Below are 72,089 nucleotides of genomic sequence, written 5' to 3'. Positions count from 1 at the left end.
ACGCTACACCCAAATCCTTCGATGGCACTGGAGGTGTCATTGCTTTAACACGCTAGTTCGAGAAGATCGAATCAGTATTCGAGATTTATGCATGCCCTGAAGCCAGCAAAGTAAAATTTGCAGCATGCACTTTCACAGACAGAGCCCTATCATGGTGGAACAGCCAAGTCAAGTCATTGACTCTTTCAGTAGCCAATGCCATGAGCTGGGACAACTTGAAGGAGCTTATGCTAGCTGAATACTGCCCGAGGGGCGAGATGCAAAAGCTAGAGGAAGAGCTCTGGAGTCTGAAGATGAAGGACTCCGATATCGCTGCTTACACAGCTAGGTTCAGTGACCTGGCTCTTCTATGTCCCTGGATGGTCACCCCGGAGAGCAATAAAGTAGAGAGATACATATGGGGATTGACACCCCCGACTCAAGGAAACATTCTTGCTGCCAATTCACTTACCTTCGATAGTGCCAAGCGTCTGGCACAGACTCTAGTGGATCATGGAGATCGCCAAGGCTCCATCACGGTTATTCCCAAGCAGCCCAAGGAGAGTGGTGGAAAAAAAGCACTGGAACAAAAGAAAGGGCCAATATTCGCAGGAGCCCTCAAAGAGACAGCAAACAGTGGCAGTCCACGCTGCTACCATTCCTGCTGCTGTTCCTCCTGCACCAACACCTCCCAACCGTTATGTTGGAAACCTCCCACTGTGCAACAAATGCAATTTCCACCACCACGGGCCTTGTCGGGAAATGCAATGCGCCAACTACAACAAGAAGGAGCATACTGCCCGTTTTTGCAAGACACCAACGCAACCTAATGCTCAGGCCCCTGGAGCTGGAGTAGGTCAAGTCTGTTATGGGTGTGGTGAGATAGGGCACTACAAGAGAGATTTCCCTAAAGCAAGAAATGCTGGAAACACAGGAAGAGTGCTAGAAATGGGTCAGGAGGAGGCAGTAGCGGATTTTACCGTAGTCACGGGTACGTTCCTCCTCGATAACTCTTATGCATGTATTCTCTTTGATAGTGGTGCGGATAGGAGTTTCATTAGCCACAAATTCAAACACTTACTCAAATACAAACCACAATCACTAAACGAAACATTCACAGTCGAAATGGCTAACGGGAAGAAAGAAAGCACTAATAACATATTCATAGACTGTACCCTCACTCTAAACGACTACCCTTTCTCAATTGACCTTATGCCGGTCTCCATAATAAGCTTCGACGTCATTATCGACATGGATTGGTTAAGTCCTAACCGTGCTGATATTCTATGCTACGAAAAATCCATTCACCTCAATCTGCCAAATGGCAAAGCCCTCGTTATCTACGGCAACAAACTCAGTTCGAACCTTCGCATCATATCTTGAATCAAAGCCCAAAAATACCTGCGAAAAGAGTGTCATGCATTCCTAGCCCATGTTGTCAATGAAAAACAAGAAGTAAAAGACCTCGAGAGCATTCCCAAAGTCTGTAATTTTTCTAATATCTTCCATGAAGATCTTCCAGGAGTTCCTCCTGAGCGCCAAGTCAAGTTCTGAATCGACTTGATTCCTGGAGCTACCCCCGTAGCCAAATCCCCGTATCGCCTAGCACCAGCAGAGATGCAAGAATTATCCAGCCAATTAAACGAACTGCTAAGTAAGGGATTCATTCGACCGAGCTTCTCACCCTGGGGAGCACCGGTCTTGTTCGTTAAGAAGAAGGATGGGTCTTTATGAATGTGCATAGATTACCGCGAGCTGAACAAACTTACCATTAGAAACCGATACCCTCTTACACGAATAGACGACCTCTTCGATCAACTCTAAGGAGCCAGTTACTTTTCTAAGATTGATTTGAGATCTAGGTATCACCAATTACGAGTCCATGATAATGATGTTCCCAAAGCAGCATTCTGAACTCGTTATGGTCACTACGAGTTTATAGTAATGCCCTTTGGTCTAACAAACGCACCCGCAGTATTCATGGACCTAATGAATCGGGTGTGCCGTCCCTTCATAGACAAATTTGTGATAGTGTTCATAGATGATATACTCATTTACTCACAAAGTAAGGAAGATCATAGCCAACACCTGAGACAAGTCACAGAAACCTTAAGGGCGGAAAAGATTTATGCTAAATTCTCAAAGTGCGAGTTTTGGATTAGGAAGGTAAACTTCCTTGGTCGCGTAGTCATCGAAGAAGGAATACACGTGGACCCTTCCAAAATAAAAGCGATCGAGAACTAGTCATCCCCCACAACGCCAACAGAGATCCTCCAATTTTTAGGACTTGTTGGCTATTACCACAGATTCATACAAAACTTCTCCCGAATCGCTAAACTTCTCACCACCCTGACTCAAAAGGGTGTAAATTTTAGTTAGGGAAAGAAACAAGACGTTGCATTCCAAACATTGAAGCAAGCACTGTGCAACACACATATCTTGTCTCTTCCATAAGGGACAGAAGACTTCGTAGTATACAGTGATGCATCCAATCAGGGACTAGGCTGTGTGCTTATGCAGTGAGGAAAGGTTATTGCTTATGCCTCGAGACAGCTAAATACACACGAAGTCAACTGCACCACTCATGATCTCGAGTTGGGAGTCGTAGTCTTTGCACTAAAATTCTGGAGACATTACCTGTATGCTACCAAGTGCACTATTTTCACTGACCACAAAAGCCTCCAACACATCTTCGATCAGAAAGAACTTAACATGAGGCAGCGACGAGGGGTAGAACTACTCAATGATTACGAATGCGAAATTCGCTATCATCCCGGCAAAACCAACATAGTAGCAGATGCCCTTAGTCGAAAGGAGTACTCAGGTCGTAGAGTGAAGGCATTGACCATGACAATCCATTCATATCTGTCCACATAGATCAAAGAGGCTCAGTTAGAAGCCTTGAAGCCGGATAATGTGGCAGATGAAGCCTTAAGAGGAATGGAGAAGAATTTAGAAATCAAGGGTGACAGAGTTCATTATTTCATAAATCGGATCTGGACACCGAAGTTTGGTGGCTATAGAGATGTTGTCATGAATGAAGCCCACAAAACTCGATACTCTGTTCACTCAGGTTTAGATAAGATGTATTTGGATCTCAAGAAACTCTATTGGTGGCCAAACATGAAAGCCGAGATTGCTACCTACATGGGCACGTGCCTAACTTGTGCCAATGTCAAGGTAGAGTATCAAAAGCCCTCAGGTTTACTTCAACAGCCCGAGATACCTGAGTTGAAATGGGAGCAGATTACGATGGATTTCATTACCAAGTTACCCACGACATCGGGTGGTCATGACACCATTTGGGTGATCGTCGACAGATTAACCAAGTCCGCCCACTTCCTGCCAATAAAGGAAACATACAAAATGGAGAAATGACTCGAACTTACATCAAAGAGATAGTGCGACTGAATGGTGTGCCCATATCTATTATCACGGATAGAGACAGTAGATTCACCTCATGATTTTGGCAGTCATTACAGAAATCTCTGGGAACTAGGCTGGACATGAGTACATCCTACCATCCACAAACCGACGGGCAGAGTGAGAGAACTATACAAACACTAGAAGACATGTTGAGAGCCTGTGTGATCGATTTTTGTAAAGCATGGGATACCCATTTGCCACTTGTCGAGTTTTCATACAACAATAGCTACCACTCTAGCATCAAGGCTGCCCCATTCGAAGCCCTTTATGGCCGTAAGTGATGATCCCCTCTGTGCTGGGCAGAAGTGGGTGACACACAACTAGATAAAGGGCAGGTCCCTGATAGCACTCTCACTGGCTCAGAAATCATTCGAGAAACCATAGAAAATATCGTCCAAATCTGAGAACGACTGAAAGCCTCTAGAGACAGACAAAAGAGCTACGCAGACAAGAGACGAAAACCCTTGGAATTCCAGGTGGGTGATCGCGTTCTGTTGAAGGACTCACCTTGGAAGGGCATGATACGCTTTGGAAAGTGTGGAAAACTAAATCCAAGGTACATAGGGCCATTCAAGATTCTTGCTAGAATCGTCCCAGTAGCTTACAAACTCCGTCTACCACAAGAACTTAGCAACGTACACTCTGTCTTCCACGTGTCAAATCTAAAGAAGTGTCTATCCGACGAGACTCTTGTGATTCCACTCGATGAAATCGAGATAAAAGAGAGTATTAACTTTGTGGAAGAGCCAGTAGAAATCATGGACAGGGAAGTCAAACGAACGAAACAAAGTCACATACCAATAGTGAAGGTTCGCTGGAATGCCAAGCGGGGACCTGGATTCACTTGGGAGCGAGAGGATCAAATGAAACAAAAATACTCGCATCTTTTTGTTGGGTTTTGAGCATTCTAACACTTCCTAAGTGTACATGCAACCCTATTAAACCTTGGATCTATGTTTGTCTAAGATACATGCAAAATATTATTTTCCAAGGTTTATAACCTATCTAGCATGGTATGGGGTACTTTTAACCATAAAAGAACTAGATGAATTACATACCTTTTGTTGATTGTTGATTCCTTGGAGTTTGAGAGCCAAGCACCAATAATGTGAATGCCTCAAATGGAAATCACAAATCACCACAAACTTGGAAAATGTATGAGAGAGTATACTAACTCTTGATTTTGGCCACCACACTTACACACACACTAGGGTGTTATTTCATGCAACATGAGCTTGTTTATATAGTGTGCATGGTTAGGGTGAAACCCTAATAACCCATGTCTTTTCCTTTCCAAGGATCCATGGGTTAAAAGCTCCATGGATCATCCATGGACTTCCATATAAGCTTAGCCCATTAACAAATGAGTATTAGCCCACACCATATAAATATAATAGCCCATGATTTAATTAGTCTTCCTTTTAATCACTAAATCAATTCATAATTAATTCAAGATTAAAACTAATTAAATAACATGACTTTATATTAATATATTATAACTTATAATATATTAATAAATCGTAAGTATACAATTCTCATAAAATTATCCATAAACAGTTTGGGTGAAGTGCAACCCAAATGGACCATGCCGGGTCGGGTCAAGTATATACCAAATAAGTTATGGACTTAGACACCTTATCCAACAGTCTCCCACTTGGATAAGTCTAATAACTGTATTTGCGTATGTTACTTCAGGAACCAACCAGCAATCGTAGCTCTCGAAAACTCTGTTGAACTATGAAGCGCCATTTTAGATAAGTGATCATATAATCCTCTGTTCTCATGATATCAACCGGACAAATACATGGAACAACGTTGTACTTATTGTCCAGCCGTTTGTTTCCCGATTTCCTATTTTTTTGACAAAGAACTAAATTGAACACATCAATTAGGTTCTGACCGGGCCCGATACATAGGTCAAAACAAAATCATCGAGGGGCCCAGATATCGCTTCTAATCCTCCAAGGACTAGAAGGAACAGATAAACTTCGACTCATATACTTGTTTCTACTACTTGTTGAATTATACACAAAGGCACGTTTTATAACATCAAGTTACTGATGCGTTTACGTGCAATCAATGCACAACCAACTCATAGGTAACAACTCATATCTCTAGGTTTGAAGACTTATATGATATTACCGTCTCACGATCACTCGAGATAAATTCCATGAAGTGATGCAAGTGAGCGTGGGTTGAATCCAATACTCATAACTTATGAGCACTCATGAGTGTTGTAGCCATGTCCAACATCTTAGACCTCTACAACCAACTCATGACAGTCTTGATTCATATCTACTTCCAACATATGACCGACTGTGGATGGTTTGAATAACTTAATCATTCGGAAAGAATAACCTAGTTATTATGGAAGTCAAAACATGCAAAGTGAAACACAATAATAATCGAATCCAATATGGTCTCAGAACCCTTTTGAATATAAATAAAACCACCTTTTATTTATCACCATATTGATTACACATTATTCATTGTATAATGTTTCAAATAATCAACTTAATACTTGAACAAAAACAACAGTCGTCCCATGCTCCTAGCATGTACACTTTGTTTTTCTAAACAATAGTTATGTCATACTCCAAGTATGCACACTATGTTTGTCTATGATCTTTACTTTGTGAAATAGATCAATTGAATATGATTCCAATGATGCTCATTTCACAATCCCAAATCCTTATTGTAAATGTAAGAATTCCTAATTCCTACCATTTACCAAAAATCTGTTAGATTTTAAACTTATATGCACTGATCCTCTCGTAATGATTATGCACAAGGTCACCAAAACCTTGTCATCAGTCATTACAGAGGATTCCAAAGGAGATCAACTCTATGGAAACGAACTCTCATATTCAAAGTACATTGCTTTGAACATCCTTTTTGCATAAAAGTTTCTAACTTTCTCATAGATTCTTAATATCCAACTCCCAATATGGAAAATTTCCATATTCCTATTTTGATTATCATATCTGAACAAGAGCTACCTCTTTTCAGAATATATCCATAAGGTCCTTCCAAAATTTAACACTATACTTCCAACTGTCCCTGAGCAACCAATCTTTGGTGAGCCTTAGATAGTCCTCGACAATTGCTTAATCATTTTAGTCTTATCCAATTCTAGACTTTTCCCTTCTTAATGCTCTGAGCATTTGGAAAATTTAGAAAGAATGAATACTATAGCACATGTGACCGATCCTATACCCGAAGCATATGGGACACGATTCACGATGTCTCACATAAAGACCTGATACTGGATCAGTCTTTTGCTACAATATTTTTTATTTTCCATGTTTTCAAAAATCGACTATGAAGAGGGATGTCGTGATCATAATCGAACTTGAGAACGCAATATATATAGGATTTCCTTATGTTGAACCATTCCAACATAAAATTCATATATATATATACTTGACTAAAGATGATTAAAACTCAATCTAAGCTTTTAGAATTGAAATGAAGTATAATTTCCTCTCCCTTAATTATAGCAAAACAACTTTTTCAACCCCTACAACTTTACAAATTGAAACTTTTGTTTTTCTATAATTAACATTGCTAACTTGCAACACTAAACATAATAATCATGCTCCCACTAACATGATGATTATCAGCATAACACTTATGCTCCCACTAGCTCTGACATATTTCCAGAAATCAGCTGGACTTCTGAAATTTAGATTCGTACACCCTTTCTTAGATAGCTCACATGTGTGTCTAAACAATTTCCAGAACTATGAAAAGGGATGCCGCAATCATAGTCTTAATTGTTTAGACCTTTGCCATTTCTCACAAGTCCATGTTAGTGTGCCGATTAACCACACACGCTCCACTAACGACTTTGAGAATGCAAACATCACAATTGCTATCTACTTAAAATCTTCTTAGTGAAAGCATTTCCTCACCATCACTTTCATGAATCGGAGAGAAACCTTATGACACTTAGATTTTATGGTGTATGAGTTCCTATCCATGTGAATTTGTCAAAACCATAATCACAAGACAAGGTTAGTAACAAATTCAGCCTTACATGGATTGAACTTGTTCAATCTTAATTTCTTGTCATCTGGTAGCACAAGGCCCACCAATGCTTCCAAGCTGTTATGCACACAGTTTAGAACTAACAGAACTCATATGCATAGTCAACTTAATAGGAACAGACACATAAACAAGAATTATGTCAACTTAATAGGTTTCAAACCTTAAGTCGTGTGCTAGTGATAAAACTCAGGTTTTACTCCTGATTAAATTTTGAAATCCTTTCAGGATCTTTAAGACTCCCACTGTCCTCTTGACATATAAGTTTCCCTAGTCAAGAACCATTCCTTGACAAAACAAATATTCAAGGGATAGTGCAAATTCTTATTAAGATAAACACTTCACACAATTGGTCTTAGTTGGTCTTTGTCTTATCCAAGACATCACAACTTACCAATTTCAAATGTACAGGAGTAGAAAACATTTTACACTACATTTGATAAGTGTTTTAAACCTTACTTTATGTCACTTAATGTTACAATCTTGGAGTATGACTCTAAGAGTTGTTTTGGAACGAAGTATGATCCATCTTCTTGATTTTAACCATTCCAACAATTCATGACCCCTCATCTTAGTCATAACAATGCACTAAGATGTCCTCAGAGTATGAATTTGTGATATGGTTTCATAATCATTAAGATGATCATAAAAACATGTATGATCCATCTTCTTGATTTTAACCATTCCAACAATTCATGACCCCTCATCTTAGTCATAACAATGCACTAAGATGGCCTTAGAGTATGAATTTGTGATATGGTTTCATAATCATTAAGATGATCATAAAAACATGATACTAAAGTACTCTCCCATCTTTTCAGATTTGAGAAACTTTTATCTTTCTGCCAAATTTGATTCATCTCATCTGTTCTGCCATACATTGAAACTTTTCCAATGTTACAAAATTATACTTAACCTTATAAGTATAACCATATTTACTAATCTCTAGTAAATCACGACGAATTGATCTTTGTGGTGGACCTTGACCAGCACACACCCAATGTACCTAATTCCTTAGTCCTTCAATTGACTCACATATGCATGTGATCAATGAATTAGTCTCAATTTTTACAAAGATGAAAATTCTCATTCATCATACAATACAACTTGTATGATTCCAAGTTTCTGTCTAACTGAAGCTTGGGTGATGAGAACCTTTCCTCATTTGGTAAATTCAGACACTACCACATATGAGAGAATCAAACTCATATTTCCAATATTGCTAGAAACATACAAACATCAATTTCCATAAATGCCATTGTAAGGGGATATAATATAAAATAAACTAAACAAAACTTTTATTTCTTTATTAAAATGCAGAAAAATATTCCTTACAATGGATCTTCAAATGAAAACTATGATATTACATATTTCCTAGCAATCTATCATAGCTTTTAAGTAGTAGCTCAAAAATCCGATCCTCGAACCATGCGATAGAAATCCATCTTCGTGATCAGATTCAGCACACTCTTATTTTAACCTTCCTTTTGCTCGATCCTACTAAACATCAAGATGCAACCTAGTCACATCATGTAATAAGAATCAACAATTAGGAACTTTAACAAAGTTAGATAGTGGACTTACCTGAAGTCGAGTCAAACATTTTGTCTCTACTTGCTTTCAACCATTTCAGGTATTCAGGGCAGCTTCGCTTCCAATGTCCCTTCTCATGACAATAAAAACATATAGACTCTTTGGGAATGGTACATGAGACAATCACAGACTTAGCCTTTCCCTTTACCTTTTGGTCAACCGGGTTGACCAAAGCCGATCCCTTTTCATTGGGAAGAGAAAGCTTTTCTGGACTTCCAATGTTACCATTGTCCATGTCCATGGAAGTTTGAGAATTAGACCTTCCATCAATATTCGCTTGACCATTGCGCCAAATCATTGCTGATTCAGCAGCAACAAGCAAATAAGAAAGATCTATTAGGGTTATGTCAGGATTTGTCATATGGTAGTCTTTAATAAACTCACCATACGACTTAGGAAGTGACTGAAGAACCCAGTCAACAGCGAACTTCCTTGAAATAACAGCACCCAACATTCTCAACCTGTCAATGTGTGACTTCATTCCTAAGACATGAGTGCACACAGGTCTTCCATCTTGATGTTTCATTTCTAGTAGAGCTTGAGTGACCTTGAACCTTTCAAGTCTTCGGGCTTGTGGGTCAGGGAGAATAAATGGAGGAGGTGGAGGGAGTGAAGCATGATGTTGAGGGACATCATCTTCAAGAGGAAAGCTTGTTCCAAGCGATTTGGGAAGATCATAGTTATATGAACCAGACATCTACAATGGGAGAAAATCAAGTTAGTTGATTCAAGTCCTTAATATAACACCCAATATGAAATATTAAGGCTAGGACCCAACACAATATTTTATAACTTGGAAGATGGATGCCGTAATCCAAGCTATAAAATATTTGAAGGTAGGTGAATGACGATTCACCAATTTCCACCATGAAAAAAGAAATAATTTATTAGGTTTTAATTGGATTTGAAACTCCTAGATCTTTTGAGATTCATTGAACTTTTCAATGGCATGTTTCAATCTCGATTGTGCCCTTCAAGTTTTGTGACTGGGATGCCGAGGATCACAAAACAAGGTGTGAATAACCATGCAAACTCACTTGGTACCCTTAATATTATCACCTAATCGATGTGCCGGTTAACCACACACGCTCCACCGATCTATGATAAACATTAAGTCACCCTTCGTGATCCTTACTAGTCCAAGTTAGTGTGCCGGTTAACCACACACGCTCCACCAACGACTTGGTAAGGTACAAAGTGTGAATTTCATGGGTTAGCACCATATTCATATTTTCCTAAAGTAACTAAGATTGGGAATTTATAAAAGGTTTAGTTACTTTATAATATTCATTATACTTTTAATGAGAATTTAAAGTCATTGTCCTACCCGTTCGGCTAACGACCCTCCACCGATCAAGGAAGCGGTGGGTGAGAATGGACACCCATTAAGTTGCCATTTTATAGGCAACAACCTTATACCCCCCTTATAGACCGGCTTCGTGAATGAGGCCTACTAACGGTAAAACGACTTGATCTTATACATATATATATATATATATATATATATATATATATATATATATATATATATATATATATATATAATAATTAACCATTAATGTTATAAATAGTATAAGGGTTGAATTTTAACTTTTAAAACTCTAAGGGTTTGGAATTAAAGTTTATTAAAGTGTGTGAAACTTTACAAATTCCAAAACTTGAGGGCAAGTTTTGTAACTATCAAAAACTTTTCATTTCATAACTTATGAATTAAAGGTTCATAAAAATGAAGACTCTTCATTTTATGTAACTTATGTGTTTTAAATGTGTGTTTAAAAGAAGTGACCTTTGGAAATCCATAACTTGAGGACAAATTATGGATTCCATTAAAACACATAAATGATCAAGAATTAATCCTAAACAATTCAGCAAATAATTCCTATCATCTTCTAAATTCATAAGAACATGAACATGATCATCAAAGTTTCAAGAATTAAATGAACACATACAAAGCATGAAATTTTGATATAAGCTATTGTAAATGGATTAGAACAACCATTACACCAACTAAAACAAGTTTTAAAACACCAAAACAGTTTAGGGTAATGTTTCTAGTCCATTTCCAGCAGCAAAAGTAGAAAAACTGCATTCTGAGGCTCCTACTCGCCGAGTGCACGAACCTACTCGGCGAGTAGGATGAGTTTACACATGAACTCGGCGAGTCCCCCCATGGACTCGGCGAGTTCATCAGTCAGACAGCAAAAAAAAACGACTTTTATCACCATTTTGCATCAAGTATCAAACAAACAAGCCTAGGCTCTGATACCACTGTTGGGTTTTGAGCATTCTAACACTTCCTAAGTGTACATGCAACCCTATTAAACCTTGGATCTATGTTTGTCTAAGATACATGCAAAATATTATTTTCCAAGGTTTATAACCTATCTAGCATGACATGGGGTACTTTTAACCATAAAAGAACTAGATGAATTACATACCTTTTGTTGATTGTTGATTCCTTGGAGTTTGAGAGCCAAGCACCAATAATGTGAATGCCTCAAATGGAAATCACAAATCACCACAAACTTGGAAAATGTATGAGAGAGTATACTAACTCTTGATTTTGGCCACCACACTTACACACACACTAGGGTGTTATTTCATGCAACATGAGCTTGTTTATATAGTGTGCATGGTTAGGGTGAAACCCTAATAACCCATGTCTTTTCCTTTCCAAGGATCCATGGGTTAAAAGCTCCATGGATCATCCATGGACTTCCATATAAGCTTAGCCCATTAACAAATGAGTATTAGCCTACACCATATAAATATAATAGCCCATGATTTAATTAGTCTTCCTTTTAATCACTAAATCAATTCATAATTAATTCAAGATTAAAACTAATTAAATAACATGACTTTATATTAATATATTATAACTTATAATATATTAATAAATCGTAAGTATACAATTCTCATAAAATTATCCATAAACAGTTTGGGTGAAGTGCAACCCAAATGGACCATGCCGGGTCAGGTCAAGTATATACCAAATAAGTTATGGACTTAAACACCTTATCCAACACTTTTTCCCTAGTCCATAGTCTACTCTCTATAGAAAGAATTTCCGGACGAAATTCCCTTTAACAGGGATAATGTAACAACCCATTATCGTTCAAGTCAATAAAATTCAAACCCTTCGATAAAATTCTAATTTTGTTGATTTTGTTATGATCATAAGGGTTAAAACACGATTCAATTCATAAATGATGTTTTTATATAAGTATTTTGAATAAAATGCTCTCAGAAATCAAAGTTTTTCCCGTGAAACCAAGAACCCTCAGACCGAAAACCCCCTTTTCGACCGAGAACTCTCGGACAGCAAACCGTTTTCGGCCGAGAACCCTTTTTACAGCCGAAAACCCAATCGGTATAAGTATTTTTCCTCGAAAAATAAGTCATTTCTTCACTTTTTCACTCGAAATCACTTCCGTTTTGCTCCCAAGTATCATCGAATAACTCTTCAATCTTCAAGCAAAATGCTTCAAATCTTCATATTTTCACCAAAAACAATCTTCAAATCTTCATCTGACTGAAAACACGTTCCTAACCGAAAACGAGTTTCCAACCGAAAACACCATAAGATTGATAATCTGATTCTCGGTTGAGGGTTTACGACCGAAATCAAGGATTTCGGTGAAGGCTAGACCGAAAACCCTCATCAACACTCTAAATCATTCTCGGTAATATTTCCTTACATAAATTGAGTATTGTCTAACATTTTAATTAATTTTTTAACTAATTTAAATACGATTACATGTTTAAATAATATTAGGAAAACGTTCCTTCCACGTATGCTAGCCCGATGATCATCTCTACAAGTTCCACTATACCGACTCAAACGCACTAGAGGTGAGTTCATACCCCTACATTTTCACCATTTTCAATGTTTTTAAAGGGGGAATACAAGCAAAACACAATGACTCTTGTGTTAATATTCAAACGATTTGAGACCGTTTTATCACTACAGTTATCAAAATATATATTTTTATATATTTTAATCCCTTTTGTAACATCTCGAGCAAAAAGGGAAACTATATTCGAACCTTTTATTACCTATTTACACATGCAGATAAATTATGAAGATTTTTAGTACATCACAGAACATACATACAAACTATAATAGGTATAGTTTGGGGATCATTACACTATTTTACCAAGTATAAAACATGATACAAGAACGTACTTTTAAACTATAATAGGTATAGTTTATGGAACATTACTAGATTACAATACTTCAAGGATTCACTACTAAATAATTATTTAAGTATAATTATTTTACATTACAAAGTACAATACTAGGAATTGATACATACAGTTTTTAAGTACAAGCGAACACTACAACACTACACGTAAACTAGTAAATATAGGGTTGTGAGGCATCACTTCGGGGTACCCATCAGGGTACCGGTTCTAAATCTAGTACCGTATAACCAGAGTCTCCTAGAGGGAGAGCGTGAGTTTGTGTATAGATCTATACGGGATTGACAACCTCACACCTAAACTGTTAGCTACAGTTAGGCCGGCGGGCCTGGGATGACAAACATCATAACATTCCGACGCCCGAAGAACGTCGTAGATGTCACTAGTCATATCAAGCATGGTTATATGAAACTCACAATAGTATTAACTAAAACATTTGTGTACGGGATTAACACTACTTCAATAGTTTTATTATAATTAATGAAACTACAATACATTACTATACATTACAGGTGGTTGTATCCACTATCCAGGCTTTCATACAAGATTTTCATATAGTACATTACTATACATTACAGCTGGTGGTATCCAGGATTTCATACAAAGGTTTTCACACAGTACACTACTATACATTACTACTGGTGGTATCCAGGTTTTCATATAAAAGTTTCATAACAAACACTACTACAATACACTACTTTCCTAGTATCAAGTACACTAGTACTACATATACTAATTCAGAGTATAGTAACGAACATACACTTTGGTCTTATGGTCTAAGACTACTTTTCATTACTAAAGAAAATATTGGATTTTCTGGAGAAACATATTAATGATTTCTAAGAACAAAGACAAGCTTTCCGTTGCAAAAACATGCTTATGAACTCACCAACTTAAATGTTGATACACTTTCAAAACCACTTGTATTCTCAGGGAACCGGTAGACAGGTACACCCACAGGTTTTGAGAAGACGGAGCTTTTAGAGTCGCGTCTTTTATACTTTTGTTATACATTTTAATGCCATACAAACAATGTATCGAACATATGTAAATCCTATATTCTATCAATGTAATGGTTGTGTTTGCTTTGATTGCTATTATAAAATTGTTGTGATACTGTACATGACGTCCTCCACCCCCGAACGTTTCCGCCGTTCCGGTTTGGGGGTGTGACAGAAAACCACTCCATCCCCTCTCTCCTTCCTACCTATGACCTCTAGAAGAGTATGGTGTATGTGTTGCTTGTTTGACTAGTTTGTTACACACACACCATGCTTGTAAGACCCATCCCTTTATATTTAATGAAAGCATGGGTCTTAGATATCACATATGGGTATATAAGAGAAAGTAAGACTTCTCTTTTGATGATAGTTTTTGCTCTTCCCTTATGATGGCCGAATTCTCCTCTCATCCTCTCTCTTTCTCTCTAAAGTAGACAAGTGGAAGATTTGGTGCTTGGAAATGCTTCTCCTTTAGTACTTATTTCTTATAAGCACTTAAAGTATTAAGAAGTACTTCATACAAGATGAAGAACTAGCATTCTTGGTGGCTTACTCTTGTTTGAGAAACTCTATTCTTGAGTTTTTGCCATCTTCATCAACTCCTAAAAACCAAGTGAGATCAAAGTCTTCAAATGTTATATACTTAACATCTATGGTTATCATAATCTTTCTAGTTCATATATTTGGATCCTATTGGTGGTTTTGTTAAAATGATCTTAAAAATAAACTATTTATTTTAAAGTCTTCTGTTGCCGTTTAAAAGTGGTTTATAAAAATGATCGTTTTTAGCTACTCAGAACCCATCAGTGTATCAAAGCCTCTTATACATGTTTAGAAAGATGTATTTAAATGTTTTATAACCTTTGGTTTTAAAAAATATGTTTGGTATTTCTTTTGGAAAAGAAATCACCAAATATATTTTCTATGGCAACTTATTGTTTTTTTATAATTGTTGTTTTTATGCAACCAATTTTTTCATGCATTTTGTTCTATAAAGTTGCCTTAGAAAGACAAAGTGTTTGTTTGTATATTTCATATGATGTTGTTGGTTGATTATTTATTTATTCATAATATGTAATAGATAAATATGTATTTTTCATTTGTTTATTTTGAATGTAATAAATTAGTTAGACTAGTTGTATTCTTTTTTTCAAATGTAACAAATTGAATAAATGACCACATTGAAGATTTGCTATGTCTTGACCACTTGATACTATAATCCCAACCTTGAGTTTTTACTCTTGGTATTAGGCTTAATTATGGTCTTAATGGTTTAAGTGTCATCACGACACATGGAACCTTTAAGTTCTTTTTGCAAGCAATAGTTGTCTTGGGAAGTGGGAGCTTGAAGACCATAAACAAAGTGGAAATTAAAAGAAAAAAAGCTTATTTATAATGAACTTGCCATTGTAATCATTTTAGACATTGAGTTAGCAGATTTTGGACTTCTGCACCATCCTATAACATACTTATTTCCTTTATATGTAAAATCCAATAGGTCACCTGAAATAATGTTTACAAATTTATTCAAATATGGAAGGTGAAAATTCAAAAATATAAGTATTTTTTGGTTGGATAGAATGAAACAGAATAAACAAGGTAATGACATGAGTGATTATCAAACAACACAATCAACTTTTTTTCCCATTCCAATTGAATACACCATTCCATTCCATTGTCGATTCCATCATAATGAAAACTATGTAAGGAGTGGAAGTAAGCATAAATTGACCATCGCCTTTCTTGCGGTTCCTATGACCAAAATTTTGAAAATTTGCGGCAAAAAATCTACCACCAACAGTTATCAAAGCATTTTTTTTATTAAAAATTTAATTTTACATAGCCAAACAAATGAAAGAGGGGCCAAAAACGATACAAAACCCTCAAATAAGGATCAAAATTGCAATTCAAATCTTTTTGGACCAAACCCGCAACGATTGGTTAAACTCAGGAAAAATATATATATAAATGACTCTTGATTACCATGTTTTTTTTGGCTCATTATTACCTGTAATCGGTTGAGTTTTTGCTTCAATCAACCACAAACTGCTACTTCTTGCATGCAAGAGGATTATAATGTCATTTATACACCTAATTGTATTTTCTTGATAATATGATACATAAATAAAATAAATAAATAAATAAATTATTTTCAAAATAGTGATAGAAATAAGTACCTGGAGAATAGTAAGAGGCTAAGAGCATCATTCTCTTTTGTCTTCCATCAACCACATTAACCTTAAAATGTGGACATGCTTGACCTGATGATGAAGTATACATTAAATTAAAGTGTAGTTTTTAATAACAACCAAAACAAAAGGTTAATCCATGTAAGATATGAGTAGAAATAAGCGAAAGATTACCTTTCTTCAGTAGCAGTGCCTAAAATCTGAGCTTTGTTAACTTTCTTGATCAATACCTTCTCCCATTACAAAACAATCATAACTTTGCTCAATAAAATGGGATTAAAAAGACAAAATCAGGCTATGTTCAACAAATTAAAAGGCAATAAGAGGAAGAAGGAGTGTAGGAAGTTAATTCAAACTAACAGATACATACGGGTCACTCTTGGTCTTTATAGTTAGATATAAAATTGAGTTATTTTGTATGGATCTGCAACATAAGAAATGAGTTTTCATTTCAAAGAAATAATTAACGATGGAATAGGGTCGTTGATCTTACCTTGGGTCTATTGACCATGAGATAAAGGAATGTAGGCGGGTTGTGTTTCTAGAGGAAACAAACCAAAAACATAGTTCAGAGAACAGGGATTTGTTAGAGAGGTGAACAACACATCTTCGTTTCATGTGTTTGTTAGGGTTGAAAAAAATATGCTCTTTATGGTTTCTGGTATCGACATAGTACAAAGAAAAGGAAAGAGATGAAAGAAGGTAGAGAATCTGGTTAAGGTTAGGTGGTGTTTGTGAGTGACGATGGTGACTATGACGACGCTAAACGGTGGTGTTGTTCAGCAACAAAGTCAATGATGTTAGCGGATTTGGGTGAGGTGGTCCGAGGTAAATTACAGTCCAAAGAAAAATAGATTGGTTGTAAATGGTGGTCTCTATAGAGATTATGAATCACAATAAAAAGAAAAATCGATGGAAAATGAAAATCAAAAGAAAAATCATTAACAAAATTAACATCTTGGCTTTCCTTCCTTACCAGGCTTCAATCGATCCGAGTTGTTCTTTTCCAAGCACCAAATTAGAGTTTCACTTGATACCTTCGTAGAGGCGTGTATATCAGTAAACACTAAAAAGTTGAATGATCTGATTGATGGTAGTGATTAGTTTCTAACCGAACAGTGAGATAGGAGATATTATATAAAATGTAGTTAGGTGTTGAACAATTCATTTGGCTTAAAGTGAGGAATACCAATTCAAAATGTCACATGACTTTTTCAATTGTTTGACCGGATAAGATTCATTATTTTTTAATGCATAAAATGAATGTAAATAGCTTAATAAGATTTATACGACTTAAAATTCAACATTTGACCAAATATGCTTTATAAGGGGGGTATGTGTGTGTGTATATATATATATATATATATATATATATATATCATTTGGGCAGGGCCCATTATGTTGTGGGCGGGGCCCGTATGTAATTTGGGCAAGACCCATTTATATGTATATGGTATGTGATATTTTAGGGAACTCACTAAACTTTATGCTTACATTTTTATGTTTACGGTTTCAGATACTTTCAGTTCTAATGGAAGAGCTCAACATGATTGTACCGCATCCACCGGTATTCTGCATTTATATGATTTTGTTTTGTACTCTGATAACTTTTGATACATTTTTCCTTACACTTTGATTGGGTATTTGAATGTTCAAATGACTATTTTGATTGACTTAAAGAAAATATTCTCTTATAATTTTTGGGACGTTACATTGACTTTGTTGACTTTTTGGCTAAGTTTGACTTTAGGCCAAACTTTAGGGTTTTAGGTCATTCAAACATTTTCTTTAAATGTGAGTAACCGAGCATGAAATAATCTTCTTATATAGGCAAAATACTTCAATTAATCATATAGTTAGTTAACATAAGTTGAAAAGGTGGGAGATTCAAATGACTATCGTTCAAGATAGATGATTTATCTTGAACCATATTGATTTGAATGACCTCATTTATAAGAGATAGATATAAATGTTAGGAAAGGATAAAAAATACCTTTCAATCTCTTGAGTTGCATAAACAAATGTAAAATTGAGGATCCTCTACCAAATCACAACAATATAATCAATGTGACTTTAATTTCAAAAAGATATTCCATTTAAACATTTTATCAAACACTTAACATGCACGTAAAAGTATAAGTTCTTCTGACAAACGAAGCTTATGTAAATGAACATAAATGAACCTCTGGAATTCGAGAGGGAACGAAATAAGTAAAAACGATACTTTCAATTGCTAATGATTGTTGACGAAGCATTTCATCGATTCTTCGTTTATCTTCAGTTGCGAAATCATTCACAAGTCGAACTTCATTATCACGTCTGTTTTAAATGGATGGATTCAATTGATTTTGGTTGTGAATTTGATGCATCAAAAACAAAAAAATAAAAAACCCCGATGTTCTGTAGAATCACAAACAGTCATTTTGAAGTAACGACATTCTTTCTCATCAGACAAACAACATTTTAAAGTAATAATGTTATGTAGAATCACAAACACACATTTTGAAGTAACGGTATTCCTTTGTTTGTTAATGCTTCATTCTTTTCCATTTCATCAAACAAACAACAATTTTTTTTACAAGAATGGAATAATGCTTTTCATTTCTTTTCCAATTCACTTACCAAAATACCTAAATTCATATAAAAAAAACTAAATAAAATGATATTTGTATAAGTATTCTAAACACAAGGTTTGGTGGTGTTATGTCCTTGTATTTGTCATGTATTTGTACAAAGAGATCTTAGAACAAGATCCTCTTCCTGGGCTTGTGTCCGAGTCTCCCAACTCACCTCCGTCAAAGCCTGACACCCACGTGCTTCACAAAATTTCGCCACCTGTTTAACCTTCGCCGCTAAATCGCAGCCTCCCATTTTCATCTCAACATGTACGTGCGTATTTAGAGAGACCCATGTATATTCTCCTTCGTCGCCAAGCTATCCCTTATCGATTTCTGCTCCACAAAAACCCTACCAAGTTTCCCAATAATCCCTTCAATCTCTATCACACACACTCTTCAGATCACTACACCCACTTCATCCCCACGCTCCGATTTCGAATCAACTCTTTTGTTAGGTCAATTGGTTTCCTTTTTGTTCGAATCTAAGGGGTTTCTTGAATCTTTAATTTCGAATTTGTTATGTTACGTTTTGGGTTGTTTTATTGGGCTTATTTGATTGCGATTGCAGGTTGTTGTTAGGGTTCGCCGAGGTGAACTGATCGGAGGTAAAAATTCGCGTTACTTTCGAAAGGGCTAGGGTTTGGTTGTTCTTCAATCTCATGAGAATTGTTAGGGGAATGCAGAGATCGTTTCAGCTCGTGGACGAAGACGATATTGGTTGGAGCAATAAAAGAAAATCATTCAACGGCGGAATTGGAGTCACGTCGCCTAAGGCCAGGACACGTGACAAATCGAAAGCTAGGGTTTTATAATAATCATCAAGAATAAGAACTTTGTATTCGTTTGTTTTTAGGGGATCGAAATCATCTCGAAAAAAGGGAAAGGATGACTCGTGTTTTTGTTCAGAGAGGTTCTTCTGCCGCTGGGCCTTCTTCATCATCTAATAATACAAACAGGTCGAGTTCTTCGTCTTCATCGAGTCTACCTCAGGCTCAGGTTACAGGGGACGACGTCCAAGAACAAATTCTTTCTGAAGATCTTCCTGTAGAAACTGTTGAAATCGATCGAAACGATGGTCTTGATGTACCCACTACTGATAAAAGCGAAGACGAAACTGTTTCAGAAGATCTTTCGAAAAGAATCGGTGGCTTGCGAGTAAACGAAGAGGAAGAAGAGAAAGATGTAAAAAAGTCCGATGATTATCCTTCGCAAACAACCGGCGGAAGTCCACATCCACATCCACCTCCACCACCTGCTCCGCCTACTCCACCCCCAAAACCATCTTCAACAGGTTCTAACTCCCGGAGATTTACGCCTGGTAATTCTGCCGCTTTACGAATTGGTTCATCTAGAAGAGCCACCGCTTGGCCAGTTGTTTCCACAGGATCTCCGAGGTCTCATCCTGAAAACGATGGCTACAACAGCGCTGATGAACAAAACCCATGCTTCGGATCCTCATATGATGATGCTGTGAGTTCTAGTCGTTTTACTCACTTCAAAGAACTGAATAATAATCAGACTAATACGGTATACACCTTCAGTAAACCATTAAATCACAAACTTTCCACCCTATGGTTTTCAATTTCTACATTCATAAACAAAAACCAACACATCTACACTTCAATTTTGATCACATTATGACACATTAGCTCTCTGTCAGGAAAGGGAGCGACAGTTTGAGATTGATATTAGACGCACAAAAGGTTATGAAGTGAAAAGAATGTCAGAAGATGGGAATTGTCTGTTTCGTGCTGTTGCAGATCAAGTTTATGGCGATTCTGAAGCATACGATTTGGCTAGGCAAATGTGCATAGATTACATGGTATGTTACTCTTTTTATCTCACTCAATCCAAACCCCACTTGAAAAAAATGTGTCATTTATGTTAAAAAGATGAAGTAACAAATTAACAATTTTTTTCTTGAATCTTGATTCAGGAACGCGAGAGAGACCACTTCTCACAGTTTATAACAGAGGGTTTCACTTCTTATTGCAAGAGAAAGAGAAGAGATAAAGTATGTAAATTTCAAGAATCTATTTTTATACAACTTTTCTTCTTTTCTTTAATTATCTTTTCATATAATTTGTGAATCCAGGTCTATGGGAACAATGTGGAGATTCAAGCATTATCTGAAATGTACAATCGGCCTATTCATATCTACTCATATAGCACTGGTATATAACTATATATATTATTATATTATAATAGGGTCTTTACTCTCTACTTTTGTGCAATTGGCTTAATTTTTTTTTTTTTATATAAATACAGAGCCTATAAATATATTCCATGGAAGCTATAACACAGATACACCTCCAATCCGGCTAAGTTACCATCATGGCAACCATTACAACTCTCTTGTTGATCCACGTAGGCTCACAATAGGTGCTGGCCTTGGGTTTAGCTGCCTGCAAGGGGTAAATAAGTCATTTCACCTATATCTATATGCTTTTGGGTTTTGTTGTTGTTGAATATATGTTTTGGGTTTTGTTGTTGTTTCAGACGAATGTTGATAAAGATCAAGTGAAAGCAGCAATCAAAGCTCAACAAGATCAACAGATTGATAATGTAATAAACCAGTCTTTTATCATATCATGTTTTGACACTTTTTTTTGTTCTTTCTGAGCTGATAATGATGTAACTTTAATGAAACATGAACAGGCTCTTATGGCAGAGGCACGTTTCTGCTCAGATATGGAGTTGACTGAGAAAGAGATTGAGCATATGGTGATGGCTGCATCCAGGGCTGAATACATGGCAAATGATAAGTTCAAACAGCAACTTGGTCCAACAGAATCTTCAACTTCTGATGCTCAACCATCCTCTTCTGGAGGTAATATTAGTAAGTAATTAATGCCATGTTTCTTCTTTTTTACTTAATCAGCTTAATGGGTTTAGTACTTGATGTGAATCTGGAGAAAAATGATTTAATAAGTTAAGCCAAAAACACTTGATGTCTTAACATACTAATCATTTTCCTATTTGACCTTCTTTTTCCTCTCATGTTAATATTGATGTAATATGATTTTTTGGTGTGTAAGGGTAAAATGGTCATTTAGTCTCTCAACTAGACTGTTTATTCAGACATTATTAAGTCACTAATCGTTTCCTATTTGACATTCTTTTTCGTCTCACGTTAATATTGATGGAATTAGTTTTTTCTAGTGTGAGGATAAAATGGTCATTCAGTCTCATTCAGACTGTTTATCCAGACATTTCTTGTGATACTATTAAGACACTAATCCTTTTCTTATTTGACCTTCTTCCTCTCACGTTAATATTATGGAATTTGTTTTTTCGAGTGTAAGGGTAAAATGGTCTCATTTAGACAGTTTATTCAGACATTATTATCAACTCCTTTCATATTGTAAACCAGAAGTTGGGACATAAGGGTAAAATGGTCATTTATTCTTATTTGAAAAAAAGCAGGTGGGCCATCAGGGAGTGAGAGCAAAGGTGAAGGAACAGTGCTGTGTAATGGAATGCAGATGGTGCTGTCAATGGGGTTCAGTTATGTGCAGGCGATGGAGGCGTATAGTATATTTGGTGATGACGTGGATTCCATGGTTTGTTATCTTCTTGAAACTAGCAGCAGGCGTAAAGGGAAAGCAACTGAATAAAGATAAAAAAGATTAAAGATGGATATCATTGGATTTGGAGTTAGTAGTGGTGGTAAAAAGTAATAAATAATGGCTTCTTTGTATGGATTGAATGTTAAAAACAGTATTAATGTCTTCTCTTGTCTTTTGTATATTTGTGTTTGATCTTACCCATGTGTAGATCGTTTTATGATAACATCCGATCGAATAAACACTTTAATTGATGAGTTTCTTGATCTATGGAGTATGAATAATACTTGTCCAAACTGCTGTGATTTACACATTTATTATTTTGAAAAAGAAATTGTTGACACAAATTATTTGGTGTTGATTTAACATATACGGAAATTTCAAGTTGTTGAATCATGGGGTCGAAAAAAACCATATAACTCGAACGTCTATTAGAAAATCTAACTAATTTTTTCGAAAAGAAAAATCTGAAAGGTGAAATGTTTTCCAAATATACACATGTTTCTCAATCTCCATAGTAACTAAGAAACTGCTACTAACATGAGCACATGTAAAAATAAGGTTAGACATGACAAGCCTAATGAGAAACATCGGAGTTAAACAAAAAAAAGGAATAAACACATTGCAATACAAATGTCATATTTTCAATTAACTAATTTAAACCTTCATTAAAATCAAGTTGGGGGAAAAGTATTAAAAATAATGTAAAATCATTGTTATAAACATCACAACTCCAAAACAATGCATGATGGAAACAATAGCCCAAAACCCTAAGTCATCCCATCATCTAACATTATAATCATCACGAAGTTAAGTAGTTAAGATGACATATGTGTAGATATCACAAAACACACTAAACTCTCTTGCTTGAACACCACATACTAGGTAACATGTATACGTATCAGTTTTTATATAATTTATAATTGTATATACAGATACATATGTTTTCTACTATTACTTAATTTTTATATAACTTTTAATTATATATATAAATACATGACGAGCCTTGGAGCCATGAAGAGAAAAAAATATGTTTTCCTATTATTTGTTGAGTAATTGTTAATTTATGTATTATATGAGAATAAATCATAAATAAACTTACTTCTATTGGCCTATTGTAATTATCTTCGGCTATTTTAACAAGACTGAAAATAAAAGAGAGAAAATGAACATGATTTTTTTTTTTTTTGGGTTTAAATAGGCCCATTTCATAGCCTTTTGGCCCATTTCTCGGGCTATGGGAAAATGGTTACTATTTCGGTCTTTTGGTTAACTTTTAGTTAAATCTTAAAACAAATTATAAAAAATTAGCTGAATTTGTTTTTCTTAGTGTGAAACAAAATTAAAAATTTATGAGGTATAGTGGCCTTGGTTATTAAACAATTGGTGAGATCCTACTCGAGAAAGTTGAAAATCACTTTCAACACCCATTAGATCGGGGATACTCCTTCCTTTAATAGCATGTGGCTACCTACAACTACAGTTTATCCAATCAAAACTTGTACATAAAGTATCAACTACTAAACATGCATCAAATCGAATGTGCTATCCAATTAAGTCGTTTCCAATGTCAACAATGCATCACAACTTACTTTTAGCATATTCTATCGTAATTTTTCTATTTTAACAAAAACAGTAATTTGAATCATAGCAAAAATATACATATAAGGAAGCTAAATACACATCAAACTAAAAAATCATATTATTTATCTCTCATAATATTCTCATTTTGTCATCATGATCAACTCCTATAACTTTTACCTCAACTTAACTCTACCAAACTTCCAAACCCATGGTTGGGTTGTTCGATCACACTCATTATCATCATCACCAATATTTTCAATAAATATCATTTCACACCCCTCGTGTTGTCCACTTCCAAAGTGTGTAAATAATATGACTATATAAGTGCATCTCTCTCGTGGAGATTCCAAACCCAACTCCACTCCTTTCTGCAACTTTTCCGGTGAATCGGGAAACTGATTCTGTAGTTAAAAGGAGGAGGAGATATGGGGTTAGTCAAGGTGGCTGTCGGCGATGGTGTGTTGACTTTCATGTGGGTATTCTGTGCTTCCTGCCTTAGCGCCGGAACTTCCATTATTGCCAAAGCTATCGGCGTTCAAGGAATAGCTAAACTGTTGATCACAATCTCACTCGTCTTCATCCTCTTGTTTATTTTCGGTATAATTGGAACTGCGTTAGGTGGCGCTAGTTTTAATCCTACTGGTACTGCTGCCTTTTACGCCGTCGGCCACAGTGGTGATACTCTTATCTCCGCCGCAGTTCGTTTTCCTGCTCAGGTAATCAACCGAACTTGTATTCAGTCAGCATCGATCATTCACCATTGTTGAAACATTTTCTTCCAAATCTGCATGATCTTGAAATGTTTTGGCGATTGTTGATAGGCTGTTGGTGGAGTTGGTGGTGCGTTGGCGATTGTAAGATGCATGCCATTGGAGTACAAACACATGCTTGGAGGACCTTATCTGAAAGTTGATATTCATACGGGCGCCATTGTTGAAGGGATGTTGACATTCATGAGCTCCATTCTCGTCCTCTACATTATCCTTCGTGGCCCTAAGAGCTGGCTTTTGAAAAACTGGTTGCTTTCTGCTTCTATCGTGATACTCGCTGCTTTTGGTAGAAGCTACACAGGTCCTTCACTGAATCCTGCCAATGTAAGTTTCACAAATTCATTATTTCCTTTTTTTAAATAACACAAAAGACACCAAAAACACCACGTTTACACGAAAATTCTAATTTGACACTGTGTTATTTTTTGTCTCAAATTTAACATTGTGTTTTCTAATTTGTTACAATTTTGACCACTTGATCGGTCAACCCGGTTACTTGCTGATGTGGCATGATGGCGTGGCATGCTGACGTATCAAAATTGATATTTTTTTCTACAAAAGACACTAAGTTTTTTATTTTTTTCGATTTTGACACTAAGTTTATTTTTTTTTTCAATTTTGACAATTTTTTTTTTGTTTCAAATCGAACATTATTTTTTGCAATTTTGTTTAAGGCTGACAATTTTCTATTTGAAACCGTATAAATATTTTTTTATTACATTTTAAACCATATAAAAACATTTTTTTTATTTAAAAACCATATTTTTATATAAATACAAAGTTTTTTTTACATTCAAAGCATATGTTTTATAAATATTTTTAGTTATATAATGCGAGCCGAACTAACCATAAACTTCAAATAAAAATAACAAAATTTTATCAATTATCGTTTATGAAATATTATTTATTTATTTTTTGTTGTAGATTTTACACGTATTTTTATTTATGATTAAATAATTATAAGGTTTCAAATAGAAAATGATCGGCATTGAACAAAATTGGAAAAAATGATTTTCAATTTGAAACAAAAAAAATAGTGTGTCAAAATTGAAAAAAAAAATAAACTTAATGTCAAAATCGAAAAAAAAAATGAAAACTTAGTGTCTTTTGTGGAAAAAAAAATTCAATTTTGACACGTCAGCATGTCATGTCAGCATCTCACGTCACCAAAACTGACACGTCACCATGCCACGTCAGCAAGTAACCGGGTTGATCGGTCAAGTTGTCAAAATTATAACAAATTAGAAAATACAGTGTCAAATTTAAGACAAAAAATAATACAGTGTCAAATTAGAATTTTCGTGTAAACGTAGTGTCTTTTGTGCTATTTACCCCTTTTTTTTAAAGGTTATTATTTCAAACAATCAATATCACAAAAAGAATATTTGGGACATTGTTTCTTTATTTTGCTATGAGATAAGGGTAGTTTTGACATTTAAACATATTTGACGAAGCAGCTGAACTGTTAGCTGAAAAACTAGCTAACTGATGAAAAGATATCGTTTGGTAACTGATAAGCTAGGTAAATATATAAATTGATATAAAATGAAATGTAGAAAATTGAAAATTTTTATAATTAATAAATAGTATAGTTGGAAATATTTTGGAAAATCTCAATAAACTTGTTAAAAGGTTAGTCTATTTAGCTTTTAAAAAAACTAACATTTAAGCTACCTTTTTGGACCACCAAACACGATAACCTAGGAAAACTCAAAAAATAAAAAAGTTCACTTATAAACTAAGGTGTGAAGCCATAAGTTTTCTTCTTTTGTTCTGTTTCTACAGGCGTTTGGATGGGCATATGTAAACAACCATTACAATACACGAAAACATTTTATTGTGTATTGGGTTTCTCCGTTCATAGGGGCAATATCGGCAGGGTGGATTTTCCGTTTCATCTTTCCACCACCTTCAAAGCAAAAAAGTTGCATGAAGTCGGACTGAAGTAGCATTTGTACCATGGGTACCCCTAGTACCATATCATGGAACAAGAACATACGTGTAAAATTGATAAATGCTTTACTTAATGTAATTTATATAACAGTTGACACTTTTTTTTTGTCATGTGTTCATGTTTGTTACCCTTTTGGAGAAACACAACTGTGACAACCCGAAATTTCTATCTTATAAGCCAAGCAAATCAATCCAAGTTAGACTTGTATCTGTTACCTTTTAGCCGTGCTAAGGGTTATTCTGTGAGTTTTTAAGCCTCGTACACTTAGGACTTGATGCTATGATGTGTGACTAACGAATCTATGAGTTTCAAATTGAGCCAAGATCATCCATCAAGGGATGTTTACAGCCCAAAGTAGGTTTACAGAGTAAACCCAAGCTTGGCCGTAAACCCCTTTCTACTAGTATAGATTTCCTTCATTATTCTTCATTTCTCACATCTTTCACTCAAGAACACTCAAACTCTCTCAAGTATCATCAAGGGAATCCATCCTTTCTCTTCATAAACGTAAGTGATTCATCCCTTTTACTAGTTAATCTTCTTGATCATATGAATCCTATGAATCACATCCTTGAATTCATCACTTTTCCTTCAAGATCTTCAAGTCCTCATCTTTTCACCAAGAACACTAAGAACACACACTTGTTCTTGGAGCCGTAAACACCTTCAAGACTTCCATTAAGTAAGTATCCTTTCCATATACTTGTTATCCATTAGGAGCTCTTGAATCCCCATGAAACAAACACCTTTTAAGCATTAATTAAGCATCATCTTCAAGAGTTCACGGCCGTGAACCCTTCATGTGGTCGTGAACCCTTTAAGTGATCTTGTTAGGGCCGTAAACCCTTCTTAGTTCATGTGGTGGCCGTGAACCCTTCAAGCCATGACCGCAAACCCTTCATAGGATCAAGCCTAGGGCCGTAAACACTTCATGTGTGGCCGTGAACACTCCTTGGCCGTGAACACATCCTTGTGTGGCCGTGAACTCCTTTCATACAATCATATGTGATTGTAACACTTCATTCCAAGTGTTTCCTAGTACCTAAGGTTGTTCCCTTACATGATTAGTTGTTATATACACTAATTGTATGCCTATATATGTGATTATATGTCTAATAGGATCCAATTGTGCTTCGGGACTTCATTTGTGATCTCAAGCATCCTATATCTATCTTTCATTCGAATCACTCACTACAGGTGAGTTCATACCCCTAACTTATCTTTTAATGATTTTAAATGCTTTTATAGGGGGGAATACAAGTAGAAAATAATATAGTTATAATATCAATCACATGTGATTTATAACTATCAAACAACAGGATTTCTTATACTTCAAAACTGTGTTATCAAACAAACTGTTTCAAATCATTTTATAAACTGACATCAAGTCATTCATAACCATTCAAATGGTTAAAACTCTTTTCAAATGATAAACTCTTTAAATGTTTTACAAAACTCTTTTAAACTTGTATATTGTCAAAATCATGTCTATATAGATATAGTTATATAAATAAGGTTGAAAGGGCTTAGGACTGATAACTCGCTTTATTTCATGTTCCTTGTTTGGTTGTGGACTTAGGGTATCGGTTGTTTGTCCGAATGTCATTTGAATCTTAGTTATATATTATGTATATGTATATAGATATAAAAGTACTTTCAATCAGTTCAATACCTTTGGGTAGCAAAGGTGTACAAACATGATCAGTCATTTAATTACAGAGCTTACTAGTAAACTATAATAGGTATAGTTTAGGAGGTTACTACTTACTATTTCTAGAACAATGAAACTTGCATGAAATCAATACTTACATGAGTCAGTTCAAACATACGATAACTACAACAGGAAGAAACATACAATAACTAAAACATGAAGAAACATAGAATAACTAGAACAGAAAGGAACATACAATAACAAGAAACAGAAAGGAGCATACATCCTTTTACAAGAACAAGATAACATTAATGTGAAACCACTACTTCACGACATAACAATATACTTGTTAGGTCGCGTTTTGTAACCAGAGTCTCCTGGAGGGAGAGCGGGCATTGTGTGTATAGATCTATACGAGACTGACAATCCCGCATCCCGATTGTTCGCTACAGTTTGGCCGGCAGGCCAAGGGGTGACAAATGTCACATCAGTTTCGACGCCAGAAGGTCGTCGTGTTAAACACTCGTCAATCAGTATGGTTATTGTTGGGTCTAAATTATGGTTTATACTTTAAGTGGACCACAATACCCGTGGTCGTCGTCAGCTAAATGGTATATTTGGAAAAATTTGTCGATATCCTTCGTGTTTAAGTGGACCACAATACCGACAATTGACCAGATCTATTCGTGAAGGTGAAGGTACCGATAAACGGATTTGGACTGTCTAACAACTTTGATCCCAAATATTTTTGTTTTTATTAAATTTGTTCATAGTTTTCCTCTATGCACAAATTTAGGGGGAGAATTAAAAAAAATTGCAAAAATCAAACAAAAATCAGAAAATTCAAAAATCAAACAAAAATCAGAAAATTAAAAATCCAAAAATAGTGTTATATTCTATTTTATTTCTTGTTCAGAAAAATAAAAAATCCAAAAAAATTGTGTGCTAAGTTTTCTTTTAGTTTTGTTTTGTCTTAGAAAGTGAATTCAGATGCATATGAAACTCATGGAGACTGTAGCGAGATTTTCTGAGCCAATGCTTCATCCGTGATCATCGAAGAATTCACATTCGAAGGATCAATAAATGAAGATTATTCTTTCAACATTCAATCCTTCAACCCCAGAAGCAATGTCAAGCTGTACTTGAAGATTATGTGACAGATTGCATTGAAGCCTTCTCAATCAATTTATTGCTATCTTAAGCCTGCTGAAGTGATCAAGAAGAATCGGTCTCTCTATCATTCTCTCTGAAGATTCTCAAGCTGAAAGCGCTATCTTTAAAGAATCTTATCAAGAAGCCTCTTCACCCAATGTGTGTTCAGAGTCAAATTTTGAAGAAAAGCCCAACTGCTCAAGATGAAGTCATTCATTAAAGATTCATCAAGTTCATCTTGAAGTTGTGAAGAATTTGAAGATTAATGCTGAAGCCAAGCTCCCAATGAAGATTGACAAGAAAAGTCAGCTACTTTTTAGGGGGAGCTTGTTGGGTCAATTACAAAAGAAAGCTATAAACCAAGGGGGAGATTGTTGGGTCTAAATTATGGTTTATACTTTTCTTTTCTACGTAATTGTAGTTTTCTGTCTAGGACCGAAAAGTGTTTACGACCCAATGGGTGTTTACGGCCGTGAACTGGTTCAAGGCCATGAACCCATGTTCCCCAAGTATATATATATATATATATATATATATATATATATATATATATATATATATATATATGTTAGGGGTGAGGAGAGGATGATGAGTGTACGGCAAAGAGAGAGTGAGGAGCTTAAGTGTATAAACTCAAGGTGTTTGAGAGAGAGAAGAACTAGTGTGTGTGTGTGTATTATATGTATGGAGCATCATCCTATTCATTGAATACATCATAGACTCACTTGTTCTTCTTCTCCTTCTCTTCTAGTTAGATATGACATCATCCATTTGATTGGGATTTCGCGCCATCAAACGGATCTGATTGATACACAAGCAGATTTGGGACTTACAGTTATAACCTCATCACATTTTAACCTTAATTAAACAAATTGGTTTTAAGGTAGTTAGTGCTTCAGTAGTTACTTATTACAACATTATTGTACACTGTCATTTTCCCATTACATTCATATAGTGATCTTCTCACATAAAAGGTAATGTAAACTATTTTCTGGTAATGATAGTCATATACTTGGGAAAACACTCACTTTTACAAAAGAACAAACATACAGAACAGTCGGGTCTTGGTAGAAGACTACTCTCCATTTTAGTAGAAAATATAGGATTTTCTAGGAAGTATACAAACATTTACATCAAACACCTACAAATTTACATCAAACACTTACAAACATTTTCATCGAACTTATACAAACATTTGACACTAAAATACTTATGAACTCACCAGCTTAAATGTTGATCTACTCTTTCAAAATAACTTGTATTCTCAGGTCACCAGTAGACAGGTACACTGGACCAGGTTTTTGAGAAGATGGAGCATGTTCAAGACTCGTCTTTTATTTTGATATATATTTTTTTTTGGTGTCTTAGAAATACATTCAGAACACACTTGTATTAACTATATTATTAATGCAATGGATGATGTCGTTGCTTGTTTTACTATTGTGTATTGTTATGATACTGAACATGACATCCTCCGCCCCCGAACGTTTCCGCCGTTCTAGTTTGGGGGTGTGGCAGATTGATATCAGAGCTTTGTTTATAGTGAATTGAGTATATCAACCCATAAAAGATATACAACTATAAACACAACGGGATTAAAACACTCTGACCAAGAGTTAATACTTAAAAAAAATAAAACATTTTAGTAAAGTATACATACAAGCATTCATACTAGGATCAGTGTCATACTAGAACAGAACAAAAGTATTGCGGTTGTTGGACAACACAAGTAGGCTTGGGGACATATAATCTGGTGTAGGAGTGATATAGCCTAATCAACTATATCTTTCCAAGAAGTGATTAGCATGTGCCTAGGAATGGTTGTGGTGTTGCAGCAAGTCTAAAAACTTACCAACACTACTACAATGAGAACTTTAGAACAGAACATAAACTTATAATACTATAGGAGTATTTTGTGTTACTATAATTACTTATTTGAGAACTAAAAGGTCTTTATTAGTAGATCAATAGTTGCTGAGTGGATACGCTAAGGTTATATGTGACTAGGGTGTCATAGACTTAGAATCGGTGATGTTTGCTTTACTTCATGTTCCTTGTTTGGTTGTGGACTTAGAGTTAGGGTCACTTATTCGAATGTCTATTCTATCTTGGTTACATATGATTGGTATGCACTACGCAAATATTGGAGTAACCAGTAAGGATCATCCTATAATTATCTTAAGTAGTACGTCTATAATATGTTTCTTACACCCCTTTCTCGCGTAGATAACATGGCTGGATTCCATCTCCGTGGCGACCCGTACCTTCCCAACCAAGGAAATGGTGGATGGCTCGATGCAGAGCCAGAATAGAATCATGCAATTCCTTTAGGTGATGACTTTGCAGAAAACTTCCCAGAGGATTCTGACTTCGAGCCAGAAGTCAATGATTTACCCTTAGTAGCTCCAATCCCAAATCCTAACCCTCGTTCGACTTTTCAAGGTCCGACACCTCTGTGGGCAGTGAACTTGAACAGATGGAGTCAAGAGCATGGTCAACCCTTACCCTACAACGGAGACCGAAGCTTTTACAATCTGAGCGAGGGAGGCTCAGCAGACATGATCTTGCCTATTCTGGTTCGCAGAGTGGCTCGGAATGTTGATCTAGGAACGACATCCATTCAACAAACCGTGGAGCTTGATGCGGACACAAACGCCAATACAGATCGTATTCGCAACCTTGAATTTGCTCATGGGAGAGCTATGAGAGACAATGAGGCTCTGCAGCAAGAGCTAGTTGCAACTCGAGCTGAAGTCATAGAGCTCCGAGCACGCCAGACAGTGTATGAGAGACACCTGCCTAATGTGGAGCGTTAGCTGGCCGAATTAAGGGTTCATCCGAGGGGTGCCCGTCGCCAGTAGGAGATGCTCTACTCATCCCTTCTTTTGGTTTAAGGAATAACCTTCTTATCTATGCTCTAAGTAGCACTTTTCCCTGTAAATTTCCTGTTTAGGTTAAGACCTTGGATTTTCAGTCTGTTATGTCTTAGTGTTGTCAAAATTTTCTAAATTCTGGTGTGATGTAAGACCTACTCCAAGGTCATTTTTCCCGAACTTGTTACATCTTTAATGCCGATGTTATTGACAGACATGTAATCTCAAGGGAAAACCACGCGTGTTTCACACGAAGTGTTTGAGTGCCTCCTCGTCATATTAATAACTAATAAACTAATGCAACCTAGTGAGTTAGTGAATACATTACTCGCATTAGGTTTTAAACTTATCGTCTTTTTCTGTCATAGCTAACAACAATAAATCGGATCACGAAATCTCAATTGAGAGTGATTATTTCTCAAATTCATAAGTATATTTTATGTAGACTCTATTATGAGCTACTTTCAAATCTTTTCGAAAGTTGGAACATGATATCCTCCAACCAAAGATAACTTAGTTCGGATGACACCCGCCTTACGACCGTTCTAGAAACTTATTTCTACTCCTTACCCGGACTACATCATAGGGATGTAGGTCGAATCATCGAGAACAGTATAACAAAACGAAAAAGTTACATTCATATAAATGATTAGGATACACCTAGAGCCAACCATAAACGCTCACGAACTCATTTTCTTATCATATAACAGAATCATGCCTCCGAAGAAATGAAACCAACCCGCTGGCAAAACACCAATCCTTCAGATAGATACGACCACCTTTCAAGCTGCGGTCTTAGCTGCCGTAACAACTGTCATGACTCACCTTAACGCTAACAACGCAAATGGTAGTGGAATTGTTATCGGCAATCCTAATCAAGGGGATAATCAAGTACAACAACGAGTGCTTACTCGAAACAACACTCCGAACCTTAAAATTAAGAACAAGAAACGGATGTTATGGGATAAAAAGAAGGGCAAATCACCTCAAAAGTTAGCTAAGAGACAACAACCTGTAGCAGCCCCTGCGGCCACGACATCTGTTACTCCTACTGCCGTTCCTACTAGTATCTCGGTTACCCCTACCCCAGCAAGGCAGTATGCTGGAAATCTACCCAAGTGCAAATAGTGCAGCTTCCATCACCTGGGAGTCTGTCGAGTGATGCATTTCAGGAACTGCAACAGGAACGGGCACGCTACCCGTTTCTGCAGAGTCCCGATCCGGCACATTACTTCGACCACCAATGTTGGAATCAGTCCACTATGCCACCTTTGTGGTGAAATAGGACATTTCAAAAGGGACTGTCCAACAGAGAAGAATCGCGGGGGAGCAGGAGGAGTTTGACCCCAGAATATGGGGAAGCATCAAAGAACCCTGCTATAACTTTGGTACGCTTCCAAACCCCATTAATTAATTATAATTATATTAACTCTCTTGTTCGAATCAAATCACAGCAGTCGTACAAAAACTCGGAACCCTAACAGGTAAAGCTATGATGGCTTAGTGTATGCATTAGGTTCATCTATAATTAAGATTTGTAGACTTCGAGTGAGTGATTTAGCCTCATTTCCTGTTCCTTGTTTGGTTGTGGATTTAGGACAGGGTCACTCAGTCAACTGTCTTTCCAATCTTAATTATACATGACTGGTGTACACCAAATGGTTATAGAGAGACCTAGTAGGGGTCATTTCATGAAAGTTCATTGTTTCAAATTATCAGAACCCTCGTTTAGTTGTATATGTTAATTTTGATAAATAGGGTTTGTAGTAATCATACCAAGGTTAGTTCGTCGTTCTAGTAATCATTTCTTCTTCCAGATCAACATAATATCTAACTCATCAAGAAGTTTCGACATCATCTTCCGACATGGCTTGACTTGTTCCTTACCATGCAAAATTTATGTGCGGTGTAAAAGAACTCTTCCCTTAATCAACCGTTAGTTGAAATCCTTCCGATCCATAACGCAAACCCTCATATCATCTCTCACTTCAGAACTTCAGAAGTACCCATGCGAGGGGTACCACGCCTTTCTAACCTACCTAATAGTTAATAGCCTTGAAGAGAAAAACACCAAAGAAGTCTCTGAAGTCAGTAACCACCCGAAGTATACCCAGTAGGTCTCCGAGAAAGAGCACCCGTACCTCAGACCAAGTTTAAGAATAGAGACTAAGAACTCATTAGGTTAATTAGTCGCTGCTAAGTGTATAGTCAAGAGTGGTATATAATTTAGACTCAACAAGATTTAGGATGCGTGATTCCTCCCTATCTCTTGTTCCTTGTCTGGTTGTGGACTTGGGGCAGAGCCACCCATCCGAACGTTTTGTCAATCTAAATTATATACGACTTGTGTACACAAGGTGATGGTGGATGACCTAAGTATGAGTCTTATCATGAACTTCAGAGCAAAAGCCGCAGGCTTACTGCAAACAACCGGAGATACCTGAGTGGAAGTTGTAGTGGATTACAAAGAGCTTCATATCAAGTTAACTAAGGCAACAGGTGGACTTGATTGCCATTTTGGGTGATCGTCGTCAGATCAGCCAAATCCGCACCATTCCTACAATTTTAAGGAATCAGGCAAAATAGAGAAGTTACCTAGGACGTGTGCCCGAGAAATTAGTTAGACTGCACGGTGTTCCAATATCTGTTGTCTCCGTTTGAGATAGTAGAATCACCTCCCAGTTCAGGCAGTCACTTCAGAATTTTTTGGAAACTAGGCCAGTCATGATGCATAGCCTACCATCCTTAAACCAACAGGCAGAATAAGAGAACGATTCAGTCACTAGAAGTTGTGCGAAGAGCATATGTGATAGACTTTGGTAGAACAAGAATACCCACATACCAACTAGTCGAGTCCTTGACCATGCTAGCAGTTAAAGTTGCTCCATTCGAAACCCTCTTTGGTCGCAAGTACAGATCCTCTCTGCACTGGATTAAAGTAGGCGACACGCAACTAGCTAGAGGTCCGATTTCCGGACGGCACCTTCGCTGGTCCGGAATTCATCCGAGAAACTACCGAGAAGAGAATACGGATCCAGGAGCGACGTGAAGATCCCAGGGTCAGGCAGAAAAGCTAACGCCTTCGATAAGAGAAAACCCTTGGAATTCCAGGTTGGTGACCTCGTCAGGTGAAGGTCTCACCCGAAGGGGCAGAATACGCTTCAGAAAGCGTGGAATACTAAACCCAAGGTACGTAAGATCATTTGAGATTCTTACTAGAGTTGATCCAGTAGCTTATAGACCCTAACTACCTCGGAAATCCAATAGCATACACCCTACTTTCCACGACTCTAACTTGAAAACTGGTCGTCCGACGAGACTTTTGTTATCCCACTCGCTTTGATCGAGGTAAGCGAGAACCTCAACTTTATGGAAGAATCCGTAGAAATCCTAGACAGCGAAGTCGTTAGGAATAATCAGATCCCTATCCCGATAGTGAAAGTCCGCTTAAAATGCATAGCGAGGACCTGAATTCACTTAGGAGCGCGATGATCAAATGAAACTGAATTATGCTCATCTTTTCCCTTAGTTTATCTATAATTGCTTAAACCCAAGCTTGGTCGTAAACCCCTTTCTACTAGTATAGATTTCCTTCATTATTCTTCATTTCTCACATCTTTCACTCAAGAACACTCAAACTCTCTCAAGTATCATCAAGGGAATCCATCCTTTCTCTTCATAAACGTAAGTGATTCATCCCTTTTACTAGTTAATCTTCTTGATCATATGAATCCTATGAATCACATCCTTGAATTCATCACTTTTCCTTCAAGATCTTCAAGTCTTCATCTTTTCGCCAAGAACACCAAGAACACACACTTGTTCTTGGAGCCGTAAACACCTTCAAGACTTCCATTAAGTAAGTATCCTTTCCATATACTTGTTATCCATTAGGAGCTCTTGAATCCCCATGAAACAAACACCTTTTAAGCATCAATTAAGCATCGTCTTCAAGAGTTCACGGCCGTGAACCCTTCCTGTGGCCGTGAACCCTTTAAGTGATCTTGTTAGGGCCGTAAACCCTTCTTAGTTCATGTGGTGGTCGTGAACCCTTCAAGCCATGACCGCAAACCCTTCATAGGATCAAGCCTAGGGCCGTAAACACTTCATGTGTGGCCGTGAACACTCCTTGGCCGTGAACACATCCTTGTGTGGCCGTTAACTCCATTCATACAATCATATATGATTGTAACACTTCATTCCAAGTGTTTCCTAGTACCTAAGGTTGTTCCTTACATGATTAGTTGTTATATACACTAATTGTATACCTATATATGTGATTATATGTCTAATAGGATCCAATTGTGCTTCGGGACTTCATTTGTGATCTCAAGCATCCTATATCTATCTTTCATTCGAATCACTCACTACAGGTGAGTTCATACCCCTAACTTATCTTTTAATGATTTTAAATGCTTTTATAGGAGGGAATACAAGTAGAAAATAATATAGTTATAATATCAATCACATGTGATTTATAACTATCAAACAAGAGGATTTCTTATACTTCAAAACTGTGTTATCAAACAAACTGTTTCAAATCATTTTATAAACTGACATCAAGTCATTCATAACCATTCAAATGGTTAAAACTCTTTTCAAATGATAAACTCTTTAAATGTTTTACAAAATTCTTTTAAACTTGTATATTGTCAAAATCATGTCTATACATATATAGTTATATAAATAAGGTTGAAAGGGCTTAGGACTGATAACTCGCTTTATTTCCTGTTCCTTGTTTGGTTGTGGACTTAGGGTATCGCTTTATTACGGTACACTTTCATTTTCCCATTACATTCATATAGTGATCTTCTCACATAAAAGGTAATGTAAACTATTTTCTGGTAATGATAGTCATATACTTGGGAAAACACTCACTTTTACAAAAGAACAAATATACAGAACAGTTGGGGTCTTGGTAGAAGATTACTCTCCATTTTAGTAGAAAATATAGGATTTTCTAGGAAGTATACAAACATTTAGATCAAACACCTACAAACTTTACATCAAACACTTACAAACATTTTCATCGAACTTATACAAACATTTGACACTAAAATACTTATGAACTCACCAGCTTAAATGCTGATCTACTCTTTCAAAATAACTTGTATTTTCAGGTCACCAGTAGACGGTACACTGGACCAGGTTTTTGAGAAGACGGAGCATGTTCAAGACTCGTCTTTTATTTTGATATATATATTTTTGGTGTCTTACAAATAAATTCAGAACACACTTGTATTAACTATATTATTAATGCAATGGATGATGTTGTTGCTTGTTTTACTATTGTGTATTGTTATGATACTGAACATGACGTCCTCCGCCCCCGAACGTTTCCGCCGTTCTGGTTTGGGGGTGTGACAACAACCACGACAGATTTGGCTTTAGATGCATATAAAGATTTAATATGTGCTTAAAATACAAAAAAAAAATATATCTCAAAATTTGATAGCAATTTCACCGAAAATGTCAAATTATCCATTTCCGCAAAATTTATTACTTCCATGTATGATACATCAAAATCTAGTTTGATAACACATACTTTTTACTTTTATTTCTTTAATATAAATAAAATTAAGTTACACCTTTAATGGTATAACTGATATTTGTAATTTTAGTCTCAAAATGTTTTTATTACAATTTTGGTCTTTGTATTAGGTGTATTTTTTAGGGGTGGAATTGGTACGGTACCGGGTATTTTTTCCTCAAACCGTGTACCGTACAAATTATAATTGGTATGTAGTTTTAGTTACCACTACCGTACCAAGTACAGTTAGTACCAACTTAATTGGCTACCGGTAAGTTCGGTTGGTACATGTTGATAATGGTATATACCAACATGTATGGGTGTTTTAGGAATTAAGATTTATGTGTTATTGTAAACTTAAAAGATACATGTAGGTTTTGTAAATAAAAGTTTTCTGAATGGTTGGATTGGAAATTCGATACAAAAAATATTTTATAATTTTGTACCATGAGTTTAAACTAAACAATAGAGTAAATGTGATATGTTAATATGAGTTTAAACTTTAAAAGCTACTAGAAGGTAAATGCTAATATCAAAGCACTTGAACTCTTAACCGTCAAATACATTTAAAGTTAAAATATGCAACACTTTATATATATGAAAAATAACTTGGTTGGTACGGTAATACCGTGACATTTAAAACCTTGTACCATTACCGTATCATTATTAATTAATTGGTACGGTACTACCAACCAAACATGTTGGCTACCAAACATATTGACTACCAACATAATTGGTTCCGTTGGTACACATGTTGGTTGGTTTTCCATGGTACATATTTGCCACCCCTAGTATTTTTTTGGTGTTTTGATCTTGTTTTAAGTAAAATGACCACTTTTCCTTAGTATAACTAATTTTGGTCCAAAAAATAGTCACTTTCTTGAAAAAGGGGAACAAAAATGTTACATAAATTTCAAATACCGACAAAAATTACAAAAATTAAGTCGAAAATTGCGAAGTCAACTATGGTCAATAACAAATAGATAATTTACTTAATGTTATAATTTTTTATTAATATTCGACTTGGGAATATTGTTTTCTTTTTTGCAACACGCCATGTTCTCGAGTTTTCAAAGAAGAAAATGGGAGGAAATAAGTGTTTTTAATTTTTTTTTAAGGAGGAGAAGAGAAGAAAAGAGAATAACATATGTAGAAAATAAAAGGAAAGAAAAGCTTGTTCTGTAAGAAACATTTCCTCCAATTTTTGGAATGATTACAAGGGAAAAGAAGGGAAAAAAAAGAAAAAGATAGAAACTCTCCGGTTCATTCTTTCCCCTCCATTTTATTCCTTAAAAAACTCAAGAAGAGGGCATAAAAAAGTTAACATTTCAGAATTATAATAGATTTACCATAACCATCATTTGTAAATACACATGTATGGAAATTGTGTTTACATATCATGATACCCCTGTTATAAAAATTAACTTCCAAAAAAGTTCTAACATTACAGTCTTTGTACATGAACGATATGATGAAGATGACGTAAAAAAACTTGAGAAGAAGATGGCGTAAAAAAATATTTTAACACGTCACGATTATAATAGATTTACAATAACCATCATTTATAAATACAAATGGAACATTTTTCAATAAGGTAATTGTGTTTACATATCAAATTCATGATGCCCTTATTATAAAATTACCATTCAAAAAAGTTCTAACATTATAGTTTTTATACATGACTGATACATGTTGTTCCGTCTTCTACTTAAAATTAAGGTAAAACATATGGTTTACTCTCCCAGTGAATCCCCCTAAAATTAAATAGTATCTTATGATTATTGTTAATATTCTTAAAAACATAAAAAAAATAAAATAGTTACCAAACGAGTTAAATCAGGATTCAAAGTCTCCTAACATGGTCAAACCCTTAGTTTGGTACCAAAATCACATGTGTAAGCTAAAAAGATGAATTTTTACCAAACTTTCATATGATAGAAGTTTGAATACTTTGCCAAAAGTACGTATATAAATAAATACAGATTGATTTTATATTCATACAATAATACAAAAAAAATACATTTTGATATAGTTTCAAAGTATAAACATTTATGAGATCTAAAAAAATATATAAAAAAACAACTTGACAAAAATAATTGTCATTTAGATTTTATATAATACTAATAATTAAAATAAAATAATACAATTAACTTAATTTTAAAACTTTATAATTAATCAAAGTGTGCATTTTGTCCTAATTACGTAAAGGCTTCGGTGCCTTTGCTGAACTTAAAATACTCCATAGTTAACACGCCCAAAATACTGCTCGACCAAATCTGGGATCGGAAAAAAGCTTTCTAGAGAGAGAAGCACGACGGCATTGTTCTTCTCCGATCAATCTTTGATTTCATGTAGTTGTAAATTCGATTTGCTCTCGTTTTCTTTTGTGATTGCGACTTCGTTGAGTGAATTGGTCGATCTGAGATTCGATCGATTGATCCGGTAATTTGAATCGTAAAAGCGTGTATATTTCAAATTGAGAAGAGCTGGAGTCCTCACAGGAGAATTCTCATCAGTCTTTGAAGCCTCCTTCAGCAGCCGCAGCCGGAAACGGCCAGATCCGGTATCGATCTCCTTCGGCCGCTGAGCTCCTTGAAGGCCAGGTCTTTTCCACGCCACCGTTGGCGGATCAACTTGACAAAATGCTCAAACGCAACCGTCAACCGCAGTACAATGAGTCCCTCTCCGACAAAGTTCATCGCTACCGCGGGGCCATTTTGGTCATTTCGATACCTCTCCTCCTCATCTCTTTCGTTTTGTTTCTGATGCCTGCTGCGCGCACTCCCAGTGATGGTGTTTTGCCTGCAAACCGCAAGTTTTCGCCAAATTACGTGCTACAAACGGATCCGTCATCGACTAGATATGCCGTGATTTTTGATGCTGGCAGTTCGGGGAGTAGAGTTCATGTCTTCTGTTTTGATAAGAATTTGGATCTTGTACACATTGGCAAAGAACTTGAGCTTTTTGAGCAGGTACTTCAAGGGTCAATTTCTTTGACCTCTATGCATAATCTTATTGTATAATCTATTACTTTGGTTCGCAATTGCTATAGATTCATCAACAGATATATGCAGTTAGTATCAGTAAGTATACTGTAGTTTCGTTTAGAAATTGAAATAGATACTATTGTACCAATGAGCAAATAGAGATAATGTGTAAAGAATCGAAAGTAGTAGTGCCCCCCTGCTTCCATTTTAGTGCATATAGCATTTGGCATCCTGCAGTTAGAGTAAGTTACAATAAAAACACTGTTAATCCTTGTGTCTTAGTTTCTGTGAATGCACATCTACTAGCTCTATCTTGTACTAGTTATGATGCTCAAACTGATATACAACCAAGTAAATCCAAAGAAAAGTAGTTACTAATTTGAATGCAAATGGGGAGTTTCGATTCCCGACAACAAAGAAACATGCTTTACTCTCTTTTAAGCCAATTTTCTATAGCCTTGAGAAAGAGATAAAAGTTTGCTTTCAGTTGTTATTGACATTCTAAATTTTCCTGCTGTATGAATAGTACTAAGATTTCGATTGATACTTTTATAATGTAGCTGAAACCAGGTCTGAGTGCATTTGCAAGTGACCCTAAAGCAGCTGCAGATTCCCTTCAGCCTCTTTTACAGAAAGCAGAAGTTGCTGTTCCAGCAAATAAGCGCCAAAATACACCAGTCAAAGTTGGGGTTAGTGGTTTGTATTTCTCTAGGCATACTTTTGTATTTTGTAAAATCTATATGCTTATATACCCAATACATACATCTCTATGTAGGCAACTGCAGGTCTAAGACAGTTGGGAGTTGATGCATCTGAAAGAATTTTACAATCTGTAAATATTACTCTTCTATCCCCTTTTGAAATTTCCTCATTCCAGATGATTCTTATATCGTATTAATGTCTTTTAGAATTTACGTTCATATAGGTGAAAGATTTTCTAAAAGTTAAGAGCAACCTAAAGTCCAGTGATGATTGGGTAACTGTTCTTGATGGAACTCAAGAAGGTGCTTATCAATGGGTAAGCTACTTACTTTATACTTTATATTTTTTACATCCTCCCAAATGGATGACTAATGTAATCCCAAATGATGTTTGATCATGCATTCATGCCTACAGGTGACTATAAATTATCTATTAAAAAGATTAGGTCAGAAATATTCACACACTGTTGGGGTGGTTGATCTTGGTGGTGGATCAGTACAAATGGCATATGCTATTTCAGAGGCAGATGCTGCAAAGGCTCCAAGAATATCAAATGGAGAGGATAAATATGTAAAAGAAATGTTTCTCATGGGAACCAAATATTACCTTTATGTTCACAGGTTTAATTCATCCCTTTTTTCACACACATACACACACAGAGAGATAGTTTTTACTTAATTTTCTTATATCATCCTACAGTTACTTGAAGTATGGATTATTAGCTGCTCGAGCTGAGATTCTTGGAGTGAATAAAGATTCTGAGAATCCATGTATCTTGGCTGGATATAATGGTATGTTGATGTCAATATTCTTTGTTAGTGTTTGTTATGCAGTAATCAAAGCGGGAATGGAATGGAGCTTTGTGATTCCATTCCATCATATTAAACAGACAAGTTGCTTCACCTCTTGTTTTTTTTTGCATAACTTTTATTCATTTTGTTATTTTAGGTGTTTACTCATACGCGGGAATCGATTACAAGGTTTCATCACCTTCATCTGGTTCAAACATGAACAAATGCAGGGAAGAAGCATTAAAAGCACTTAAAAGCAATGACTCGACTTGCACTCACATGAAATGCACTTTTAATGGTGTATGGAATGGTGGTGGTGGTGATGGTCAAAAAAACCTTTTTGTGGCTTCTTTCTTTTTTGATCGTGCTGCTGAGGTATTAACTCATATATTTATAAAACATCCTCACATATTTCATAGAGTACATTTCTGGTCCCTGAGTATAGCTGAGTTTTTGAATTTTGGTCCTTATTTGAGGTTTTTGTATGTTTTTGGTCCGTGTTTCGAGTAAAATGACAATATTTTTGGGATCAAAATTGTGAAAATCAGCTATACATAGGGACCAAAAAGTCATTTTATTTCGAACAAGGACCAAATATGTTACAAGAACCTTGAGTAAGTACCAAAATTGCAAAAATTAGCTAAGACTCAAGGACCAAAAATTGTTATTTTATTTGGAACAAGGACTAGATATGTTACAAGAATCTCAAATAAGGACCAAGATTTTAAAAATCAGCTATTTTGGGACCAAAATAGTCATTTTATTTGGAACAAGGACCAAATAGGTTACAAGAGCCTCAAGTAAGAACCAAAATTGCTAAATTCTGCTATATTTAGGGACCAAAAATATTGAATATATTTGAAACAGAGACCAAATGTGTTACAAGAACCTCAAATAAGGACCAAAATTGCAAAAACATCTATACTCAAGGACAAAAAATAGTCATTTTATTTGTAACAAGGACCAAATGTGTTACAAGAACCACACAAATTGCAAAAATTTGCTAAACTCAGGGACTAAAAATCGCCAATTTATTTGGAACAAGGACCAAATGTGTTACAAGAACCTCAAATAAGGACCCAAATTGCAAGGAAAACCTTTTGGGGACCAAAATTGCAAAAATTAGCTATACTTAGTGACAAAAAATTGTCACTTTATTTGGAACAAGGACCAAATGTGTTGCAAGAAACTCAAGATTGCAAGGAAAAACTCTTTGGGACCAAAATTGCAAAAATCAGCTATATACTCAGGGACCAAAAATTGTTACTTTTTTGGAACAAGGAGCAAATATGTTAATAGAACCTGAAATAGGTGACTAAAATTGCAAGTAAAAACTTTTTGGGAAGAAAATTACAAAAATAAGCTAAATTCAAGGACCAAAAATGTAATTTACTAAAATTTATAAATTATGTTCACGTATTCACCAGTGATCTGTTAAAATGTAGGCTGGTTTTGTGGATGCAAGTAAACCGGTTGCCAAAGTAAGACCAGCTGACTTTGAGGATGCGGCTAAGAGGGCATGTGAAACAACAATCGAGGATGGGAAATCTACATATCCTCATGTGGAACCATCTAATTTACCCTATTTATGCATGGATCTTGTGTATCAGTATACCCTACTTGTGAATGGATTTGGTAAGTCACTCTTTTTTATAAATGCAAATTAATGAAATTCATCTAATTGTGTTTTTTTTTTTGGACAGATTTGGATCCATGGCAAGAGATTACACTGGTGAAAAAGGTTGAGTACCAAAATTCATTGGTGGAAGCTGCTTGGCCTTTAGGGAGTGCAATTGAAGCTGTGTCGGCAGTTGCCTGATAACTGGAAATTGGAAATTACATTATTGGTTTTGGTTGTATATGTGGATTCATCAACCGGAGGCTCCTTCCTACAAAATATTCTTTTAGTTATCACTAGTCATTTTATTATTTGACTTTGGAAATCAAATTATGAATATGTTTTTTTTTTTTTTTTTTTTGGTTAAGTTTAAGTAAGCTCTCAATCAGAATTCAGACGGACATAAAATTGTTGTATTTGGTGGAATACATGTATTATTCATTTGTAATATGCCTATTTCATGAGTTTTAAGATAACAGGTCTTGAAAAAAATAAAAATAAAAAATTTCATGTGTAATGGATGCTTTAGGGATTCGGTGTGTAGAGAGAATTTGGAGATGTGTTTCTTGTGTTATTGAAAAATCACATATAAACAAGGTTTCAACTACATCAACGAATAGGGTTATAAACATGGTACATCAAGCTTCTATCAAGTAGTAGTGATCTGCAAGAATATGTTTCTTTAAACTTGGATTTTTGTGAAGATGTGGAAATAGATGCATGCGCTTCCTTATTGGCATTCTCTTTTCTCATTGGCCTTCAAACCATCAACAATCTTCCCATATGTTTCAAGCTCACCTGAGAAGAAATTTTCTCAGGTGCCTTCAAATCAATCCCATTCTTTGTTCCACTCAGCTTAATACCATCATTACAAACACCTATCTCTCCATCAATACCAATAGCTCCATTCTTGACATTATTCAACTTCTTTCTGTCTCAACTTTGGCTTCTCAATCTCCATCTTCTCTCTCAAGGTAATCACTTATTCTTCATTCCCATTGATCACCCACTTGTCGGATTCATCAAAATCTTTATGACAAACATGATAAGTGGAATATTTAACTTCTTCCATCCCCCGGACAAAAAAATTGCAAAGAAAAGTGTTTATTGATCCCACATTGTGCAAATTACAAAAGAAAGAGAGGGTCATGCTTCTTTATAATGGAAACCTTCTTCATTTTCTACTCGCCCTTTCTTTATTCTCGTCACTCCCTTCTTTCAATCTTTTTCACTAGCTCTCGTTAGTTGATTTATTATTATTATTATTATTATTTTAAAGGGTTGGTTGGGTATTTTTTTTAAGGGATTTTTGTTTTTCTAAAAGGGGTTTTTGATTATTTATAAATATAAAAATGATATTTTTTAGGTTGCCCCTATGAATATGCGATCTTGAGATGTTGGAGAAAACTAAACAAAACCTATTGGAACATAACTAACCGTAAGTCTCTTTTTTTGAATTATGGAGTTTTTGGTTTACATATCATGTGATTATCAACTCAAAGTGTGATTATGAACTCGAAGTGGGGTCTGGTTTACCTTGTCTAACTAGTTTAGGATAAATTGTTGTTATTTATTCTTTTCAGATTATATAACGATTCTTCGATCTCTTCCGTGTGAATTAATGTTGAAGATTCCGACGTTGTTATGTCTTACGTATTGTAAGTTATTTCGAAGGTAATTCATCCATATGTTTTAATTTTATTCTTTGATTTTAAATTAATTATTAAAGTTAAATTACTTATTCAAAGGTTTAAAAAAAAAAAAAATTATGGTGAGCTAGTTCTGCTAATTGATACATTGATATATTAATCGTTTTCATTAGACTCACTGATGACTAATGTAATATCCTAATTTCATGCTACATATATAAAGCGCAAATTTTATAATACATTCTTTCAACCATCAAATAAAAAAATCCAATACAACAAAACAAACATGTTCAAAATTTAGTCTAACACAAAAGAAAATGAATATTACACACTTCTATTCTCTAAATAGCACTTCACTTCAAGTCCTGTTCTTTCCTTTACTACTATTGCCAATGATGAGGTCCCCTGGGGTAGTTTATATTTCAAAAATATAAGGGGTCGGTCTAGGCCGTAGTTTATATTTCAAAAATATAAGGGGTCGGTATAAGGCCTGCTGAGTCATGGTTTTATGTATAATATAAAGTAACACAAAATAATTTAAGTAGTAAAAGGATAACAATCAATATGCTCAAATAATGTTTATCAACTTTACTATTGATGAAGTCGTTTAATAGTTGTTGATTAAGTTAGAATTTCGGACTGAGTCCACATGAAACCATATTGTTTGACTATATGATTATGATGAATGATGAAAAATGATAATATTACCATTATGTTGTATCTAGAGCATTTATTGATTAAATTCAACTTTTGTAATATATCAAATTCTTACGCTTCATTTGAATTAACATCAATAAAACATAACCAAATACACATAAAACCTCATATATATATATATATATATATATATATATATATATATATATATATATATATATATATATATATATATATATATATATATATATATATATATATATATATGGGCATAGGGAATATGTTGTTGTTATGTACCTAAGCTTATGTATATAACCCTCCAAACTATGTAGTTTTTATATATATATATATATATATATATATATATATATATATATATATATATATATATATATATATATATATATATATATATATATATATATATATATATGGGCATAGGGAATATGTTGTTATGTACCTAAGCTTATATATATAACCCTCCAAACTATGTAGTTTTGATCCACATATATCCAAACTAATTATGATATCTCGTTTACTATTTTTCCTTAATCAAATGACTTACTAAACCGACCGAATTTATGTTCTTTTTCTTCATTGTGTTTAAGAACTTAAAACATTAAAATCCATGACCATTTAATCAACCTTACTATATTTTATATGAAAACTAATAGAATAAAAGATAAAAGGAAAAAAATATAATAACTCAATCAAGCTTTTCACAAATCATTCGATATAAATTTTCAGTTGAAGTACAAAACTTTTGTGTTATATTCATTAAAAAGTATTGATTTTTTACTTTCCCTATAAACTTAAATGTTGTTTTGCAATAAAAAAAAATATAATTAATCTTTTTCATTTCATAATTTAACTCAATTCAATGGTATTCTATTAAAACAAAATTAATAGAAAATGAAATTGTATTTGTTTTGTTTAAAACTAGATCATTTAAAAGGTTGTATACCTAAGCTTAGGTACATAACAGCCACATATTCTGTTTTCCATATATATATATATATATATATATATATATATATATATATATATATATATATATATATATATATATATATATATATATATATATATATATAGAGAGAGAGAGAGAGAGAGAGAGGGTTCAATTGAGAAAAAAAGGTTGAGAATGGGGGAACCATTCTCAGCCAATCATTTAAGTAGCTTAAAACTCATAAACACGTGGTGACAAACTTGTAAATAATGCAAAAGATTAAATCGTCGATGACACTTGTGTAATTTTATCCCACATGAAATCTTTTAAGCAAAACCATCATTTCCCTCTTCGAACATATAATCGTTTTCCCATAACACGAAAACCATTTGCAGAACGATTCAATCACCGTTTTCGAACAAAAACCCTAAAATCAGTCTCGCGAAGAACAAATTGAAGAAAATGTCTTCCGACGAAAACCTACATGAAACCGTTTCGTCACTATTGACGATGAAAGGTAATCATCAACGTTTTTTTTCTTTGATTTTTAACGATTTGTCATCATTTCTTAACTCATCAGTTGATTACTTGAAATTTTCGTAATTGTCATTCATTATTAGGTGATTTACAACTAAAAATTTTGTATTCATACTGTTCATTCTTCAAACTAGTTTGTTTACTTAAAATTTTGTAATTCGCCTTCATTTTTGTAATCCTAGTTCATTGTTAGTTGATTTACTTAAAGTTTTTGTAAGAGTAAATTACACGAATGGTCCCTATGGTTTAGGGTAATTTTCACGTTTGGTCCCTAACTTATTTTTTTAACTCGGAAGGTCCCTACTGTTTGTTTTTGTTAAGCGCTTGGTCCCTACTGTTTGTTTTTGTTACGCGCTTGGTCCCTGTCTTACCTAAAAAAACTATTATTTAAATAGAGAAAAAATTATGAGATAGATAAGGTAAGATGAGGGGGTGAGGTTGGGGGTGTGTTTATTTAAATAAATTAAAAAATCAATGGCAAAATAGTCTTTTTATGTAAGACAGGGACCAAACGCGTAACAAAAACAAACAGTAGGGACCTTCTGATTTAAAAAAATAAGTTAGGGACCAAACATGCAAATTACCCTAAACCATAGGGACCATTCGTGTAATTTACTCTTTTTGTAATAATCGTCAATTATTAGTTGATTTAGAAACAATTTTACATTTTCTCTTTATTTTTCATACATATTCACGACTTTTCTGTTAAAATATAAACGTTGCTTCACATTTCGCTTATGTTGTCCTAATCTACCGGGGTTTTACAGACTTTCTACTAATATTAACTACTTATCTTTACAGAAACAATACCAATAGTCAAGCATATATATAAACGAAAAAAAACGAAGGAAATAGGTAAATAAAATTGGTATTCTGTTAAGATGTGATTACCTTTATTCATATGTGATTGACAACATAAGGATGCAAATTTACTTAAAAATACAACAGGAAATGAAGATACTGAAGATGAATTTATTTTGATATGTTTTGTTCACTTTTGAACACAAACAAAACTAAGTTATATATGTTATATCCACATATGAATAGAAAATAATTTTGTGTAATATACATTATTCATATATGAATAGAACAGAAATGAGTTATATATGTTCTATTCACATATAAATATGACATAATTTAGTGTGAATATACCGTAAATATAAGTTTAATATACAACTATTCATTTAGAATATAAAATAGTTTCTTTGTAAATGTATATCAAATTCATTTATCTTCTACCCTACTAGAAAATAGGCATTTAATGACACGCAAATTATGACACACACTGATTTAAGATACGCAAATGTGGGTATCGTAAAAAATGTCATCCCTTATAAAATTTGAAGGATTTAGGACACGTATTTTTTCGTGCCTTAAAATTACCTGTTGTTTTATATGTTTTTTAGGAAAACGCACATCTCATCCTTAGTAGCCAGTGGGGGGAAAAGAAATCCCAAAAATTAGAAAACCTGCCTTGGGTGATTTAGGGTTAGTTTTCACTTCCCTCTCCCACGTTTTCCTCCTGGTGCTGCCCTCTTCCCTCGTCCTCAAGCTCTATCAACTTATCGATTCTTCTTCCGATGGATTTATTCGCCAAACCAGCAGCCCTTGTCGCTACACCATCATCGACTCTAGATAACCCTACCGCCAACATGGATTCCTGTATGAAGAAATCAGTCAACCTTTGTTTTCATTGATCCGTAGAACAAGAACAAAGCTCGAAAATGGCAGTAGTTCAAAGAGTCAAACTGGGTTCATAGGGTTTAGAGGTATCAGCTTAAGGTTTGGGTTCTATGGGAATGTTTGCTTTCTATGGAGCCCCAAAACTTGAACCTGACATGATCAAGCTCATCTACCACGCCATTAGGGAACCTATTTCCCGTTCTTCTTTTTTCCCTTACTCTACTATGTTTTCTCATACTTTCATTGATTTGACTTGAAAAAAACATAATTTACTCTTTTACTACAAAAGTCATTTTATGTCCCCAAGTGCATGAAACTTGTAGAAAAAGAGTCAATATTGGTTGAGTTGATGCATCTTCAAGTGGTGAAGTTGTAAGGCTTAAAACGGCCATGGATACTATCAAAGGAGAACTTACTCACGTGTTCCTTTTAATGTTGTGTTTTGTTTTTCTATAATAAATATTAGCAATTTATTATATTTATTTACCATTTGAATGATTATTTGTATTTGACATATTATACTTTTTGCAATGAATTATCTTTCTTGTGTATGATATTTTATATTGTATTACAAAACGTAAAATATGTTTTTTAATTTGAAAATAAGTAAATCTCTTTCTTAAAACATTTAAAATTATGACACACAAAAATGGGTGTCGTCTTTCTTTATGGCAGGGGCTTTAATGATACGCATTGCATGTCGTAAATGCACGTCATAAGGTTACGACACGCAAATACGTGTCATCTTCCTTTATGACAGGGCCTTCCTTGACACACATTTGCGTGTCATCTGACCCTTTTACGACACGCAATGCGTGTCATTAAATGGTATTTTTCTACTAGTGCTACTCATTAATGAATAACGGTAAGAAGATTGATGTTTCTGATAAAGAGCAAACCACAACGAGAGAGACACGTTCGAAGCTAAAAAATGTCAAAGGTACAAAATTACTATCATATATGTTATATTTATTTATGAATAAGTTGTATATGTAACATCCCAATTTTCAAGACCAAAAATTTTGTTTTTAATTAAGTAACTTATAAAACAGTTTACTCAAAAACATCAATGATTCATATCATTTCATAAAACCTTAGTCACGTGTCTCAAACCATAACATAAAAGTAATAATGTCAGAGTACAATCCTATGGATCTCAAAATGCGGAAATCATGTGTGTGCGATGCGCTGCTACCGTGTCGGCTCCTTCCCCTTCGCTGAAGAGGTACCTGAAAAAAAAACTGAAAATTGTAAGCACGAAGCTTAGTGAGTTCCCCCATCATACCACATACCATACGACATACTGATGGGTTTTGAGCAAAAGAACATTCCTATGTGCACATGCAAAACCCTAAAGCTTTGGATCTAGGTTTCTCTATTGTACATGAAAATTTATCCAAAGCTTTACAAACCCTAGATCTAGCATATCAAAATCGAAATAACATATAAAACAGATTTAGATGTTTACCTCTTGATTGTTGCAAGAATCTTCAAGCTTTGAGGGCCTAGTATCACAAGTGTAATACCTCTAATGGCTTACAAACACCAAGGCAAGAAAATGATCTAGAAGAGAGGGAATGGAGGCACAATTTCGGCTCTAAGAACTTCTTAGGGTTTCTGGTCGCCGAATTCTGTAGCCCTAGGGGTCCTTATATACTTGAGCTGCTAGGGTTTAAGCCAAAACCCTAATTGGATAACTTAGGCCTTAAGCAGTCCAAGGAACCTTCTGGAATAAGGATTGGATGATTTCAAGATAGGATTCCACCCTAATTTCGTCCCCCCTTATATCCATAAGGATCCACAACCCAAAACTCAATTATCTTATAACTGCAATTCTAGTCCCCTTAGTTCAATTAATCTCTTTTGATCACAAAATTCATTTCTTAATTAATTCTTGATCAATATTAATTAAACAATATGATTTCTCTTTTAATATATTATTCATATAATATATTAATAAACCATAATATCCTCTCTCTCCATAAATCATCCTGTCAAGTTGCTTTGGTGAAGGCAACCCAAAAGGACCATGCTACAACCGGGTCAAGTACATACCAAATATAGTTATGGACTTAGACACTAATCCAACAGTCTCCCACTTGGATAAGTCCAATAACTATAAATGCAAGTATGACTTCAGGATCCGATTAGCAATCGTAGCTCTCAAAAGCCGCTGTCGAATTCTGACTCGTCCTTTAGACAAGGGATCATATAGTCCTCCATTCTCAAGATATCGTGCGGACAAATACATGGAACATAGTCATAATTATTGTCCTGCAATTTGTTTCTCGATATCTGATTCGTCTGACATAGAACTTAATTGAACACATCAATTCAGTCCTGACCGGGCCCGACACATAAGTCAAACCAAATCATCGAGGGGCCCAGATATCGCTTTTACCCTCTTAGGATAAAAGGAACAGATAAACTTCGACTTATATGCATTTACTATTCACTCATCAAATCATGCACAACAATGCGTTTTATAACATCAAGTTACTGATGCGTTTACGCATTATCAATGCACAACCAACTTGCAAACAATAAACCATATATCTAGGTTTAAAGACTATATGATATTATCGTCTTGCGATCACTCGTGATAAATTCCATGAAGCGATACCAGCAAGCGTGGGTTTAATCCAATGCTCAAAACTTATTTCATAAGCACTCATGAACGTCATAGCAAACTTTTGCTATGTCTAATACACTTTAGACAGTCTACAAACCAATTCATGACAGTCTTCTTTCATACCTACTTCCAAAGTATGAGCGACTGTGGACTGTTCGAATAATCTTATTATTCAGGAAGTCAAAACATGCAAAGTGAAACAATAGGTAAATAATTAACACATGACAGTAACTTTACTTATAAATAATACTCCTTTATTTAATCATCAAATGTTAATAACAATTTATCTATTACACGTTTCGAAGCTATCTAATCTAACCTAATATCGTCCTTCAACCCAATGCTCCTAGCGTGCTGCAAGTGCTTAACCCTACTCAGTCCCTTCGTAAGGGGATCTGCTAGGTTATCCTCTGACGATACCTTATTCACTACGAGGAGTCCCTCTTCCACCCGATGTCTAATAAAGTGATATTTCCTGTCGATATGTCGAGATCTGCCATGATCCCTCGGTTCCTTGGTCAAGGAAACCGCTCCTTCATTATCGCAGAAAATCTTCATAGGCTCCTTTATGGCTGGCACAACTCCAAGGTCTCCGATGAAGTTCTTCAACCATATTGCCTCCTTTGACGCTTTGCTCGCCGCTATGTACTCTGATTCGCACGTTGAATCATCTACGGTCTCTTGCTTGGAACTTTTCCAAGTCACTGCTCCTCCATTTAGAGTAAAGACCCAACCTGACTGAGATCGAAAATTATCTCGGTTTGTTTGAAAACTGGCGTCACTATACCCTCGCACCCTTAAGTCATCACTGCCACTGAGGACTAGAAACCATTCCTTGGTCCTCCGAATGTACTTAAGAATATTCTTGATTGCGGTCCAATGTGCTCTGCCAGGGTTCCCTTGATATCTATTGACCATGCTCAAAGAGAAGGCCACATCAGGGCGAGTACAAGTCATAACATACATGATTGAGCCAACTGCGGAAGCGTAAGGTATTCAGCTCATCTCTGCTATCTCGGTCTCTGTACTCGGGCTCTGAGTCTTACTCAGTTTGGCATTGCTTTGGATTGGTAACTCCCCTTGCTTGGAATTCTCCATACTAAAACGCTTTAGTACCTTGTCCAAGTAAGTATTCTGACTAAGTCCTATTAGTCTTTTACTTCTGTTTCTCACTATCCTTATTCCCAGAATATAGACAGCCTCTCCGAGATCCTTCATAGCGAAACACTTCCCAAGCCAGGACTTAACTTCATGCAGGGTTGGGATGTCGTTTCCTATGAGTAGTATGTCATCGACATACAATACAAGGAAGCTAACTATACTCCCACTGGCTTTGACATATACACACGACTCATCCTCGCTTCGCAGAAAAGCAAACTCTTTGACTTTCTCATCGAAACAAAGATTCCATCTGCGAGATGCTTGTTTCAATCCATAAATGGATTTCTCAAGCTTACACACTCTATTAGGATGCTTCGCATTGACAAAACCCTCTGGCTGACTCATGTAAACATCCTCAGCCAACATCCCATTAAGGAAATCGGTTTTGACATCCATTTGCCATATTTCATAGTCATGAAATGCAGCAATGGCTAGCATCACCCTAATAGACTTTATCTTCGCAACAGGTAAGAAGGTCTCATCATAGTCAACTCCTGGAGTTTGAGTAAAGCCCTTCGCAACCAATCGTGCCTTATAAGTGTGTACCTTCCCATCCATGTCGGTATTCTTCTTGAAGATCCATTTGCACCTGACCGTCTTACGACCTGGCACATTGTCAACCAAATCCCAAACTTGGTTGTCATACATGGACTGAATCTCGCTGTCCATAGCCTCTTTCCATTTCGCAGACTCCGGGCCTGCCATGGCTTCCTTGTAGCTGTTAGGTTCATCCAAATTTATTAGTGTACTGTCACTAATAAACGTATCACCCTTACTTGTTATATGAAAACAATATAACACATGTGGAACACTAACTCTACTGGAACGTCTAAGAGGTAAGGACTCGTCAATCGGTTCAACATGAGTTTCCTCCTCAGGTTGAGTGCCAGTGTTCGAGGTTCCTTCATCGTTCGATTCTTGAAGCTCTTCAAGATCAATTTTCCCCCCACTGTCCCCTTGGCTTATGAGTTCTCGCTCTTGGAAAACCCCTCTCCTCGCAACGAAGACAACATTGTCACTCGATCTATAGAAGAGATATCCAAAGGACTTCTGCGGGCAGCCGATGAAAATACAACGCTCACTACGAGGTTCGAGCTTGTCGTGAGTCTCTCGTCTTACGAAAGCCTCGCAACCCCAAACCTTGATATGTGCCAACGAGGGAGCTTTCCCTGTCCACATCTCGTGAGGTGTTTTGGCAACCTTCTTTGTAGGGACTAGGTTAAGGATATGGGCGGCAGTCTCTAAGGCATACCCCCAGAATGAGATAGGTAGCGAAACACGACTCATCATGGAACAAACCATGTCCAACAAGGTTTGATTGCGCCTCTCAGCCACACCATTCAATTGTGGTGTCCTAGGTGGCGTTAATTGCGAAACTATTCCACATTCCTTGAGGTAGTCGTGGAACTCAAGACTTAGGTACTCTCCACCTCGATCAGATCGAAGCATCTTGATTTTCCTGCCCAATTGATTCTCCACTTCCTGCTTAAACTCTTCGAACTTTTCAAAGGTTTCTAACTTGTGTTTGATTAAGTAGATATAGCCATATCTACTATAATCATCAGTGAAAGTCACATAGAAACGACTTGCATCCCTTGTGGTGGATCTAAAGGGCCCACACACATCTATGTGTATGAGATCCAATAAACCCTCACCCCTTTCACAAGTACCAGTGAAGGGTGACTTGGTCATCTTTCCAAGTAAAGAAGACTCGCACACGTCATCGTCCCTAAGGTCGAATGACTCCAACACTCCATCCTTTTGGAGTTGGGCTATGCGTTTCTTGTTGACATGTATAAGACGACAATGCCACAAGCATGCTTTATCCAAATCATTGGAATAATCGATATACAACACATCATTTCCTAAATTGTCTACAACCATCACAGTTTCATATATTCCATTACAAGGCAATGCTTCAAAATAGAAAACACCATTAAGAAAAGCATTAATAGAACCTTTTTCATTATCAAACGAAAATCTAAATCGTTGTTTATATAAACCATGAAAAGAAATGATGTTTCTAGCCATTTCTGGCGAATAGCAACAATTATTTAACTCTAGTCCTAACCCACTACTAAGCACTAAAGAGTAAACTCCAATCTTGGTGACAGGCGACGATCTTCTGTTTCCCATGATCAGGTTTATCTTCCCATGCTCCACATCCCTATTTCTTCTTAGGCCCTGCAAATCAGAACAAATGTGAAAACCACATCCTGTATCAAGAACCCAAGAAATAGCATGCAATGAGTTATTAGATTGAATAGTATAAGTACCTACGTAGGATGGTTTTATCTTTCCATCCTTGATGTCCTCCAGATACTTTGGGCAGCTTCGTTTTCAGTGTCCTTTGTCATGGCAGTGATAGCACTCTGCATCCTTTGGGTTGGAGGAGGGTGCAGTGGTACCAACCTTGGTTCTACTAGAAGAGGTGCCATCATGAGACTTTCCCTTGTGGTGGCTCTTGGAAGGAGCCTTCCTCTTCTTACCCTTCCCCTGCCCAATAGCCAAGACGGGGGCAGCAGTAGCGGGAGTTGATGTAACAAATTTGTCCTTGAGGTTGCTCTCAGTAGTCCTCAACAAGCCTTGAAGCTTGCTCAAGCTGACCTCCTCTTTGTTCATGTGGTAGGTCATGCGGAACTGGTTGAAACAAGGTGGAAAAGAGTGAAGAATGATATCAATCGCCAGCTCTTCATCGAAGTTAACATTTAACTTCAACATGCAGTCGACATACCTCTGCATTTTCTGCAGATGAGCAGTGACAGACTCTCTCTCTCTCTCAACTTGGTCGTGATCATCGAAGTGATGATCTCGTATCTCTCCTGCCTGGCACTCTGGTGGTACATGTCCAGTAAATCCTGGTGCATCTCATAGGGATACTAGTCCTCGTAGGACTTTTGGAGTTCTGCAGTCATAGTCGCGAGCATGATGCAATGGACTTTCGTAGCATCTCGCTCGTGGGCCTCAAAGGCAGCGATCTCCTCGGGAGTAGCAGTGTTGACATTCACCTCCTTCAGTTCCTTGTCGAGGACATACTCTTTGTCCTTGTAGCAGGTAACCATTTGAATATTGCGGATCCAATCATTGAAATTGGTCCCATCGAAATTTACCCTCCCACACAAATTCATGAGTGAGAACGAGCTTGAAGAGGTTGAGCTTGAAGCGTTGTTGTTGTTCGAGTTAGACATCTGAAAAGAAAAGAGACAAAGTTTGATTATATAAGAATCCCCAATTAAACACCCAAATGAGAAATTAGGGCTAGGATCCAACAACATTATTTTCAATTTAGAAGAGGGATGCCGTAATCTAAACAACAAATAATTTGAAGGTAAGTGAATGACGATTCACTAATTTCCACCATGAAAAACGAAAAAGAAATTAAGTTTTAAATGTATTGAAAACTCCTAGATCTTTTGAGATTCATTGAAATTTTCAATGGCATGTTTAAATCTCGATATGCCCTTCAAGTTTGTGACTGGGATACCGAGGATCACAAATAAGGTGTGAAGAACCATGCAAATGTACTTGGTGCCCCTAATGTTACAGTCACCTAATCAATGTGCCGGTTAGCCACACACGCTCCATTGATCTATGAAAACATCGAGTCACCCTTTTCCCCCTTCGCTAGACCCAAATTAGTGTGCCGGTTAACCACACACGCACCACTAACGTCTTAGCAAGGGTACAAAGTGTAAGAATAGCATCATTTTCACATTTTTTCCTAAAGTAACTACGATTGGGAATTTTATAAAAACATTTAGTTAATTTGTATAATCATTATACTTTTAATGAGGAATTAGTTGCCCTATCCTACCCGTTCGACTAACGACCCTCCACCAATCAAGGAAGCGGTGGGTGAGAGTGGACACCCATTAACTGCCATTTTATAGACATCAATCTTATACCCCCTTATAGATCGGCTTCGTGAATGAGGCCTACTAACGGTAAGACTAGCATTTATCTTATACATATATAATAATTATTCTAATAATATTATAATATTATAGGGGTGAATTTTAAACTTGTAAAATTCTAGGGTTTAGAATTTAAATATTTCAAAATTAAACTATTTATCCAAAAAATTTAAACATTTAATTGGTGATTATCTAATTTTGACCTAATCCAATTTCATGCAAGATAATTGATCAAATAATTCAAATAATTAAGGTTTATCAAATAAGGCAATAATTATCAAATTAATTGATAAATATATTTTATTTTGACAAGGATAATCATATTGAATCAATAAAAATCGGATTTTATTAATTAAAACCAGTTTTGGTAATTATCCTAAGTCAAAATAAGCCAAAATCCCGAAAAATCTATCTGTCTGACAGCCTGGCTCGCCGAGTCCCTTACAGAACTCGTCGAGTTCATCTGACTTGTCGAGTTCACTTTGGGACTCGACGAGTTTGTCAGGCAGATGGCAGGAAAATCGATTTCAAGCAATGAATAAACACATAAGGCATCAAATACAATAGAAACCAAGCAAGGCTCTGATACCATTGATGGGTTTTGAGCAAAAGAACATTCCTATGTGCTCATGCAAAACCCTAAAGATTTGGATCTAGGTTTCTCTATTGTACTTGCAAATTTATCCAAAGTTTTACAAACCCTAGATCTAGCATATCAAAATCGAAATAACATATAAAACATATTTAGATGTTTACCTCTTGATTGTTGCAAGAATCTTCAAGCTTTGAGGGCCTAGTATCACAAGTGTAATACCTCTAATGGCTTACAAACACCAAGGAAAGAAAATGATCTAGAAGAGAGGGAATGGAGGCACAATTTCGGCTCTAAGAACTTCTTAGGGTTTCTAGTCGCCGAATTCTGTAGCCCTAGGGGTCCTTGGGTTTCAGCCAAAACCCTAATTGGATAACTTAGGCCTTAAGCAGTCCAAGGAACCTTCTGGAATAAGGCTTGGATGATTTCAAGGTGGGCTTCCACCCTAATTTCGTCCCCCCTTATATCCATAAGGATCCACAGCCCAAAACTCAATTATCTTATAATTGCAATTCCAGTCCCCTTAGTTCAATTAATCTCTTTTGATCACAAAATTCATTTCTTAATTAATTCTTGATCAATATTAATTAAACAATATGATTTCTCTTTTAATATATTATTCATATAATATATTAATAAACCATAATATCCTCTCTCTCCATAAATCATCCTGTCAAGTTGCTTTGGTGAAGGCAACCCAAAAGGACCATGCTACAACCGGGTCAAGTACATACCAAATATAGTTATGGATTTAGCCAGGTCAAGCCATTCTGGGGTGCTTGACTTACCCAGGTCAAGCCATTATGGGGTGCTTGACTTACCCATGTCAAGCCATTCTAGGGTGCTTGACTTACCCATCGGTTTATCTCAATTGACTACTGGGGATTATTTCACTCCCTACCACTACCACATAATAACATAACATAAACATACTGCTAGGCACTCATGGGTATTCGATATCTTTCAACCGGTATCCGGGGACTATTTCACCCCTACTACTACTAACACATACAACAGAGCATCCTAGCACATAAAGCATATCAGATAGTGGCAACCCATACAATTATCACAAAGACAATCATCTCATACATAAACACCTACTGGTGGGCCGGCATTGGTGCCTTAGATCCACCTCTACTGGAAGGTAACTCACCTCAATGTCGTAAAGTGTCTGAACTGTACTTGCTGCCGGACTGAACCCCTCTCAGATCCTACACATAACAATCTTCCTTAATTACCAATTCCTGGTCAACTCAGGTCAAAGTCAAAGTCAAGGTCAACATCTTGGTCAAAGTCAACATCTGGTTGACTCAACTCGTCGAGTTGACCCTGCAACTCGTCGAGTTATCCTTCATACAAAGTCGGGATCTTCTACAACTTACTCGCCGAGTTCACCTTTATCTGAGTTAAGGTGTTTAGTCGTTGACTCGCCGAGTTCATCCTTGAACTCGTTGAGTTCATCTTCATCCGTTCTAATATGTTCAGTCCTGACTCGCTGAGTTCATCCTTGAACTCGTCGAGTTCATCTTCATATGGTTGGGATATTGCCTTGAACTTGCCGAGTTCATCCTTGAATTCGTCGAGTACGTTGGTCTTCAGGTCCATAATCGACCCAACTGGCTGAGTTCTCTTCCAACTTAACACACTGCTCGATATCAGAAGGGTTTTGAGGGAAAATGTTACCTGACTCGCCGAGTCCCTCTATGTCCAAAACTGTTCAGTCGATTTCAGATGGTCTTAATGATGGGTTTTGCGCATTCTAACACTCCTAAGTGTACATGCAACCCTAAATACCTTGGATCTATGTTTTCTCTATTATACATGCAATTATGAACTTTCCAAGGTATTACCCTATCTAGCATACAATACTTGATACTTGGGTAATCAAATGGATAGAATACATACCTTTGTTTGATGTAGCTTGTCTCCATGAAGCTTGAGTGCCTAGTGCCCCAAGTGTGACACCTCAAATGGTTCACACAACACCAAATGCACATGGAATGACTTGAGAGAAATGGAACACTCCTTGAAATCGTCTAGCCCTCATATTCACACATTAGTGCACGATTTCTTGAGCCATGGGATTCTTTTATATGGTGGCTATTAGGGTTACACCATGTAACTCATAACTTTACCCATTCCTTATGCTCCATGGATTTTAACCTCCAAGGAGTATCCATGGGTCACCCCCTGGACTTAGTCCAACATAAGAAATCTTGGATCACAAGCCCACATATATAAGAATGAATGATTTACACAATCAACCCATATATTTAATTAGTCTCCTTTTGATCACTTAATTAATTCCAAATTAATTCTTGATCAATACTAATTAAATAACCTTATTAATATATTAGAACTTATAATATATTAACCAACCTTAAGTGTTATTTCTCTCATTATAGTCTATCCAAATGCATGATGCCATGCAACCCAAATGGACCATGCCGGGTCGGGTCAAGTCTTACCAATTATAGTTATGGACTTAGACATTAATCCAACAGTCTCCCACTTGGATAAGTCTAAAACTATTATTGCGTATGACTTCAGGAACCGATCAGCAATCGTAGCTCTCAAAAGCTTCTGTCGAACTCTGACCTTGTCGATAAACTCTGACCTTTGTCAATGACTTGTCCATTAGATAAGGGATCATATATTCCTCCATTCTAGATATCATATGGACTGAGACATGGATTATCAATCATTCTCTCTGTCCATTTGTTGTTTCCCGATTTCCGATTCATGATGACTGACTGATTGAACAAATCAAATAAGTCCTGGCTTGGCCAAGCACTCACATGTATCATCTTTAAATCATCGAGGGGCCCACATATATCGATTTTATCCCGAAGGTAAAAGGAATGGATAAACTTCGACTCATATGGCTTGTTCTACTACTTGTTGAATCATACACAAAGGCACGTTTTATAACATCGAGTTACCGAATGCGTTTTCGTGCAATCAATGTACAACCAACTCATAGTAACAACTCATATCTCTAGGTTTGAAGAATATAAGATATTATCGTCTCATGATCACTCGTGATAAAATCCATGAAGTGATTCAAATGAGCGCGGGTTGAATCCAATACTCAGAACTTATGAGCACTCATGAGTGTTGTAGCACCACTTTGTCCACCAACTTGGACCTCTACAAACCAACCCATGACAGTCTTGATTCATATCTACTTCCAACATATGACCGACTGTGGATGGTTTGAATAACTTAATCATTCAGGAAGAGCGACTTAGTTATTCTGGAAGTCAAAACATGCAAAGCGAAACACAAGAATAAATGAATCAAATATGGTATCAAACCCTATGAATATAAATAAACACTTTTATTTATCACCATACTGATTACTCATTATTCATTGTTTCGGTTTTATCAACTTTATACTTGAATTAAAAACACTAGTTGTCCCATGCTCCAAGCATGTACACTATGTTTTTCTTAAACAATAGCTTTGCCATACACCAAGTATGCACTCTATGTTTGTCTATGATCCTTACTTTGTGAAATAAACCAATTGAACATAATTTCAATGATTCTAATTTCACACTCCCAAATCCTTATCGAAAAATGTGAGAATTTCAAATTCCTATCATTTATCGAAATCTGTTTAGATTTTAAACTTATATGCACTGACCCTCCTGTAATGAATATGTACAAAGTCACAAAGACTTGTCAACAGTCATTATAAGGTATTCCAATGGAGATCAACTCCATGGAAACTAAGTCTCATATTCAAAGTACATTGCTTTGGACATGCTTCTTGCATTAAGTTTTCTAATCTTACACAGATAACTTCCACCTATGGAGACAACTCCATATTCTCATTTTGACTATCACTTCTGAACAAGAGATGCCTCTTTTCAGAATATGTCAATATGGTCCTTCCAAAATTAGCACTATACCTCCAACTGTCCCTGAGCAACCAATCTTTGGTAAACCTCAGATTGTCCTCGACAATTGCTTAATCATTTTAGTCATATCCAATTCTAGACCTTTTCCCTTCTTAATGCCTCTGGGCATTTGGAAAAATTTAGAAATGACAAATATTATAGCACATGCAATCGATCCTGTACCCAAAGCAAATGGTACACGATTCATGATGTCTCACATAAAGACATGATTCTAGACCGGTCTTTTGCTACAATATTTTTATTTGCCATGTTTTTCAAAATTTTGACTATGAAGAGGGATGCCGTAATCATAATCGAATTTTGAGAACGCAATATATAGAATTTCCTTAAGTTGAACCAATCCAACATGAAATTCATATATATATTCTTGACTAAAGATGATTAAGGTCTCAATCTAAGCCTTTAGAACTGAAATGAAGTATATCCTCTCCCTTAATTATAGCAAAACAACTTTTTCAATCCCTGCAGCCTCACGAATTGAAACTTTTGATTTCTATAATTAACATTGCTAACTTGCAACACTAACAATAATTATCATGCTCCCACTAACATGATGATTATTAGCATAACACTTATGCTCCCACTAGCTTTGACATGTACTCAGAAATCAGCTGGACTTCTAGAAAATCAATACTTTATTGACTTCCTTACCTAAGTTCAGATTTCTGATACGAGATGCTTTGATAAAACTTTATCAAAATCATACACCTTTCCTTAGATAGCATGCATGTGTGTCTAAACAATTTCAGAACTATGAAAAGGGATGCCGTAATCATAGTCTCAATTGTTTATACCTTTTGCCATCTGCTTCAAATCCACTTGGTGGAAGTGTTTCCTCACCATCATTTTCATGAATCGGAGAGAAACCTTATGACCCTTAGATTTTATGGTGTATGTGTTCTTATCCATGTGAATCGTCAAAACCATAGTCACAAGACAAGGATAATGACAAATCCAAACTCATATGGACTGAACTTATGCAATCTTAACTTCTTGCCACCTGGCAGTACAGGGCCTGCCATTGCTTCCAAGTTGTTATGCAACCAATTGAGAACTTTCAGAACTGCTATGCAAAGCCAACTTTAATTGGAATGGGCACAGAATATGTCAACATGATAGGTTATAAACCTCAAGTCGTGTGCTAGTGATGAACCTCAGGTTTTATTCTTGATTAGTTCTTGAAATTCTTTTTAGGATCTTTAAGACTTCCACTGTCCTCTTGACATATAAGACTATCTTGCCAAATATTCAAGAGATAGTGCGGATTCTTTATCAAGACAAACACTTCACACAATTGGCCTTAGTTGGTCTTTGTTTAATCCAAAACATCACAACCTACCAACTTCAAATGTACAAGAGTAGGACACTTTTACTCTTACATTTGACAAGTGTTATAAACCTTTCTTTAAGATATGTCACTCAACTTATAGTCTTGGAGTATGACTCTAAGACTTGTTTTGAAACGAAGTATGACTCATCTTCTTGATTTAACCATTTCAACATTTCATGACTCCTCTTCTTAGTCATAAGAATGCACTAAGATGTCCTTAGAAGACCAATTGTGATGTGGTTCTTTAATCATTAAGATGATCACAAAACATGATACTAAAGTACTCTCCCATCTTTTCAGATTTGAGAAACTTTTATCTGTCTGCCTAATTTGATTCTTCCCATTCGTTCTGCCATACATTGAGACTTTTCCAATGTTTCAGAATTATACTTAAACTTGTAAGTATAACCATATTTACTAAAATTTAGTAAATCATGACGAATAGTCTTAACGAGCTTTGTGATGGACTTGACCAGTGCACAAGAATGTGTACTCGATCCCTTTAGTCCTTAACTTGACTCACACATCCATGTGAACAAGTCTTAATTTTCCAATGCTTGAAAGTTCTCATTCATCATACTATTCAACTTGCATGATTCCAAGTTTCTATCCAACTGAAGCCTTGGGAATGAGAATCTTTCCTTATTTGGTAAATTATGACACTACCACAAACGAAAGAATCAAGTCCATTTTTTTTCAAATATTGCTATCAATGGAATCATATAAACAACCATTTTCACAAATGCCACTTGTAAGGATATTTAAAATAAATATAAAATTAAAAACTTTTATTTTATTTCAAAACTTTGCGGAAAAAACTTATCCTTATAGTGCAAATGCATACGGAAAAACTTGTTGTTATCTATTCCTAAGCAATATATCATAACTCCTAAGTAACAGCTTTAAAATTCTGATGCGATCGAAATCCACCTACGCGATCAGAATCAACATATACTTCCTTTAAGCTTTCTCTCTATTCTTTGATTCTTAAAACATCAACATGTGACCCAGTCACATCATGTAATGAGGATCTTAGAATAGAAACTTAACAGAGTTAGATAATGGGCTCTACCTGAAGTAGAGTCAGACTTATTGACTTTAACATCCTTAGGTAAACTTGGCAGCTTTGCAATCAACGCCCCTTCCTTTGGCAAAATAAACATATGGACCCTTTGGTAATGGGACTATCTCAGACTTAGCCTTTCTCCTTACCATTTGGTCAACCGGGTTGACTATGGCCAATCCCTTTCCATTGGGAAGAGAATGCTTTTTCTGGATTTCCAGTGTCACCATTGTCACTGTCCATAAAGTTTTTGGGAAGTTCATCTTCTAATCAAATTTACTTTACTATCGTTCCAAATCATTGCTGATTCAGCAGCACCAAACAAATAGATATGATCATTAAGGTTCATGTCATAGTCTGTTTCATAGTAGTCCCAAAGGAACTCACTATGTGACTTAGAAAGTGATTGAACATCCAACTTTCTCAAGACTTTGACACCCAACTTTCCCAGCTTGTCAATATGTGACTTCATCTCTAAGATGTGATCACACATAGACCTTGCTTGCCATTAGGGCTTGAGTGACCTTGAACTTGTGGGTTAGGGAGAATAATTGGAGGAGGTGGAGGAAGTAAAGTTCCAAGAGATTTGGGAAGATCATAGATGTCTGAACTAGACATCTTTTGGGAGATATTCAAGATAGTTGATCTAAAGTCCTTAATATAACACCCAATATGAAATATTAAGGCTAGGATCCAACAACCTATTTATAACTGGAAGAGGGATGCCGTAATCCGAGTTATAAAATAGTTGAAGGTAGGTAAATGACGATTTACCAATTTCCACCATGAAAAACGAAATAATGTAATTAGGTTTTTAATTGGATTTGAAACTCCTAGATCTTTTGAGATTCATTGAACTTTTCAATGGCATGTTTCAATCTCGAGTGTGCCCTTCTGGTTTTGTGACTGGGATGCCGAGGATCACAAAACAAGGTGTGAAGTAACCATGCAAATATACTTGGTACCCTTAATATTTACCCCTCAATCGATGTGCCGGTTAACCACACGAGCTCCACCGATACTACGATAAATATTAAGTTACCCTTTGCCTACTTTGTTAAATCCAGGTTAGTGTGCCGGTTAACCACACACGCTCTACTAACGGTTTAAACAAAGTGCAAAGTGTAATTTCATGGATTAGCACCTTATTAACATTTTCCTAAGTAACTAAGATTAGGAATTTATAAAAAGTTTAGTTACTTAGTATTTATCATTAATACTTTTAATGAAGGGAGAATTATAGTCCTTGTCCTACCCGTTCGGCTAACGACCTCCACCAGTCAAGGAAGCGGTGGGTGAGAGTGGACACCCATTAAACTGCCATTTTATAGGCAGTAACCTTATACCCCCCTTATAGACCGGCTTCGTGAATGAGGCCTACTAACGGTAAGACTGACTTGCTCTTATACATATATTTATTATTAACTTATAATACTATAAAGTATAAGGGTTGAATTTTAACTTTTAAAATTCTAAGGGCTAACTTGGAATTAAAGTATTCATGGGGAAAACTTTACAAATTCCAAAACTTGAGGGCAAGTTTTGAAAATATTCAAAACTTATTAATTCCATAACTTATGTGTTTAAAGTAGTTTTAATTAAAAAAAAAACTCTTCAAGTTCCATAACTTGAGGACAAGTTATGGAAGACTTTAAACTAATAAAAGAATGTAACTTTTCTTTATTTTTGTAACTTATGGAACTAATTAAGGTTACACATTTTATCATTTAATGAAGTGACTCTTGAACCTCCATAACTTGAGGACAAGTTATGGAGTCATAAAACCATTTAATGAGGACACGACTCTTCATTTTTGTAACCATTGCCAACTTTTTATGAGTTTTATGAAACTTAAATGTGACTTTTCATATAACTTGAGGACAAGTTACAAAAACACATTTTAGAATCAACTCTTAGATTAAAATGGATTGAAAACACATAATCAATTAACTTTTCTATTAATCTAATAAACTCATATGAACAAAGATAATTCACATCAATTTTTTTTTTCAAGTAATTAGCATAACTTTTAAACTAATACAATTCGATTTTTCAGCTAATTTTGCAAGTATAACAAGAAAACAAGCCTTGGCTCTGATACCACTGATGAGTTTTGCGCATTCTAACACTCCTAAGTGTACATGCAACCCTAAATACCTTGGATCTATGTTTTCTCTATTATACATGCAATTATGAACTTTCCAAGGTATTACCCTATCTAGCATACAATACTTGATACTTGGGTAATCAAATGGATAGAATACATACCTTTGTTTGATGTAGCTTGTCTCCATGAAGCTTGAGTGCCTAGTGCCCCAAGTGTGACACCTCAAATGGTTCACACAACACCAAATGCAAATGGAATGACTTGAGAGAAATGGAACACTCCTTGAAATCGTCTAGCCCTCATATTCACACATTAGTGCACGATTTCTTGAGCCATGGGATTCTTTTATATGGTGGCTATTAGGGTTACACCATGTAACTCATAACTTTACCCATTCCTTATGCTCCATGGATTTTAACCTCCAAGGAGTATCCATGGGTCACCCCATGGACTTAGTCCAACATAAGAAATCTTGGATCACAAGCCCACATATATAAGAATGAATGATTTACACAATCAACCCATATATTTAATTAGTCTCCTTTTGATCACTTAATTAATTCCAAATTAATTCTTGATCAATACTAATTAAATAACCTTATTAATATATTAGAACTTATAATATATTAACCAACCTTAAGTGTTATTTCTCTCATTATAGTCTATCCAAATGCATGATGCCATGCAACCCAAATGGACCACGCCGGGTCGGGTCAAGTCTTACCAATTATAGTTATGGACTTAGACATTAATCCAACGCTTAAAGCATCCAAAACATAGATCTGACCTCATAGGGGCCATTTTATACGTAAAGCTACGAACTTGACGTTCATGCATGGGGTTTTTTGCTCAAAAGGCTCTAAAATGGGGTTTATATGATGCATGAGACTCCCATGGCCATAAAGTTGGCACCTTTATGCATTGGGAACCCTCCATGGTTCCAGATCTGAAGTAATACCCCTTAGAACCACAAAATCCCAAAAATGGCTCTACTAAAGCTTAGAAAAGGTAGAAATGAACCCTAACTAGAGATCTAAGAGATAGATGGTCAAGGTTGAAGCTTTTTACATTGAGTGAACTAAAAATGAAGCAAAACCTCTAGATCTACTTGCTTCTTTTGGAATCCCTAAGCTTTTACTTCCTCTTCAAGCTTTAAACAACCACAAACACACAAAAATGGATCAAGAACACTCCAAAAGCTTTAGTGTTTCGAGTTAGGGCTTTTATGGACTGAGGGAGACGATGGAGGCTGGGTTGGGACAAGATAAGGCGTTTAAATAGGGTGTAAATCCTAAATTTTAGGGTTTCATCCAGACAGTCCTATTCGTCGATTCGGGCTCCCTACTCGTTGAGTAGGTCACTTAAAACCCGCGTCCAAAGTCTAGTCTACTCGACGAGTTGGGCCTCCAACTCGCAGAGTCCCAGTGTAAAAACATACAATTTTTAAATTTAGAATACGTACCGGGAATCGGGTGTTACAACTCTCCTCCACTTATTTTAGACTTCGTCCTCGAAGTCTGCTGTTGCGTCTGGGAAAAGCTCGGGGTAGTGCTCCCTCATCTCGTCCTCCGGCTCCCAAGTCCACTCCGAGCCCTTACGGTGCTGCCATTGTACCTTAACCAGCTCGACCCTCTTGTTCCTCAGATCCTTCGACTTCCTGTCGAGGATAGCTACTGGTCGCTCAATGTAGTTCAGGCTGTCATCCACCTGAATATTCTCTAGAGGCACCACTGCAGAGTAGTCTACCAGGTACTTCCGCAACTGGGAGACGTGAAAGGTACTATGAATCTGGCTAAGCTCGGCTGACGGATCTAGCCTATATGCCACCTTGCCCACCCGGGCAGCAACCCTAAAAGGACCAATGTACCTGGGACCTAACTTGCCCCGCTTCCTGAACCGGATGACACCTTTCCAAGGGGACACCTTCAGGAGAACCATATCCCCGACCTGGAACTCCAGGTCCGAACGACGCTTGTCGGCATAACTTTTCTGCCGAATCTGAGCAGTCTGGAGCCTGCTCCAGACCTGTTGGATCCTCTCCGTCGTCTTGAGTACCACCTCGGTACTCCCCATGACCCTCTGCCCAACCTCACCCCATCAAATCGGGGTCCTGCACTTCTTCCCGTATAACATCTCGAAGGGAGGACGGTCGATACTCGCGTGGTAGCTATTATTGTAGGAAAACTTTGCCAAGGGAAGGTAGGTATCCCAGCTACCACCGAAGTCTAGAATGCATGCCCGCAACATATCCACCAGAGTCTGGATGGTCCGCTCGCTATGACCATCCGTCTGCAGGTGAAAAGCAGTGCTAAAGTGCAGACAAGTACCCAACTCGTCGTGAAATTTCTTCCAGAATCTAGAAGTAAACCGCACATCTCTGTCAGAAATCACGGAGACTGGCACTCCGTGTCGAGCTACAACCTCTTGAATATAGATGTCGGCCAGCTTCTCGGCCGAAATGCTCTCCTGGATCGGTATGAAATGGGCACTCTTGGTCAACCGATCCACGATGACCCATATGGAATCCACTCCCCACGCGGTCCTGGGAAGCTTGGTGATGAAATCCATGGTAATATCTTCCCATTTCCACATGGGGATGTTCAACGGCTGCATCTTGTCGTGAGGCCGCTGGTGCTCCGTCTTGACCTTCCTGCAGGTCAGGAACCTCTCGACGTACCATGCCACATCCCGCTTCATGCAGGGCTACCAGTAATCAGGACGAAGATCTCTGTACATCTTCGTCGCCCCTGGATGAATCGAGAATCGAGATTTGTGCGCCTCCTCCATCAAAATTTGGCGCACCCCTCCATGATATGAAACCCACACTCTACGGTGTAGTGTCAACAAGCCACAACTATCGTAGTCGAAAGAGGAAACCTGTCCTACAATACGCTCGCTCTTCCGATGTTTCTCCTTCATATCCTCCTGCTGGGCCTCTCGGATCAGCTCCAGAAGCGGAGTCACCACTGTCATCCGTAAGCAAACGTCTCTGATTGGGGCTGCCTTGCGGCTAAGAGCATCGGCCACAACATTGGCCTTCCCCGGGTGGTAAAGGATCTCACATTCGTAATCCTTCACCACATCTAGCCACCGACGCTGCCTCATGTTCAGATTCGGCTGATCCATGAGATACCTCAGGCTCTTGTGATACGTGTAAATGGTACAACGAAACCCATAAAGGTAATGTCGCCATATCTTGAGGGCGAAGACGACCTCCCCCAACTCCAAATCATACGTCGAGTAGTTCGCCTCGTGAGGCTTCAGCTGCCTCGAGGCATAGGAGATGACATGCCCTCTCTACATCAATATTGCGCCCAAACCCGAAATGGACGCATCACAGTACACCACAAAATCCTCCACGCCGTATGGCAGGGCTAAAATCGGCGCCTCGCATAATTTCTGCCTCAATGTCTCAAACGCTGTCTGCTGCTCAGACCCCCAGCGAATACAATGGTTTCTTCCTCAGCCGGGTCAAGGGTACGACTATCTTAGAGAAATCCTGAATGAATCTCCGGTAATAGCCCGCGAATCCTAGGAAACTCCGAATCTCAGATGGAGACCTTGGAACCTCCCATCTCATCACGGCCTCTACTTTGGCCTGATTGACCAAAATCCCATTCTGGTTGACAAGGTGCCCCAGAAACTGCACCTCGCGCAACCAGAACTCACACTTGGAGAACTTGGCATACAAGTTGTCCCTCCTCAGGGTATCCAACACCTCCCGCAAGTGCTCATCATGCTGCTCCTGCGTCTTGGAGTAAACCAAGATGTCATCGATTAAAACTATCAATGACCGATCTAGCATCGGTCTACATACGTGGTTCATGAGATCCATGAACGCGGCAGGAGCATTGGTGAGCCCGAATGGCATCACCACGAACTCATAGTGGCCATAGCGAGTCCGGAACGCAGTCTTCTGCACATCCTCGTCTCTGACCCTCATCTGATGGTAGCCTGAACGTAAATCTATCTTGGAAAACCAAGATGCCCCCTGTATCTGTTCAAAGAGATCATCAATCCTCGGAAGTGGGTAACGGTTCTTCACCGTTACCTTGTTCAGCTCCCGGTAATCTATACACATCCGATGCGACCCGTCCTTCTTCTTCACGAACAGAATCGGGGCTCCCCAGGGTGAACTGCTCGGTCTGATGAATCCCTTGTCTAACAGCTCCTACAGTTGTGCAGACAACTTCTGCATCTCGGGAGGAGCTAACCGATACGGTGCCTTGGCTATCGGAGCCGCACCAGGGACCAGGTCGATCCTAAACTCCACCTGCCGCTCCGGAGGTATCCCAGGCAACTCTTCTGGAAACACGTCCGGGTACTCTCGCACCACTGGCACATCGCTCACAGTCGCCTTGCCCTCCTCTCGGGTATCCATGACGTAGGTGACATATCCGGCGCAACCCTACTGGAGGTAGCGCCTAGCCCTCGCTGGTGAGCATAAAGCTGGTCCGCGTTGTGGCCTCTCGCCCTGAATCACTAGCTCTCCCCCACTTGGGGTCCTGACACGTACCAACTGATGCGCGCAGTCAATCACAGCCCCATTAGGGCTCAACCAGTTCATCCCAATGATGACCTTGTTCCCACGCAATGGTATGGGAACCAAGTCTACCAGGTAGCGCTCCTCGAACAATCTCAAGACATAATCTCTGAAAACCTCTGATGCTCGAACAGATCGGTCGTCCACAATCTCGACCTCTAAAGGGCAATCTAACATGCCCGAAGACTCAGGGAACCTCTTGCTAAGTGCCAGATAGACAAATGATCGGGTGGTACTCGAATCGAATAACACCTGAACTGGAATACCGTTCACATGGAACGATCCTAAACAAAATACACCACATGGCACATAAATATCATAAACAACATAGAATAAAAGTTAGGGAGAAGAAATCATACCCGTCACCACATCGGGTGCGGCGCGTGCCTCCTCGGTAGTCAACTGGAAGGCTCGGCTCCTCACCACTGGAGCCTCTAACTTGCCCTGCCGGCCATCAGTAATCCGCAGGGTCACTGGAGCTGGCGCCGCCACTGGCGCTGCTGCTGTCAATCTAGGGCAGTTGGCCTTTTTATGGCCCTTCTGATTGCAATGAAAGCAAATCTGGTCTGATGTCTGGAAAGTGGGAGTGGGGGTAGTACAATCCCTGCCCAAGTGCCCAGTCTTGCCGCACTTGTAGCAGAACGATGATCCCTGTCTACAAGCTCCCTCATGCGGCCTGCCGCATTTCCTGCAGCGGCTCTGGCCCAGCTGGCCCTTCGACCTAGATTCGAATCCCTTGGGCTTCTTCCTCGAAGCCCCAGTAACCTTCCCCTCCTCTGCCTTCCTCTTCCTGATGTGCTCTAAGTCGATCTCCCTCTCCCTCGCCCTGGCAATCATGGAATCCAGGATCGGGCAAGCTGAGTAGTTGACATGCTCCCGAATATCAGCTCTCAACATATCATGATAGCGGGTCCTCCGCATCTCCTCATCTCCTGCATATTGAGGCACTAATAAGGCCCTCTCCAAAAACTTGGCGGTAATCTCCGCCACCGTCTTAGTAGTCTGCCTCATGTCAAGAAACTCCCTGGCCAGCTGCTGAAGCTCCACAGCCGGTGCAAACTTAGCGCTAAACCTGGTCACAAAGTCCGACCAAGTCATAGCCTCAATGGCTG

General features: G+C 36.8%; 3 protein-coding genes and 1 long non-coding RNA gene across 11 annotated transcripts; all 4 read left to right on the top strand.

The window, feature by feature from the left end:
• Window positions 1-19,204: 19,204 nt before the first annotated feature.
• On the top strand, window positions 19,205-22,918 carry OTLD1 (OTU-like cysteine protease family protein). Of its 8 annotated transcripts, XM_079054912.1 has the most exons (10): window positions 19,205-19,511; window positions 19,625-19,661; window positions 19,740-20,583; window positions 20,717-20,878; window positions 20,993-21,070; window positions 21,152-21,230; window positions 21,325-21,470; window positions 21,556-21,621; window positions 21,715-21,895; window positions 22,480-22,918. In XM_079054912.1, the coding sequence occupies exons 3-10, from the start codon at window positions 19,942-19,944 to the stop codon at window positions 22,671-22,673; spliced, it is 1,548 nt and encodes a 515-aa protein (XP_078911038.1). In that variant the 5' UTR covers window positions 19,205-19,511; window positions 19,625-19,661; window positions 19,740-19,941; the 3' UTR covers window positions 22,674-22,918. The 8 variants fall into 8 exon arrangements, with proteins under 8 accessions (XP_078911038.1, XP_078911040.1, XP_078911037.1 ...); XM_079054914.1 differs by having other exon boundaries at window positions 19,625-20,583; window positions 21,715-21,886; XM_079054911.1 differs by having other exon boundaries at window positions 19,625-20,583.
• Window positions 22,919-24,498: 1,580 nt separating this feature from the next.
• Window positions 24,499-27,040, top strand: LOC145118701 (aquaporin SIP1-1-like). The gene is made up of 3 exons (XM_079054385.1): window positions 24,499-24,922; window positions 25,028-25,300; window positions 26,762-27,040. Exons 1-3 carry the CDS (start codon window positions 24,632-24,634, stop codon window positions 26,918-26,920), a joined length of 723 nt encoding a protein of 240 aa, XP_078910511.1. The 5' UTR covers window positions 24,499-24,631; the 3' UTR covers window positions 26,921-27,040.
• Window positions 27,041-40,362: 13,322 nt separating this feature from the next.
• Window positions 40,363-44,710, top strand: LOC145119619 (apyrase 2-like). The gene is made up of 9 exons (XM_079055303.1): window positions 40,363-41,108; window positions 41,684-41,812; window positions 41,899-41,955; window positions 42,049-42,141; window positions 42,240-42,445; window positions 42,525-42,616; window positions 42,774-42,991; window positions 44,062-44,251; window positions 44,320-44,710. The coding sequence occupies exons 1-9, from the start codon at window positions 40,779-40,781 to the stop codon at window positions 44,433-44,435; spliced, it is 1,431 nt and encodes a 476-aa protein (XP_078911429.1). The 5' UTR covers window positions 40,363-40,778; the 3' UTR covers window positions 44,436-44,710.
• Window positions 44,711-45,517: 807 nt separating this feature from the next.
• LOC145119390 (uncharacterized) lies at window positions 45,518-47,973 on the top strand. The gene is made up of 3 exons (XR_013713835.1): window positions 45,518-45,672; window positions 45,818-45,908; window positions 47,885-47,973. It is a non-coding gene; the product is annotated as an uncharacterized LOC145119390 (long non-coding RNA).
• Window positions 47,974-72,089: the final 24,116 nt, after the last annotated feature.

The sequence above is a fragment of the Lactuca virosa genome, chromosome 6, assembly GCF_052849685.1.
Source record: "Lactuca virosa cultivar CGN04683 chromosome 6, Lactuca_virosa_CGN04683_v6, whole genome shotgun sequence".
Taxonomy (NCBI): Eukaryota; Viridiplantae; Streptophyta; class Magnoliopsida; order Asterales; family Asteraceae; genus Lactuca; species Lactuca virosa.
Note: the sequence above shows the minus strand (reverse complement) of the source record. Positions and strands in the feature narration are given on the sequence as shown.

Bases quoted from the DNA above. Each gene is read 5' to 3' on its own strand.
- OTLD1 (XM_079054912.1), top strand. From the start codon at position 19,942: ATGACTCGTGTTTTTGTTCAGAGAGGTTCTTCTGCCGCTGGGCCTTCT. The intron at 20,879-20,992 runs GTATGTTACTCT...ATCTTGATTCAG, and splicing joins AAATGTGCATAGATTACATG to GAACGCGAGAGAGACCACTT. The intron at 21,622-21,714 runs GTAATAAACCAG...AAACATGAACAG, and splicing joins AAGATCAACAGATTGATAAT to GCTCTTATGGCAGAGGCACG.
- LOC145118701 (XM_079054385.1), top strand. From the start codon at position 24,632: ATGGGGTTAGTCAAGGTGGCTGTCGGCGATGGTGTGTTGACTTTCATG. The intron at 24,923-25,027 runs GTAATCAACCGA...GATTGTTGATAG, and splicing joins CAGTTCGTTTTCCTGCTCAG to GCTGTTGGTGGAGTTGGTGG. The intron at 25,301-26,761 runs GTAAGTTTCACA...CTGTTTCTACAG, and splicing joins CTTCACTGAATCCTGCCAAT to GCGTTTGGATGGGCATATGT.
- LOC145119619 (XM_079055303.1), top strand. From the start codon at position 40,779: ATGCTCAAACGCAACCGTCAACCGCAGTACAATGAGTCCCTCTCCGAC. The intron at 41,956-42,048 runs GTAAATATTACT...ACGTTCATATAG, and splicing joins CTGAAAGAATTTTACAATCT to GTGAAAGATTTTCTAAAAGT. The intron at 42,446-42,524 runs GTTTAATTCATC...ATCATCCTACAG, and splicing joins TATTACCTTTATGTTCACAG to TTACTTGAAGTATGGATTAT.